We start from the raw sequence: 72,089 nt of genomic DNA on the forward strand, positions 1-72,089 counted from the left end.
ATGGATCACAGAAGGGAATAAACGAGCTGATTTACTAGCTAATCCTGTATGGACTGGGCCACCCCCTAATAAACTTCTACTGGCACGTGGAGCTCATAGTTTTTTCCACCAGCCAGCGAAAGTATTAGCCAAACAGTTTCAAATTTCTATAGCAGATGCCAAAGCCATCATTCAATCCTGTGCTGAGTGCCAGAAATTATCTGGGCACGGAGATGGCGCTGTAAATCCTAGGGGTCTGCAATCCTTGCAATTGTGGCAGACTGATGTGACTCATGTACCAGCTTTTGGAAAATTGTGTTATGTTCATGTTTCTGTTGATACATATTCCTTGATGATATGGGCCACAGCACTTGCGGGCGAAACAAGTCATCTACAAACACACTTACGACAAGCATTTGCAGTAATGGGTGTCCCGGCCCAGATAAAAACCAGATAATGGACCATGTTTTATAGCACAACGGACTCAGGAATTTTTTCAGCAATGGGGAGTTACTCATATTACCGGCATTCCTCATTCTCCCACAGGTCAAGCTATAATTGAACGTACTCATAAAGTACTAAAAGATTTTTTGGAAAAACAAAAAACGGGGGAATTAGGGGAACCTCCTTCAAATAGACTCATGAAAGCAATATATGTGATGAATTTTTTGACCCTGCGTGGAGAGTCAGTTGTTCCCCCTGTAGTTTGGCATTTTCAAACAATGAATAGTGGGATTCAAAATATTGATAATGGGTGGAAAGTCTGGGTTAAAAATATTGAGCGTCAGCAATGGGAGGGACCTTTTAAAGTAATAACGTGGGACCGAGGTTATGCTTGTGTCATTACAGAAAATGGGCCAAAGTGGATTCCAACTAAATGGACGAAACCTTATGCTGAGATTGATATGGAACACACTGACTGTAGTAAGCAGCATGACAGTGACACCGGTGATTGATCCACATCGTTTAACACTGTGGGACAGTAAGAATGTTTGGGTGACACTGGCTAAAGCTATTAATCAAACCCCTTTTTGTGTGTCATTGGCATTACCTGAACAGTCTTTTATTCTTATGTATTTTATTAGGTATAATGTTGCTTTTGCCGTGTTTAATTAACTGTGTTCATAGGTTTTTGCAAAGGGCAATACAGCATGTTGTTAATTGTCAAAAAACAAAAAAGGGGGAATTGTGGACACATATTTAGCTAACGGTCGCAAGAGCATTGCAGACGCCTTTAGAAGACCTTGAACAGAATAAACAAGAAGACAAAAAAGAAAGATGATAATAAAGCCAATTAGAAGAACACAGGTGCGCATTCCACGATAAAGGGAACTTGGCACAAAGAACCTCAATTCGGCAGTTTATCTTGACCAATTAGACTGAGACAAGTTTCGCATGTTTTAGTTGGTAGAACCAATTATGTCCTATGTTTATGCGCGTGTACAGAGTTAGTATAACGAATTAAATCTTATGTTTATGCGCGTGTACAGTGTTGATATAACCAATCATATTTTATGCTTGTGCGCGTGTACAGTGACTTTGCAGAATATGTGACTATAAGTATGTGTGTGTTTTAGCAATAAAGGGTCGTCTGTCGTCTGCTTTCAACTTTACAGGTGTCCGTCTACTTCAATCTCCTCAACGGACCTAGTCTCTGATAAGCCTTAAGCTCCTCTTTCAGAATGTTAAGGGCTTCCATATGTTGCAAAGTCCAATCCCATTTTCTGTTCTTTTGGAGCAAGTCATAAGAGGGCGGCCAATCACCGAAAACCCTGGTATATGTTTTCTCCAGTAGCCCAAAGTACCTAACAGCTGTTTGTAATTCCATTTTATTGCTTGGAGTCTGTCCCTTTTCAATAGCTGATAGAGTGTCGTCAGCTACCGCAACTGCTCCAGCTATCCACCATGCCCCTAGGAATTTGACTTCTTGTCCAGGACCTTGGCATTTAGAAGGTGGAATGTCTAGCCCATTCTTGACTAACAGATTCCAGATGGCCTCAGCCACTTGCCCTACCTGTTCCTTGTTGTCCCCACCAACTAGGATATCATCTATATATTGATATATGTGGACACCTGGTGGTACCTCCACAGCATCGAGGAGCTTGGCTAAAGCATTGTGAGCAATAGTAGGGGAGTGCTTGTATCCCTGAGGAAGTCGATTAAAAGTGTATTGGGTCCCTTCCCAAGTGAAGGCAAACTGGGGTTTGTCCTCTTCCCTTAGGGGAACTGTTGCCGAAATCCGGAATAAAACTCCTTAACAGCAATGAGAAGTTAAGAAGCAGGCACTCCTTTATTGCAGCGCTGGGCACACGGGGGATCGCTCCACCTATCGTGTGCACCTGTCTGGTTTAACTATGTAGGTTAAATACACACCTGTTATACATATTCACTAGATTTCCAAAAAAATGTTATACATATGTAAATGTCCTTTACGCAAGCGTGTTGGAGGTCTCTGGTGGTCCTCAGAAGCCCTCTGGTGGTCTTCCATAGTCTTCCTCACTTGTCCGCTTCTTGACCTCTTCTTAGGTGATTCTGCGCAGTACGATTCTTGCCATTATATTAGATTACACAAAAGTACATTCTATGTTAATTCTTTTTCTATGATTGGCCTTCTAATCATACTACCTTATTAATATTCTTATGTTAAAACAATCATTGGTCTATCTCACATAATCCATTAACCAGAACTTTGATCAAAGTAGGGTTTCTAAGCAACAGAACTAAGGTCCATAACGATTTCTTAAAGCAAACCACTATAATTAACCAATCTGTGTTAGAATTCTATGGTTAACTGACTGTCAACAATACTTGTATTCTTATGGTTATGTTTAGCACAGTTTGTAATGTTCCTAAGTCTCTATAACTACGTTGCAAACTTCACACTCCTATCTCACGATTTTGTTTTAATCAAATCTTTATCAAAGTATTTGCAACATTTCCCCCCTTTGAAAGTTTTGAAAATTATTTCAATACTTTCACTATAATTTTACTAATTATTCACTATAAGCTTTATGCAATTATTTTCCCAAGTACACTGCATGAAACTTATCTATAGACTTTTAATTTTAAAGGACCAGTTTTCTCAGATTTCTAACTCCTTGTTGGTGTCTTCTTCACCCGAGTATAGTGGATCCATGCATCTGATTCAGCAATCTTGACAGCAGTAAAAGTAGTCAACAATATTTGAAAGGGTCCTTTCTAACGTTCCTGAAGAGGTTCAGAAGTCCATGTCTTCACATAGAGATAATCACCTGGTTGAAAATCATGTACTGGATTTTCTAAAGACAGAGGCCTATTTCAAACGACCGCACTCTGAAGCATAGTTAAAGTTTTTCTTAAAGAAAGCAGATAATTATATACATCTTGTTTTCTTTTTAAATGTATGCTCAGATTTGGTTCGGGAGATTTATAAGGTTTTCCATATAATAATTCATAAGGACTAATTAATGTCCCGCTCTTTGGTTGGACCCGAATTCGTAGAAGGGCCAATGGGAGCGCCTGAGGCCATTTCAAATTGGCTTCTTGACATATTTTACTAATTTGTCTTTTCAATGTCTGATTCATTCTTTCCACCTTTCCACTAGATTGTGGTCTTCAAGGTGTATGTAAGTCCCATGTAATTCCCAAAATTCTACTAACACTCTGGACCACTTCTGCAACAAAATGGGAACCTCTATCAGAAGAGATTCCAATAGGTACTTCAAATCTCGGGATAATTTTTGTAATAACCATTTAATGACCTTCTTTGCTTGATTAGTTTGACAGGGAAAGGCTTCCGGCCATCCTGTAAAAGTATCAACTCCCACCAGAATGTATCGATATCCATTTTGTCGAGGTAACTCTGAAAAATCTATTTGCCAATAATCTCCTGGTTCCATTCCTGATTTCAATATTCTCATTTGAACCTTTTTCTTTACAACTGGATTGGTTTTTTTAAACATAATTCACATTTAGCAGTTGTCATTTTAGCTATTTCTAGCATTTTTACTGATACCACTTGCCTTCTCAAAAGAGTTACTAATGCTTCTGCTCCCCAATGACATTCCTTATGTTTTGTCTGTACTATTTCCCTTATTACAAATGGTGGGACTACTACTTGTCCTTTTGATGTCACCCACCACCCTTCCAGATTTTTCCTCGCATTTAATAATCTTCCCAATTTCTCGTCCTCCTCTGAATATTTAGGTTTTTCCTTTGGTAATGCAATAGTTTTTGTAGGAATTAATGCCATTTGTAAGACATTCCTTTTGGCTGCTTCCCTAGCTGATTTATCTGCTAATCTGTTCCCTATAATCTCTTTTGTATTCCCTGATTGATGTGCTTTACAGTGCATGATTGCTACTGCAGTTGGTTTCTGAACTGCTTGTAATAAATGCAAAACTTCTTCTTTATATTTAATGTTGGACTCCTGAGAGGATAATAATCCTCTTTTTTTCCATAAAATCCCATGGACATGGACCACACCAAATGCATATTTCGAATCAGTCCAGATGTTTACTTTCTTTTCTTCACTCAATTCTAGAGCCTTTGTTAAAGCCACTAATTCCGCCTTCTGAGCTGAAGTTGTGCTCGGCAAAGCATTGCCTTCTATAACTGATTTTTCAGTTGTTACCGCATATCCTGCATAGCGGATCCCGTTTTCGATGAAACTGCTACCATCTGTGTACAATTCCCAGTCCGGATTGTCCATAGGTACATCCTTCAGGTCCTCTCGACTGGAATATACATATTCAATGGTAGTCAGGCAATCATGTTCCAGTTGTCCTTCTTCCTGTACAGAACTCAGAAAAACTGCAGGATTAGTTAAGTTAGTGGTTTTCAAAATCACATCATCTTGCTCCATTAAAATTACCTGATATTTCATCATTCTGCTCGGGGATAGCCAATGGCCCCCCTTTTGCTCTAACACTGATATCACCATGTGTGGCACATATACTACCATCATTCTTCCCAAAGTCAATTTTCGAGCCTCCTGTATTATCATCACAGTGGCTGCTACTGCTCTCAGACAAGCAGGCCAGTCCTTACTTACAAAGTCCAATTGTTTGGAAAAAATATCCAACCGGTCGCTTCCAGCTTCCGATCTTCTGAGTCAGCACTCCCAGTGCGATGTGTTGTTTCTCATGTACAAATAACTGGAAGTCTTTAGTCAAATCCGGAAGTCCCAAGGCTGGTGTTGTCATCAGGGCCTGTTTTAAATTCTTGAAAGCTCTTTGCTGATCTGGACCCCATTTAAATGGTGGACCTTTAAGAGCTTCATATAATGGTTTAGCCAACAGAACATAGTTCATTATCCATAGCCGACACCACCCAGTCATTCCCAAAAAGGTTCTCAATTCATGGGTATTTCTCGGCTCCGGGATACTGCAAATTGCTTCTTTGCGGTCTGTTCCCAACTGTCTTTGTCCTTGTGGGATTTCAAAACCCAGATATATCACAGTCTGTTTTGCTATCTGGGCCTTAGTTCTAGAGACTTTGTATCCGCTTAGCCCCAGAAAATTTAAAAGATCAATTGTTACCTTTATACATGCTGGTCTCTCTTCCGTTGCTATCAGTATGTCGTCTACATACTGTAGGAGCAAATGTCCAGGTTTGGGACCATCTTGTTTCCACACCTCAAGCTCTTTTGCTAATTGGCTTCCAAAAATTGTTGGACTGTTCTTGAATCCTTGTGGCAATCTCGTCCATGTCAATTGCGTTTTTCGTCCTGTCTGTGGATTTTCCCACTCGAAAGCAAATAATTTTCTACTTCCTTCTTCCAGGGGTATACAAAAGAAAGCATCTTTCAAATCAAGCACTGTAAACCACTGATGATTTTCCCCTAGAGCTGTTAAAAGTGTATATGGATTGGTCACTACAGGATGTATATCTTTCACTATCTGATTTATTGCCCTCAGGTCCTGCACTAACCTGTATTCTCCCGATGGCTTTTTCACTGGTAAAATTGGAGTATTATATTCAGATTCACGTTCCTCCAAAATTCCATATTCCAAAAATTTATCAATTAATTTATCAATTTCCAATCTCGCCTCCGGTTTAATTGGATATTGTTTTAGTCTCACTGGTTTCACATTTTCCTTCAGTTCCACTTTTACAGGTTGTGCTGCCTTAGATTTTCCAGGTATCTCTGTGTTCCAAACTATAGGTATCACAGCATCATTAACTTCCTGTGGTAATTCCTGTATCTGAACTTTCTCCTGTATCACCAATATTTCTCCTGTTTTTGATTCTGGTATCCTTAAAAGAATTTCTCCTCCCTCAAAAACTATCTGTGCATTTAATTTGGATAATAGATCTCGACCCAACAAGGGTATCGGACATTCTGGTACATACAAAAATTCATGTGTAATTGCCTTATTTCCAAATTTTAAATCAAGGGGTTGAAAGAATGGTCTATTTTCTTGTTTCCCAGTCGCTCCAATTATAGTTGCTGTCTTATCTCCCAATTTCCCTTTATAAGTATTTAAAACAGAATATACTGCTCCTGTATCAACTAAAAATTCAACTTTATCATCTCCCAGCTTAATTGTAACCAGAGGTTCAGCTGGGTTCCCCTCCAGTCCCCTTCATTCATTTAAAGTCATCATTTTTGCAGCTCCTTGCTGATTTGTCTGCAGTTTAGGGCAATCCTTTTTCCAATGTTCATCCTCCCTACAATATGCACACTGATTCATTCCTAAAGGTGCATTAGGTTCCCGGTTACCAAAGTTTCTAAAACCTCCTCTTTTGGTACCGTATATCTAATGCACCTCCTTCTAATATCACAAGCCGAACAACAACTCTTAGATTTCTTATTTTCTGAAGTTAATGTCATTACTAAATTATCTCGACTAATTAACTTGCATTCTTTTTGCCAATCCGTTCTCTGCCTCAAATAAAAGAACAAATCCACATATGGCACTTCACTCCATTTACCTTCTCTCCTACAAAATAACATTAACTGTAATATAGCATTATAGCTTAAAGTTCCATTTGTTGGCTACTTTTCCTGATCTTCCAAAACATACAAGGGCCACCAATGATTACAATATTCAATCATTTGATTTTTACGTAAGTCCTCATGCAATTCACCCCAATGTGCCAACAAACATCCCAGCGGAGATGTTTTCGGTATCTTTCCATCAGTTGATAAATTTCCCATACTCTTACTCTTAAATAATTTGGCTAATGTAATTATGTTTATATATATCAAATACCAAATATCTATTAAATATATACCAAATATCAAGTATCGAATATCAATACTCAAATATCAAACGCCAAATCCCGAACCAAGTATCAAATGCCAAGTATCAAATACCAAGTTTCAAATACCAAATGCATGTATCAAATACCAGATATCAAACGAATGCAAATAACAATTGTTGCCAGGTAATGGAGTCCACCTACTTGTCTAGGGCACGGACAAAGCCGACTTCCCTAGACAAGAGTCATAACCAATATCCCCTGGCAAGATTATTAATCAGCAGAATATACTCACACTTAAAACTTCCAACCTTAGTTGGAGGCACTACCTTTGAGAACTCTATAGCATATAGGTTCCCTTGTTTCCACTATTGTCCAACCCTGCAATAGCTTTCGCTTATGACTTACGGGCAGACGCCTAGGCTTCTACACAAACGGGTACCCTCTCCCTGCGAAGCTTTCGCCGCGCCTTACGGGCAGGCTATCCAAACAAGTTTCAAAGAAGAAATGCCTTACACTTTCTCCAGGGAACATTGCGAGGAACTTTATGAGTCGAGAGCGATGGTTCTCCCCGAGAATCCCTCGGTGCCGGCCGGAGCTCAATCAACACTCGATCTCGTCCAGTCTCACTCGCAAGGTCCCATCTGGGTCGCCAAAACTGTTGCCGAAATCCGGAATAAAACTCCTTAACAGCAATGAGAAGTTAAGAAGCAGGCACTCCTTTATTGCAGCGCTGGGCACACGATAGGTGGAGCGATCCCCCGTGTGCCCAGCGCTGCAATAAAGGAGTGCCTGCTTCTTAACTTCTCATTGCTGTTAAGGAGTTTTATTCCGGATTTCGGCAACAGAACCATAAAAAACATATCCTTGACATCTAAAGCAGCCATCCATGGGTAGGCCACAGCCTGTATTGCTGTTATCACTGAGGTAATACTTGGAACAGCAGCAGTTAATGGTGGGGTATTACTGTTCAATCTTCTATAATCAATTGTTAATCGCCACCTTCCATCTGATTTACGGACTGGCCAAACAGGGGAATTGTAAGGAGAATGTGTGCGACTGATGATCTCTCTTTTCTCCAGATCATTAATTACTTCCGAAATGCCCCATTTGGCCGCGGCTGGAAGTGGGTATTGAAAGACACGGGTTACCTTAGATTGCGGTAGCACAGGAGCAACCTGCAATGTTCTCGCATGAATAGCCTCTGCCTCCCTGCCCCCGAAGCTCCACACCCTACCATTGGGTAGGTCCCATTGCCTGCCTGCCAGCACATCAAATCCCAGTATATTTCCCTCATAGGGGCTTAAAGCCACCTCCACAGCTGTCATTCTTTTTTCCCCAGGTAGCCAAAGTTGAGTTCGAGCTATGGGGCATTTTTCTGTCGCCCCTGTTACTCCTCTAATGTTTATAGCCTTTCTTGATGGCCTGATTCCCAGCTCACTAGCTTGTCGTTCATTTAAAACACTAATTTGGGCTCCTGTATCGATTAAGAATTCCAAACTTATCCGTTTTGGGCCCACAGGAATGTGTATATAAGGATCTTTATCGGCAGACCATTGGCAAGTATTCACCATGCGGATTGGGCGGCCTGAACCCCAAACCGCAGCTCCTAGTTTTTTAGCCCTTCCAGTTCCTCTCGCAGTGCCGCGAAAGGGTCCCGTTCCTCTTCCCGAGGGGGCGGGGTTGCTGGCGCTTCCCTCTGGTCTCTAGCTTTCCCCTCCAGCAATTCCACCAACTTCCGGATGTCGTCAGCGGACTGCCCGTGCAGCATGGCTCGGGCTGCCCCCAGTGCCGGTGCCTTCCGCCAGAGACCGTCCCTTCCGGGATCGTAATCCCGGTCCGACCGCCCGCGAGTTCGAGACCGCTGGGGGCAGGGCTTACAACCGGCTGCCCGGACCTTCCTGCCGCCCTCCGTGCCACCGCTCGGCTCCGCCCATCCCATCTCGCGCCCGTGAACTACTATGCTGTGCAGTACTTCCGCCCGAGTCATCACGTGTGCGGGCGGGTTCTGGGGGTTCTGCTGGTTGCGCTCAGTGGCCCCCTGGATTCTTTCTCTGAGGGACTGGACGTGTATTTTTAAAGCATCCGGCAGACCTCTAATAAGGGGTCTGAGGTGGCGGGGGTCCACTGGTGCAGTCATCGGTATCCCTTGCTGCCCTCTATCATACATGGCCTAAACACGGACGGCTTTTTGCACTCCCTCCGTTAACTCTGACAGTCCCTTTACCCGGATAGTAATAGGTTCTCCTCTCTCCTTGGGGTCCACACCCCCAGCCCAGTAGGCTACTCGGGACGTTATTGACTGATCCCCCGGCAGTCCAGCACTCAGAAACACTCCCGGTCCCCAGTAATTTCTTGCTTCATCATCACTCAACAGTATCCGGTCCCCCCCTGTTAAAGAAACTCTCCACAAATACTCAGTTTTGGTTTCGCCCGGCTTGTGCGAAAACTTAGATAGATTGTAATTCACCGAGTTCGGGTCCCGTCCAAGGGGTCATGCGGACAGTGGTTCAGGGGTTCCCACCGTGCAGACCCATGTGCCTTTCTGTTTTAATAAGGGGTCGCACTTCCCTTTCTTGAAATTCCTCTACCTCTTCAGAGCTGTTTTCATCAGAGTCTCCCCAGATGTCCCCATCCCAATCCTCAGGGTCCGTACCCATGATTAACTTTCGGATTTGAGTGATGCTGGGGGGCTTTTTTGCTTGTGCTAGCATACTTTCAATCCTTCGTTCCAATAGGCGCATCCGCTCCTTCCCTTTTCTCAATTCCACCTTCAAACAATCTATTTCCCCTTGCTTTTTAGAATTATCCTTTGTCAATCTGTCAGAATTACTCTTTTGGTTTTGCATTTGAATGAAGCAGGCGTCTAGGACAGCACACACGCTGCCTTTACCTTTGCTGTCTCGACTACCGAGGCATTGTTCTATTCTCTCCACGACCGCTGCTGGGTCGGACCACTTCTCCTTCGCCCAGTCCAGACCTGGGGGGAAAGGGCTACAGCCGTTCCTCCATAATAATTCCTCTATTAACACCATCCTGCCGACTATGCCAATTTAAAATGTTACAGAGGCTCACACAATCAAATCCACCAGGTGTTAAAGCTCAGATTTATTCTTCAGTAAAAAGTTAGTTAGAACTCCGATAACATTTGTGAACCACAGGCCCAGTGATGTAAGGGGAATTAGTACCACACAGCCGACTTAAGAATTCTTAAGATTTCAAATGATGACTCAAAATGCGCATATCACTCACCTAAAAGATGAGGGCTCTCAACCTGCAGGAGTTACCTAGGGCGGCGTCCCGACCCAAGGGGAGAGTCCCCGACTGCAGACCCGCTGCTCCGAGGAAGACTGATTCAAAATGTCCTCTGGCGGGACCCTGTTTATACCCTTGTCAAATCTGATCTGTGGTCATTTTAATCCCCATTGGCCAAAAGGTCAACACTTCTGTGTACCTCAATTGTTCAGTTCAATTTTCAACCTGTGGCCTCTAGGGTTTGGGTTTTTTTCCTCTCCTCCCTGCCTGGAGTTTTGTTTCCTGTCGGGGGGGGGGGGGGGGGGGGGGGGTGTACCTGCCACAGGCCCTCAGAGCACCTGAATGCACACAGTACCTCCACCCCAGGAAACACAAGTCCCAGAATATTCCTAACTCAATTTACATCTTGGTATCTTAAAATTATTTAGGTGGGAAGGGACCCCTGGAAGTCTCTAGTCCAACCTCTCATACCAAGCAGGGCTAACCCCAATGCTAATGTTGATCAGGTTGCTCAGGGCCTTGTCTCGTTTTGATTTCCCCAGTAGGTCACAACCTCCTCTACCCACTCCCACCAGTATACTTTATATCAGGCTCCCAGCCTTGACAATATTTAAAAGCAAAACCTGAGTGTTTATCAACAAATGCAGTATAACTCTTTTTAAAAACATTCCTCCTAAAAAAGAAATGTGAATTTTGCCTTTAAAACCCATTATTCCTCATTAAAGGACCAAAGAGCAGAATCGGGGACAAAAAAACAGTACACTGCATCAATGCTGACCAAGGTGCTTTCTGCTGTGACACCCATGAGATGACTAATGATAAGCTCTCCACTGTTCCAGGAGAAACTTACTCTGCTGCCAAAAGAAAAGAAAAAAAAGGGAATAGTAGTCTGATTTGCCTTGCTGCTTACAAGATGGGATAATTTTCTTGGAGAATACATTAGTTTTCTTAGAACAGTCTTCTTACAGTGAACTAACATGGAGTATCTTCTCCACTGTAACCATTCTGGTCAGCATTCCTACAGAGACAAACCCTTAGACAAGTTAGTAATGTCATGATAAAACAGACCTGGGAGACTAAATTCCATCTCTGGTTGAATTCAAGGCATGAGGGGATAGATTGGCACTAGTGGAGATTGTTTGGTGTAACTTGGCTCTCATTTAGAAGATGATTCTTTCTTAACGTTGTTATAAATGTGTATAAAAATATAATTTTAAACTTACCATTTTTGCAAGTATAATTCTTAAAATTATATAAGTGAAAGATAATACATGGATATAATAACATGTACAACTGCAATGAATAGCATGCATTAGAAAGGCTACTAAACTGCATGTTTCAGGGTCCAAGCTACTTTTCAGCTGTTTGAGATCAGGGTGAGATTTAACTTGGGACCTGAGCTTGGGAGGCATAAATAATCCCACCTCAGCCTATTGTGGGGTCTTACATCTCTCAAGCCTCTGGTGTTAGCCACATCTGCAAATAGGAACTGGAAGTCTGAGTCAGGTGCAGAGCCCTTCTGGTCTGATATCCACGATCCCTAGGGGAGCATGAGATCTTTCTCTCATCTTAATCCATGTTTTCTTTGTGTAATAGTCACTTTCATTGCTGTACAGTAAGATGAACTTGAAAATCTGCATGGAGCTTTATTTTTTAACTAATTAAAATTTCTGAGATGCAGCAGCAACCATGCACAGGGGAAGTGGTGAGCATCTCCAGTAGCCCGGGGGGGGACGACACACTGCATCGCCTAGATACAGCCTAGACCCAGCAGCACATGGTGATATAAACCCGGAGGGGTGTTGCATGCAATAACTGGTACGCAGAGATGCTTACAGCTCAGTCGTCACCATAGGAAGGGCAGATTTAAGCAGCACTGTTGATACCAAGGAAGGTCCCGTGTTTTGTGGAGGACTGACCTGCTCTGGCTGTTGACATGCTCCCTTCGGCTCTGGAGACCCAGCCCACCCCAAGTCCCCTGCACCTACATTAAAAGTTGTTGCCTTGCCCAAGGACCTCTGTCATGGTTTAACCCCAGCCAGCAACTAAGCACCACGCAGCTGCTCACTCACTCCCCCCCCCACCCAGTGGGATGGGGGAGAAAATTGGGAAAAGAAGTAAAACTCATGGGTTGAGATAAGAACAGTTTAATAGAACAGAAAAGAAGAAACTAATAATGATAATGATAACACTAATAAAATGACAACAGCAATAATAAAAGGATTGGAATGTACAAATGATGCACAGTGCAATTGCTCACCACCCGCCGATCGACACCCGGTTAGTCCCCGAGCAGCGATCCCCCCGTCCCCACTTCCCCCAGTTTCTATACTAGATGTGACGTCACATGGTATGGAATACCCCTTTGGCCACTTTGGGTCAGCTGCCCTGGCTGTGTCCTGTGCCAACTTCTTGTGCCCCTCCAGCCTTCTTGCTGGCTGGGCATGAGAAGCTGAAAAATCCTTGACTTTAGACTAAACACTACTTAGCAACAACTGAAAACATCAGTTATCAACATTCTTCGCATACTCGTACCAGCTACTAGGAAGACAGTTAACTCTATCCCAGCTGAAACCAGGACAACCTCCAACGTAATAGGGTGCAGCTAATAACTGAACCAAAAAGACATATTCACAAACTTTCTTCCTGCAACCAAAGAGGAAGGGAAGAAGGTGCAGCTAATTGATAAACCTCCAGCAGCCCCCCAGGGTGTACCAGTAATGACTGGTAACGTTACTGATTGGCTGATCATGTGTGTTAGGGCACCACAGGGCAGTGGATGAGGTTCTGTGATTGGCTAGTGGTTTCGTATCCCCACAGATTTTTACGCTTTCTTTTATTCATCTGCGCTGAGTGGGTCGTGGTATGATGATGCTATTTCCGGGTGCTAGTGAGGCAGCTGCGGGGGGGGGGGGGAAGGGATTAAAACGAGCTGGAGACAGAGTTGCTTGGGTTGAAAATAATACCTATTTTTGACCCTTTTCATGCTCTGGAAATTCTTCTACCTGGATATAAAAAGAAGTGGGTTGGGGGACTGCAGGTAAGGTAGACGGGCGGCAGCTAGCGGTAGCTGTGAGAGGCAGCTGGTTGTGTTGTGCGGGGGGGGGAGATGCGCGCGCGCCTGAATTGCGGACGTGCGCCTGGGCGCGAGTTGGTAAATGTGAAGGGGATGGGGGTGTCGGCGGGTGTTTTATTATTTGGCTATTTAGTTGACGGTAGGGGGAGTGGGGTGCGTGTCTTCTGCACATGATCTGGGAGGTGAGTAACACGGAGGCGGATCAGGTAGGGAGTGGGGTTGTATTTTGCTCTCTGGTATCCTCCCCTTGCATTCCCTCGGGTTGCTGTGAAGTCCTTGTTTTCCTTGCAGTCTTCTGTAGCACTTTGTTCCTTCAATTTGGAGTGTGTGGTGGTAGTTCAGCTGGGCTTGAATGAAACTTCCGCCTGAGCAGTTGCATGGGAGGGGAGTGATGCTCTTGCAGACTTTCATAAGCATGTGTGTGCCTCTGGGGAAAAGGTGAAAGGACAGGTCACTGGGGAAAAAGCTCCTAGCTCTGAGGTTTATCTTTAGCAAACTTGTAGATTCTGGCTTACAGGGGGAATGCAAGTTATGAACACACCTTTCATAGGCAGCTTTTTAGACATCAGCAACACCTAAGTGATAGTCAGAGGGTCAGACAAGCTTTGGCAGTCTCTCCACAACATTCCGGATCTGGGCCCTTGGCAAGCAGCAAACTTCTCTAGCTAACAGGTCAGGTTGGCAGATGGGTGTCTCTGCCCCATAGCAGGGAGTTGCCCACTACATCACTCACCGCTTTCTCTAGGTGGTCTGGAGAGACTCACCGCTTCCTCCGGGTGGTTGCCACACTAGTACAGCTTTGTGAGTGGTATAACATGCACAATAACCTAGCAGTACATATACTGAAAAATACCTGGGTGCTATACAGTGAGAAGGTCTAGTGATTTCATTTTGACAGCATTGTATGAATGAGAGGCTTGCAACGCTGAGATATCTCCATTCAGCCAATGCTGCTGAAGTCATGGTAATTAAGTAGGAATACTTTTTTAGATAATGGTGAATGTGATATGTTAAAAAGTAACTGAAGGTCAGCACATAATTCCTAGAAAACAGGAGATGCTTTATTCATATTTTTGATTGTATACTTATGTTGTTGTTCAGGCTTCCTCTTGGTAGATTCAAAGTTTGGTTTGTTTTTTGGTCTGTTTTTTTTTCTTGCTGTATACGATTATCATGTTCAAACCATCAGTTGTCTTGCAAATCCAAAACCAAGAGAGAGTGAAGTATTCAATACCATTTAACACTTAAACAAAAGAGGAAAAAAAAAAAACCACACAAAAAAATCCAAACCAAAACAAAACAAACTAGTGAACTGAAACTGATATTTTGCCTCTGCTTCGGAACTTGCTGAAAAGTCTTACTCTGAGCAAGTCATGCTTATAAAAAGAAGTGCAAAAACCCCAACCTGTAGAACTTGTTTGCTTTGCAGATGATGATAGTTGTATAAAATATAGTGCAGAATATATGATATAGTTCTATTTAGTAATTATGCAAGGATGAAATGTAGATGTAACCCTGAATTTCTAGAGCTATACATGAAATTTGAATGTCCAAGTTGATCTAAAACAACTATGACTTGATTCTTCAGTTTTTCCACCTGTTTTTGAATATGCTGAGAGGTGAACAAGTAGTCTTTCTCCTCCAAAAATTAGTTTCATTATTTGGAATTCTTAAAGTTTGGGTTGGTGGGGTTTGGTTTTTTTTGGTGACACCTTAAGAAGAACTACTTTTTTTTGTACTTGTTGTCATTATTGAATTGCTCATAATAGTTTATGTTGTGGAGGATAATGTTTAATCCAATGGAGAAATGTTATCTATACTGTCAGCATACAAGAGCTGTGCAAATTATAGCTGGCTGTTATAAATATGTATTATCTTTGTCATGTTGACATGATTAGCCATGACTATTTCATTCATGCTAACAAGGTCAAGCTGGTAATCATGCTGCTGCTGTTGTACTCTTTTGTAAACTGATAAATAACAAAGCAAAGGTAATGTGGACTGGTGTAAAAATGGAGAAAAAGTTACTACTTCTGAACTGAGGAAAAAAAGCCACTTAATTTTTCTTCCCATCCATTTAAAATTGTTCAGAAATAATTTAATTATTGGAACATACATTGACTTAAAGCTCTTGTGTGACTGGTAAACCATGATTTGAAAAATACGTCTTTGGTGGTTGTTTTTTCTATTCCTCAGTATGTGTTAAAATGTCTAGAACTGTATAATAGATTGATATAAAGATTGTATAACAAGCTTTTAATGTTTTGAGTCATTGTCAGAAGATGAGTTTTTGAAATTACTTAAATTCAAATGAGTTTGAGAAGATCAAAAGCAAATAATCATGGCAAGTCTCAAATGAAATGCAGTATTTTCTGTTTGAATCTATGTGGTCTGAACAGTAATGGAGTCTGACAACACGTTATAAAACAAAGCTTTATTGAGGCAGTAGGAAAGATGAGCAACAATGTGCCTATGCAGTGACTCACCCAATCACTGACAGCAAACACAGGCTCATAAGCGATGCCATGCCTCCATTGGATTGCCAGGGTCATTTGGTGTCCAGGTCATTGGGCAGTAAGTCAATCATGCAAATGCCTTTTGAATGCGGGTGAGAGTCACGCCGCCCTTTGGCTCCACCAATGGTAGTGTGATTTGAGAGAATCGTACCTTATATGAATAATGTGGGCTGCATCCTACCTACACTGCCAATGTTGGTCGGGGGAGGGTGTTGGCAGTCTGTCTACACTGCTGATATTGGTCAAGGGGCAGGGTGTCACTTCCACCCCTTGATTCTCTCAAATCATCACTTGATGTGGAGTTATAGGCTAGGGTGTTATTTTGGTGGGTCATTAGCTATATAATAAGCTAGGTGAGGTTGGTGTCCTGACACCTGCAGGGTATAAGTTACATAGTCAGAGGTCAAAAGCTGGTGCATCACCAGATGGGTACCATAGAATTACCTCTATCAAGTATCAGTTGCGTAGGTAACTGGGAGGTGATTACTATGTATCTTCCCAATTGCTATGAGAGAGGCTGCAAGAGATTATGATTCAGGGTTAGTATCCGCTTATATCTAGTGGCCCCCAACCTGGGTCAGGGAGTGGCTCGACCTCGACTGGGAAAATACTTTACAGCACAATCTACAACCCTATCCAGTGATATGAAACAAAACATAAACAATGACAATAAACAAGTTAATTACAAAAGGTACAGCCAAAATCTTTTGACAACTACCCTGAGATCTGGGAACCAAGAGGTAAGCCATGATCACAATTTGCCAATTCCCCAATGAGTACTTTCAGTTGTCACCTGATACAAGGGCTTTAATTGTGCCTGGATTTTCTTAAGGTCAGTCTCAATGCATTGATCTTGGTTGACATAGACACAGCAGGTAGTATTTACTAACGTGCAAATGCCACCTCGTGCAGCCAGCAAGTGGTCTAAGGCTAGATGGTTTTGAATGGTAGTCTGTGATACTTGAGTGACTTCTTGCTGCAGCACTTGGATGGCATCGATTGTTATGTTTTCTATATTTTTCCAGGGTAGCAGAGAGATTGACAGTTCCTTTCTCCAGCTCGGAGACCCCTAGCTGAGAAAAGAGGACCTGGGCAAATTGTTGAAATCCAGGTCTTTGCTCTACCAAAGGGCTGATCTATGCTGATGTCGCAGGGCATCAGGGCAATTGTGGGCATGTGTCGTGGTTTAACCCCAGCCAGCAACTAAGCACCATGCAGCTGCTCGCTCACTCCCCCCCCCCAGTGGGATGGAGGAGAGAGTTGGGGAAAAAAAAAAAGTAAAACTCATGGGTTGAGATAAGAACAGTTTAATAAGACAAAGGAAGAAAACAATAATGATAATAGCAATAATAAAATGACAATAATAATAATTGTATTGGGTCTGGCTGAGATGGAGTTAATAGTCCCCATAGCAGCCCTCATAGAACTGTGCTCTGCATTAGTAGCTAGAGAGGTGTTGATAACACACCAGTGTTTTGGCTACTGCTGAGCAGCGCTGGCACAGCATCAAGGCTGTCTCCCCAACATTTTTGCCCCCTCCCTCAATGGCAGGCTGGGGCAGGGCAAGATCTTGGGAGGGGACATAACCAGGACAGCTGACCTAAACTAACCAAACAGATATTCCATACCATATGACGTCAGCCCAGATATAAAAGCTAAGTAAAGGGAGGCGGAAGGGAAGGCATTTTTTGTCTTCCGGAGCAACCACCACGCGTACTGAAGCCCTGCTTCCCAGGAAGTGGCCAGACATCGCCTGCTGATGGGAAGTAGAGAATAATATCATTTGTTTTTCTTTGCTTTCGCGCGCGACCTTTGCTTTCACTTTATTAAACTGTCCTTATCTTGACCCACGAGCCTTTTGTTATATTTTCTCCCCCCTGTCCAGCTAAGAAGGGGGAGTGATAGAGCGGCTTTGGTGGGCACCTGGCACCCAGCCAGGGTCAACCCACCACAATAATAAAAGAATTGTAATATACAAAACAAGTGATGCACAATGCAATTGCTCACCACTTACCGACCAGTTTCCAGTTAGTTTCCAAGCAGTGATCTGCCCCCCTGGCCAACTGCCCCCCAGTTTATATACTGGGCATGACATCACATGGTATGGAATATCCCTTTGGCCAGTTTGGGTCAGCTGTCCTGTCTCTGTCCCCCTCCCAACTTCTTGTGCCCCTCCAGCTGGCTGGGCATGAGAAGCTGAAAAATCCTTGACTTAGTATAAACACTACTTAGCAACATTATTCTCATACTAAATCTAAAACATAGCACTATACCAGCTACTAGAAAGAAAATTAACTCTATCCCAGCCAAAACCAGGACAGCATGGGTTGCGTCAAGGTTTTCTTCAACATGCATCCCAGGCACTATTTGTCCAAGTGTGCAGGTCCCCTCCCACCTCTGTGTGAGGTTTTTTCCCGGCATGATTGCTGCACAGCCAGTATAGGCCGGGGGCACCTATTGTGCTAGGGTTACTGCAACAAGTGGTGTCTTTCAGGCAATCGTCAATATTGGCATGCTAGGTTTGCATGGTGTAGGATGGACCCCGCCACATGGTTTGTAGCTGATCACAGGATGGATCATAGCCTGTAAAGTTCTGGTGGATGTAGAATTCTGATCTGTTCTTCACCAAGGTGGCAGTGGGTAGTCAGTGGTTGAGAGATTAGCCTGAATAGAGTAACATCTGACAAAAGTTTTAGGTGTATGGACCCACAATTCCACCAGTACTAGCATTCCCACCACAAGAACTCCTTGGTGGCCAGATGCAGGATGTTGCGTACAAATCCCACAATAAGTTCCCTTTCTAACATTTGCCAGTGCCTGAGATGTGCGAATTAACAAGTTAAAACCCCAACCAGCAAGGCCCTGGTGGACTGTCCCTAAGAACAGCATATTTAAAATTGGTTCTTGCACAGAATAACTAACAGTAGTACAAGTAAAACGGATGCAGTGTAGCAGGAGGATTTTTCCAGGTTGTTGTGGTTTAACCCCTGTAGGCAGCTAAGCATTGCACAGCTGCTTGCTCACTCCCCCACCCAGTGGGATGGGGGAGAGAATCGGAAGGGTAAAAGTGAGAAAACTCATGGTTTGAGAGAAAGACAGCTTAATAGGTAAAGCAAAAGCTGTGTGTGTAAGCAAAATAAGGAATTCATTCACTACTTCCCATCGGCAGGCAGGTGTTTAGCCATCTCCAGGAAAAGCAGGCTTCATCATGCGTAATGGTTACTTGAGAAGACAAATGCCATAACTCTGAAGGTCAGCCCCTGTCCCGATCCAATATCGGGGAGGGTTCTTAAACGATCCCAAGAGCGAGATTAAGACACAAACGAGGTCAGATGCCATACAACCTTACAAGTTTTATTTCCTATAACAACTGATAACAGCGACAGGACAGAGGGAAGAGGAAAGGAAAAAGAGGCAGGCCTAAGCAAGAGAACGGAAGAGATGCAGCAAGACTAGTTACCACCGCCACGAAGCCAGCAATGTCCCGTTGGCTCGGTCTCGGTGCAGGTGATGGAGGTCCAAGTTCCAGGTTCCAGCAGACAGACGATGACAAAGTCCCAGTTCCAAGCGCTGATTTTCAATCCCTTGCAGTTCCTTTCAGTTCCTTTTTCGAGGGAGGAGTACGCAGTTTTTCCGAAGAGTCCAGCCATTTCCACAGAGACTGCTAGCTTCAGGCGGATATGGTGGTTTCTTCAGGGCCTTCAGCACGTACTCCCCCACAGCAACAGGATGCTGAGGCTAGCAAATGGTCAGCAATGTTGAGACAAACATAGTCCAACACAGTCTCTTACACCACCCCGTGGCTCGACATTGCTGTCCTCATGGTGGCGTGAAAGATAAGGGTATAGAAAGAGAAGGAGGGGAAAAAAGTGCATACTACAACGATATAATCAAGTTAACAACTTGCTATCAAAATGACTTAACGCGGCAAAAGAAAAACCAAAGGTTAAAATAAGATGATTTGGCTTTCCAAGGCTTATTCTATGTTAATACAATATTTCTACATTAAACAACAACATGAACAAACAACAATATCATACCAATTATCCTAATTATAACATTTCTCAGTATGTTAAACAACAACATCTAATATCTAACAACATCTACTTAACATCAACTAACCATTATAAATTTAACTAACTCTACAATATCAAAACATACTATAAATTGATTTTAAGGTTGCGAAGAATCAGTAGAAAAACACGACGGCAGTTTACATGGTGAACATTTACAAGGACAAAAAAGAAGTATTAGAATAACTATTAAGATAACTGTTATCAAAGCAAAGGCTATATAATAAATTGGAATCAACGTGAACACATACTCGTACTCCGTCATTTTTTGGCAATGTACTACAAAGTGGTCACGGCCCTAACAATCCACGCGGTCGGCTGCCCTGGTCTGCCGGTGTTGGAGTCCACATGCGCGGCGGGAAAACCACTTTCCGCGCCCCCTTATCCTAGGGTGCATGCGTCGTCTGGACCTAGAAACTTCTATCCCAGATCCAGACAAAGGTGAATGAACAACAACACTATATAACGATGATTAACAATACTTTAACCTAACATATTTAACCAAAATATATACACTTACAAGACAAACACATACATACCACAAGAGAAAATATAGCGAGAGCTAACAAAGCAATTGCCACAAAATTACTAACCTGAGTAAACACATGTGTCTAAATAATTGATACAGTTGCGCGCTTTGATTGACAAATGACACGAATCTGTTTTACACCATCAGGCGAGGCAGTAGATACAAATTGCATGTTAGATACAACACGTTGGATTAATTGAATAAAACAAGGAATAATACATGGCAAAAACATCAAAGTGACAAATGCACATAACAGATAAAACAGAAGCTGTTTTACCCATGGTGCTCCAGGTAACCAAGACCATAAATCACCGTTCCAGCCGTCCCATGTTTGAACGGGGACATGGGCTAGTTTCCTAATATCTGTGGTCAGTTGAAGAACTACTTCACCTACATTGTCTATTTCCAAACAACAATTAGAGACATTTAATTTCCCACATACTCCTCCCTCTTCAGCTAGTAAGTAATCCAAAACCATGCGGTGTTGAAGGATTGCAGTGCGCATCTGTTGAGATTGTTGAGTTAAAAGGTCTATAGCATTAGCAGTTTTATTGGTAATAATTTCTAAGACTGCTTGCAATCGAATTATGCGGTTCAAATTGTAAATCGGTTCTCGTGCCCCTGCTATTGGTTCACTGGGATTCCAAGTGGCAGGCCCGTAATGCTCAATTATTCTTTCGGGAGGCCACTCATTTTCCCCCCACTTTTGTGTTCCACCTATTTTAACGTCAACAGATCGCTTGCTACGTGCAATCCTTTTGTCCCCTAAATTATCATATAGTCTTACTCCCAATCGAGGACCACCCGCCTCTGGAAGAAGGAAAAACAGAGGTCGGATAATCCCTATGTAACAAATCCCTGACCAATTTGCTGGTAGTTGTTTGTAGGCAGTATGTCCACAAATCCAATAATGGCCTTTTTTGGCTTTGGCACCATTAGCAAATGGTCCAGCTGCAGCCTTTGGGAATTGGAAATAAGTTGTGTTCTCATTTCCCAAAGGGCTAAAAAAGGTGCTTGGCTTGTTGTTGTTTGTCTGGCCGGTTGTTTTAGGGTGGTTTCGAGGATTCCCGAGAAGGCAAACACACACACACTGACTATAAGGGGAAAAAGCAAGCATTTATTAACTACAGATGTGCGTTATGCTAAGGGTATCTTGTAAAGCAAATTAACATACCGACCCGAGGACTGTGAGGAAGATGGACCATCCGTACATTCTTGTGCCGTCTTGCGCCGCAAGCTCAGCCCAGCAATCGGTAGGTGCCAGCTTTACGTGGGCGTCCCCACGGAGGCAACGGTGGCCTCGCCGTACACCAGCCCGATGCTCTTCGGAAAAATCCCGGTATTTATACATTTGCAGAGGAATGGGTTTCGGCACACGTGTCCAGCAGGTGCCAAAACACGCCTCGATCGTAACATAGGGAGCCTACGACGCATGCGCTCGCTGGCCAGGCGCGCTGCACGCGCCATAGCCACCCTGTCTATTGGTTCATGGGCTTTGTACATGCGGCATATTGTCATCATCCAGCAGTCACGCGCCGATCATGCACACAGCTGTGCTGTGCAACAGCCTGCTGCCCGTCCTCCCCCAGTATTGCTCAGCTATCTTATCTCCGTGGTCAGCATTCCAAGCAACAGGCAACAGACCATCCATTTTCTGTGCTGACTGCGTTTTCCTCGGCTATCTACCTCTCCCCCAGTGTTCATCCACGGACCAAAATCCCATCTTTTAACCCATCCGTACACACCGGTACAATACCAGGCGCCAGTGTGGTTCTTCCACTGACAAATTTGATGATAAATATGGTGTCCAGACCATCGGAGGAAAAAGGTTTCATTTTTGTTCGACCAAAACCCTTTGAACCCTTTGTTGCGTCTGGCTTCATCAAGCCACATCCATATGTAAACACCTCTATCTTCATTAACCAATTTATGTGTGAGTGTCCATTGACACCTGCTTTCTCCGACATTGACCCCTCCCTTCTGGGTGTGATTTAAACAATATCTACCCACAGTAGGAAATTGAATTGGCCATGTTTCACTATCATCCCAGGTAGTGCTATCAGTTTCACTATAATTGCTTACGATTTGTGCTGGAGTGAGGGGTGTGGAGGTCCACGGCCAGCTTGACAAGCCTAGAGGTCCTCTACAAACCCAACAGTGACTCAGATTAAAGGTTTGGCTTACAGCTTTTGCTAACAAAACAAATTCGTTACCCTTAAAGGGATCATATGGGTTGGGGGGAGGTGGGGGAATTGGCTTCCCTTCACCCTCATAGGTAAATCCCCAACATAACATAATTAAAAATAACATCGTCTGCTCCTCTTCTTCCGTGGGTATGTCTGGGTCGCTTGCTTCTTCCTGAAAATGAAACAAAAAACAAACTCACTTCTCGGGTTAGAAAGAGGGAACAATCCATCTAGTATGAATCTTATGAATTTTTCCACAGGCATCTTTTGCCTTCCAGGTATATTTGTTAAGGGGTGTGTCCAACACCAGTGGCACTGTGCCCACTGTGGGAAGTTCGACCAAGACAGGTTGTCCTGGGAAATGAGATGGGTTGCTGGGGTGATCAGGGCCATGTGGGGCTGGCATGATTGTTGGAGCTTTTGGACAGAATGCTGTGATCTTTGGACATCCATTTACTCTTCAGCGACTATTAACACTGGTCACTGCATCCCACACTCTCAGCCCATCCTGGCTTATGCGGTTTGAGGAAGCATTTTAGTAGACCATTTGTTCTTTCCACAATTCTTTTTGCTTGTGGGTAATACGGAGTATGAAACACCCACGAAATTCCCTCCTGGGCTGCCCATTCCTGGACTACTTTGGCTGTGAAATGTGAGCCGTTATCTGATTGGATTGACTGTGGTTTGGGGAAAATTCCAAACCATTCTTTCAGAGCTTTTATTGTGTTTTCTCCTGTTGCCTTAGCACGTGCTTTAGCTTGCACTAGTCCGGATACTATCTCCACACCTACCGGTATGTAGTACTTTCCCTCTGACCCTTGAAAGGGACCGATGTAATCAATCTGCCAGGCCTCCCATAGGCCTTTTGCCTCTCTTAAATGCAGGGGGTCACCCTACAGTGGGTGTCTGTCCAAACGGACGTGGCATTTTTTGCAGGAAGACACACAAGTTTTACATTCTTCCCTAGTAACCGGCCACCCTCGGGCTTGTGCCTCACAATAGAGGTCCTTAACTCCTGAATGTTTCCATTTTACATGTAGCCATTCTAACAGACGTTCCCAATTTTCTACTATCTGGGTGCTTTGTAGGGGAGCTAGCCGGGCTAGCTCATCCACTTTGGCATTCCATCAGCTCACCGGGGTGTCATCTTGTTGATGAGATGCTACCCATGCTACTGCAAATTTCCCTTGTCTGGCAATGGTAAGAATATCTTGCCATTTTTCCTTTTGCCATACAGGTATTCTATTGACCTCCCATCTGTTTTGTTCCCAGAATGGAAGCCACTCAGTGCAACCTTTAAACACAGCATAAGAATCAGTATAGATATAGACAGAAGAAGCAGATTGGGCCTCATGTTGGAAAACGCTCCACACAGCAATTAGTTCTCCTACTTGTGCACTACCTTCCCCTTCGGTAATGATCTGTTCCTTGGTATCCACTCGAAGTGCCACAGCTCGATATTTCCAAATTTTTCCCTCTCGCTTTGACGAGGCATCCGTAAACCAGACATTTTGCAATTGTCCAGAAAACGGAGGAGCTACTTGTATTGCAGACAAAAGCTCAGGTGTTTCCCTATCTGGGTTTACCTCATCTTGTATATTTAACACTTTCACGGCTCCTTCAGATACAGAAAAAATTTCACAATAGCGTTCTATTTGTACATACCATTTCCGCACAGAGGCTCTCTGGGCCACCCCCTCAGGGGGTGGAGTTCCTGCCAAAACTGCTTTGATCACTTTAAATGGACCTCTGAGCACTATAGGTTGTTGCCGGATGGTCCGTTCGGCTTCTCTCAGAGCTAAACTAACTACAAATAGACCTTTTTCCCAAGTTGTATACCTTTTTTCAGCATCTTTAAAGCTACGAGAATAAAAACCAATGGGCCGAACAGGCCCCTCTGGACCCTTTTGTTTGGCTAATTGCCTAATCTGAGGGACACCAAAAGACCATGAGTTTCCCTGGGTGTCACGCCACTGTCTACCTTTCAAAACATCTATACCTAGGAGATTAATCTGGAAAGATCCTACGGCCACCATGGTATTGACAGGGTTTTCCTCCCCTGGCAACCATAGTGTCACCGGAGTCATAGGCACTGATTGTGTTTTTCCCAAGGCATTTAAGACAATCAGATTTCTAGATGGAATCGAGATTCCACATTGTTCTGCTTCAGTCCGCCTTAGTGCAGTAATTTGTGCCCCAGTATCAATTAAAAAGGTCACCGGTCTTTTCCTTGGTCCTACAGCAACAGTAATCAGTAAATCCCCTTTAGTATTGCAGGTGAGTTGTCTAACAAACATCCGTCCTCTGCCTCCCCCCTCACCTTCGGGGGGTGGAGGGTCTAGTTTCCTGCCACCTTCTTCTCCCTAGTCGGCTCCTCCTCAAGGTCTATCAAGGGTGGGGCACTAGGGGTTGGTTTGGAAACGGCCCTTTGCCCTGACCAATTCTGCAAAAGTTGCTCCAATTTTTGGGTCAGGAGTCCATCCATCAAGTCCCGGGGAATGCCTTTCTGAAGCCCTAGCTGCCACAGTCCCTGTCGAGTTAGGGGCCTCTCTCTTCCAGGGGGTAATTGCCGCCCACTAAGTCATCGTACGATCTTGTTTTCAGTTCTTTGAGACAATCCCCCAACGGGGCCATATTTTCTCCCAAAATTAATCAATTCCTGAGCTATCTCTCCCCATGTCCATACTTTTCTCCCTGACTGCCGATGATCAGGGGACACTTTCCCCTCCAGAGTGGCCATAATTCTTTCTCCATTGGGGGTGTTTTGAATCCTCCCTTGCAATTGAATCCCAATGGGTTTCAGAGAGTCGGGAAGTCCCTGTATTAGAGGAGTCATCCTCTCTGGGTCCACAGGCATCATCATCGGGGAGCCCTGGTGGGGCTTGAGCTCCCGATCATACATCATCTGGAGACATGCCACCTTTTGCACACTTTCCACTAACTGATCCACTGTACCGGTTATGGCAAGGGGATCTCCCCTCTCCAAGGGGTTCAGCCCTCCGGCCCAATACGCAGCTCTCTGAGTCAATGACCATGGGGTTCGGCGATCGCCAGTAGTTAGAAACACACCCGGACCCCAATATCCTTCTGCTTCTTTCTCTGACAACAAAATTCCATCCCCTCCTGACAAAGACACTCTCCACACATACTCTGTCTCCGATTCCTTTGCAGCCCTTGCAAAATCTTTTTTCAGCTTTGCTAATTCAGTTGCTGTAAATGGGACTTCTTTGGTGATAACCTGAGGACGGTCATCGCTATCATCCTCATACACATACTCTGTTTGAATTAGTGGATACATATGTGGGAGGCTTTCTACGGTTTCTTTTGCCCTCTGCAAATCTCCTTGGGGGTAGATTTGCCGTATCCCTTTCTCCGCAAGCGTCATTTCTACCTCCGCCTGTGTATCCGCCTCTCTCAAAAGTTGATTCCTCAATTCCTCTTTTAATATCACATTTTGGTTCCTTTCCTCCTCCAACAATTGTTTACTTTCTTTCAATTGTTCCTGCAAATTTTTGATTACCATCTGCAGGGAGTCTATTACATTATCAGTTTGACAAGACTTCTGCTTTTTCTCTTCCACTGCAGCTGCCAGACTCGCTCCCAACACTGCACAAATTATAGCTTTTCCTTTCCCCTTCTTAACCTTAGCTTCCTTCTGCAAGATTCTTATCCTATCCACCACACTCTGTGGTTGAAACCAGTGGTTTTTCGCCCAATCTTGTCCCTGGAGTGAGGGGCGAGATCGGTGCGCCTCTAAAAGACCATATAGTTTATCTATTCCTTCAACCCGTGAGGGCACAAAATCACAAACATCAACAGTTTTCTGAGCATCCATTTTCTCTAACACAAAGCGGGGGAGGTCTGCGTCCTGAGAGGGTCACAACTTAACAACAAATTCCCCCTATTTGCTCTCAGAAGGGCACACTTTAAAGTTACAGACCAACACAAAGGAGGGGGTTACTTCCTGAGAGGGTCCCACAGTAGTACCAAATTCCCCCTTTTCACTCTCAGAAGGACACACTTCAAAGTTACACACTAACTCAAAGGAGGGGGTTACGTCCTGAGAGGGCCACACATGAGTATCCAAATTCCCCCTATTCACTCCCAGGAGCCAGACTGCACATTAACACAAAAGTTCCACAACAAAGTAGTACAGCACTCTCATCTCTGGGGATCCTGTCCGTGACGCCAATTTAAAAAATGTCCTGATCCAATATCGGGGAGGGTTCTTAAACGATCCCAAGAGCGAGATTAAGACACAAACGAGGTCAGATGCCATACAACCTTACAAGTTTTATTTCCTATAACAACTGATAACAGCGACAGGACAGAGGGAAGAGGAAAGGAAAAAGAGGCAGGCCTAAGCAAGAGAACGGAAGAGATGCAGCAAGACTAGTTACCACCGCCACGAAGCCAGCAATGTCCCGTTGGCTCGGTCTCGGTGCAGGTGATGGAGGTCCAAGTTCCAGGTTCCAGCAGACAGACGATGACAAAGTCCCAGTTCCAAGCGCTGATTTTCAATCCCTTGCAGTTCCTTTCAGTTCCTTTTTCGAGGGAGGAGTACGCAGTTTTTCCGAAGAGTCCAGCCATTTCCACAGAGACTGCTAGCTTCAGGCGGATATGGTGGTTTCTTCAGGGCCTTCAGCACGTACTCCCCCACAGCAACAGGATGCTGAGGCTAGCAAATGGTCAGCAATGTTGAGACAAACATAGTCCAACACAGTCTGTTACAGCCCCCCATCCCCAGCCTACTTGCTGGTGGGGCAGTGTGAGAAGCAGGGTGAGATGCTTTGATGCTGTGCAAGTACTGTTCAGGAATAGCTAAAACATCAGTGTGTTATCAACACTGTTTTCATTACAAATCCAAAACATAGCACCATACAAGCTACTAAGAAGAAAATTAACTCTATCCTAGCCAAAACCAGTACACAGATGGGTCCAGTAGCCAGGCTGAGTTGGTGGCTCTGGGCTCGTCATGGACATTATCACTTCCTGAAATACAAAATCACTTCTAGGACAGCCTGAAGGGATGGTCTGTGGATCTAACATCGAGATTTGGGCCCCAGTGTCCACAACAATGGTGACTGCGAGCCAGTCATTCATGACAACTTGTAATTGGGGCTAAGACATGGAGTAAACAAAAAGGGTGTGCCAGAAAACAGGGCTAGGAGGCAGATCTCAATCTGGCAGTGGACACCTGCCTACCAGTTATATGGCAGCGCCTTGGAGGGGTGCTAAGGGGTTAACACTGGCATGCCAGGAGGCACTGCAAGGGGTGGGTGGGCCACCTGATGATGGCCATTCAAAAGCTGTAACAAAATATTATTCAGCAATTTATTAATTTGTTGGGAGGGGTAAACCCAGTTTCCAGCAGGAGCTGCCTGAGGCGATCCCTCTCTGTCTGGCTGGTGGAGGTGCCCTGTCCTCTGCCCAGGTGAGGATTCCTCTGTATCTGACCACTGAGCACAGAAGCCATTGCCACGGCACCCACCCCTGCAGCCAGGGTGTGCAGAGCTCCCATGCCCATGGTCCCCTTCACTGAGATAAATTAGAGCTGCCCCAGTGTGCCAGAGACTCCCGAGCCACTCCACCCAGCCTTTCCCTGTAGGGTTGGGAAGGGGGTCAGGGTCTGGTCTGAGGCCAAAAATGTCCCTGTCCCAATTATCATCCTTATCGTCCTGGTAGATAGTGGCCCTAACTTGGGCCATTGTACTGGGATGATCTCTCCAGGCCTCAAGAGCCTGCTGAGCCAAGGAGGCTAACTTATGCTCATCCCTCTTGGCCCCTTGCTTAGCTTCTCCTGCCTGTTTGAGGGCGCCGTGCAGCCTGGTAACTTCAGTCTGGGCAACGTTAAGGGCACAACTCAGGAGGCCGATTAAGGCTCCCTTGCCCTTTCCTTGTTTGCAATGACTGGCCTTACACCACAGTTCAAATTCATCCCTCATAGCCTGGGGATCTGTTCAATTATCTTGGACCCAATCCTCCTCCCTTTGGGGGGAGCTCCAAACTTGCTCCTTTCCTAAAGCTTCCAGTAGTTGTCAGAGACTCTTATCCTGTTTGTGATGCCAGTAATGTGGTCCAAACACTAATGGAGTCTGACAAAGTGTTCTAAAACAAAGCTTTATTGAGGCAGTAGGAAAGATGAGCAACAACACGCCCATACGGTGACTCACCAATAGCAAACACGGGATCATAAGCGATGCCATGGCTCCGGTGGACTGACAGGGATACTTGGTGTCCAGGTCATTTGGCAGCAGCAGCCAACTGTGCAAATGCCTTTTGAATGCGTGTGAGAGTCGTGCCGCCCCTTGGCTCCACCAATGGCAGAGTGATTTGAGAGAATCATACCTTACATGGATAATGTGGGCAGCAACCTGCCTATGCTGCTGCCAATGTCGGTCGGGGGCAGGGTGTTGGGAGTCTGTCTACCCTGCCGATATTTGTAATGGGGCAGGGAGTCAATCCATTATGTAGATCTAGTTTGGATCTTAAAACCCATGTTGAAAACTGATGTAGTCTCTGTGCAGGTGGCACAACTGACATTTGTTATCATAATCTAAATTTTTCTGGGAAAAGACACCCCCCCATATGGAGTTAAACTAAGTGTCTCTAGTTTCATCCAAGTGGTGTTTTAAAAGTGTAGGGAAAGGCATCTTCAGAATCAAGGAGGGCTGAGAGAGGAGTTGTTAAGATTCTTGAGCTTTCAGTAAATAATTAAGTTGAACTGTTACATTTAGAAATTAATGCTGTATTGAGGCAGGCATCGTGCTGAGATGTCTGTGGTTGCTCTTTCCCTTTGGATGCTTACATACAGACCTTTAGCTTCACACATCATTTGTGATTTCATTCATAAGCAGAGGATTGTTCTAAGACAGGAAAAGCTGGCGATTGAGTTGTCTTTTTTAAAGGTGGATCCCCTCTTGTGGGGAAGATGGCTAATAGCAAAGACTACCAGAATACCATGAACCCCAAAGGACAGTTTCCTGGGCTGATAATGTGGAAACTGTAAATTCAGATTAACGCTCATTGGTAGCAGCTTATGCTTTTATGCCCTTCTTTGGCTTTATTGCCAGTTCCGTGTGGCAATCAATAGACAATATCCTGCTTTTTCTCCTTCTACAATCAGTGTTACTACCCAACTGGATTTCTTCTTTTATATCCCTCTGTCTTATCAAACAAGATATCCTGCTCTTGTGAATAGCTAGTTCCTTGTATCCAGGTATGTTTTGCTATCTTCCTAAATTCAAGAATGGAATCTAATGACTTCATTTCCAATTTTCTGTTGATGCCTAACAAACATTGTGCTTTCATATAACAGGCTAGAAAAGCTTGTGTCAGGTCTTTCTAGAGACTGACTCATATAAAGGTTATAGTACTGACTTTGAAGCTCAAGTGATAAAGGCATTGGCAAAGAATTAGCAAGCACCAGTGTTCAGCATCACAGTCCGTGAGACTATTTCACATTCTAGTTATAATTATAACAGGAAACACCTTAACTGGCAAGGCACATCAAAATGCAGGAGTTTAAAGCAAGACATATGGTAAGAGACTGAAATATTCAAGTATGATACTATGACTAAGGTGCATAATAGGGTTGGAGATGAGTGATCTAGAAGACAAAGACATAAGTAGATGGGCATGCACCCTGCCATCACAGATGGCTTTGGTTGCTTCAGACAGCCAAGTGTGTCCTTTTTTTAAAAAAAAGCTTTTTATGAATACCCTCTCAACATGCTTCCTGTGGCTAGCAGACTGTACTGTTATTTTTTTACTAGCAAGTTGGTCTCACAGCAGGTTGGAGTATCTATTTGCAGTACTTTTCAGATGGTGATAAAACATTGGACACTTTCTGAGCCACATGGAAAACTCTTGTCTTTTATTGGAGGGTTGCTACAACCAGGAACAGCTTCAGCAGTGCAGTTTATCTCCTCTGACTCTTAGGCAAGTAGTAACTCATCCTTTCCAACACAGGAGAAAACTTGTACATGTTGAACTATGCATAAAACCACACTAAGCAAATACTGCAAGTGTACTGTGCAAACTTGAATGTCAGGCACTAAAGCCACTAGCTGTTGCTTTGCTATATTTCTTGGACGTGAACTAAAAGTCCTGTAATGCCTGTCACTTAGTATTGTAGGCAAAATGAAGGTGGCACATTCATGCATTGAGGTTTTGGTTGGATGGAGCAAATCAGTTAAATATCAGTTAAATGGTGGTTAAAATTATTTCTAGAAGTTCTGGTTCATGTTCAGTCTGAGTACACCCTTAGAGCTGTTGATATATCTAGATCCTTGTTTTGAAGTGATGTAACGTAACTTACTGAAAATGCCAAAAAAAACCCAACAGACCCAAACCACAAACCTTAAGGTTCACTCTCCTCTCCCACCTGCTTGCTTATTAAAAAAAAAAAAAAAATTAAAAAAAATCCCCAAAACAATTGGAAGGATATTTTTAAATAGTGCTTTTATCACTGACTATTATCTGGATTTAACCATCCACTTCAGACTTGACAGGAACTTTTTTTTGAGCTGTGTTATTTCTAGCACAATCATTAAGTGCAGTAGAAGAGTGTTCTAATATTTTTGTAAAATGTAACTTAAGCTAATAGGCCAAAAGTTAATATTGACATGTATCCAAGTATTGGCTATTTGCCAGGGATGTCTGTGGTGGGTTGACCTTGGCTGGCTGCAAGGTGCCCACCAAGCTGATCTATCACTCTCCATCAACAGGACAGGGAGAAAATATGATGAAAAGCTCATGGGTCGAGATAAGGGCAGGGAGATTACTTACCAATTACTGTCACAGACAAAACAGACTTGACTTGGGGAAATTAATTTACTGTCAATTAGTTGTAACAGAGCAGGATAATGAGAAATAAGAACAAATCTAAAAACACCTTCCCCCCACCCCTCCCTTCTTCCCAGGCTCAGCTTCACTCCCGGCTTTTCTACCTCCTCCTCTCCCTGAGCAGCCCAGAGTGATGGGGAATGGGGGTTGCAGACAGTTTATAACATTTCATCTCTGAGGCTCCTTCCTCCTCACACTCTCACATCGAGATTGGTTTCCTTTCAGAGGGGGAAGTTTCCATTGCCAGACATAATTATTCCAAACATACCAACAATGTATTTGCTCTGGGAACTATTCATCCAATTTGAGCTGCAAAAAATGCAGCCTATCATAATCAAAACTGCCCACCTCAGGCCACCGTTGGCTTGCAGTTCCAAGGGTGGTCAATGCGGGCCATGTATCCTGACACAGTTCCAGTGCCCTTTTCTTAGATAACCCCCGGGTTCCATCTATTTTCGACCAATTTGTTAGCAATTCACCTAAAGGTGTCCCTTTCACCATACCGTGTCCTGTCCCCATTATTATAAACTCTCACCTCCTCACCGCAAAAAAGAGAACTGTTCAACCGCTACCCCCTACACTCAAGTTCCCCAGGTGAACTCACCTTTTGCCACCAGCGGGCCGTTGACTCTCAGGGGATCATAGCAGCTGGTGGATTCAAGTGAGTCAGCGAATTCCCTTCTGGGGTGCCAAAACTGTCATGGGATTCTTTATTGCTGACCAAGGAAGGAGATGCAGACACCCTTAAGTATAGAATTACAAAGGGAAATTCTTTACCGCTTGTTGTGGTTTAACCCCAGCTGGCAACTAAGCACCATGCAGACGCTCACTCACCTCCCTCACAGTGGGATGGGGGAGAGAATCAGAAGAGTAAAAGTGAGAAAATTCGTGGGCTGAAAGAAAGACGGTTTAATAGGTAAAGCAAAAGCCACACATGCAAGCGAAGCAAAACAAGGAATTCATTCACTACTTCCCATCGTCAGGCAGGTGTTCAGCCATCTCTAGGAAAGCAGGGCTCCATCACGCATAACGGTTACTTGGGAAGACAAATGCCATAACGTCCCCCCTTCCTTCTTCTTCCCCCAGCTTTATATGCTGAGCATGATGTCATATGGTCTGGAATATCCCTTTGGTCAGTTGGGGTCAGCTGTCCCAGCTGTGTTCCCTCCCAACTTCTTGTGCACCCCCAGCCTACTCGCTGGTGGGATGGTGTGAGAAGCAGAAAAGGCCTTGACTTTGTGTAAGCACTGCTCAGCAGTAACAAAAACATCCCTGTATTATCAACACTTTTCAGCACAAATCCAAAACATAGCCCCATACTAGCTACTATGAAGAAAATTCACTCTATCCCAGCCAAAACCAGCACACTGCAATGTGCATGCAGCGCCCCAGCCTAGTTCTGAGGGACCCTAATCATAAGTAACACACAGGTTATATAGAATATACAGGTGGACTATCTCCCAATTACAGTCCTAAGCTTATCTATAGTCGGCCAATTCTTCGCATGGCTGTGTGATCAGAGATAGTGGTCTAGGCTGTTTTTCATCCTTTGTCTGCTACATGCTCAGAACCAGTTTCCACAGGTTTGTTATCAGGCAAGGTTGTCGTAACTAGCTGAGCTTTCATGCTTGTGTCTTCCCTCCTTGAGTTCTTGGAAAGCTCACTGAAACTAGGGTAAGGTTCATCCTATTAAGTGACCTAAGTTTGTACTTTTCTTCACAGTGGGCCCATTGCTCAGCGGGGCAGGGGACCTAGTGATCAAGTACATCATAAAAGTCAAGTTACTCAATGCTTTTTTTGCTTCAGTTTTTACTGGTAAGGTCTGCTCACAGGTCCCTGAACCAGCTAGCACAGTTTGGGGGAGTGAAACAGTAGCACAGTACAGGAAGAAAGAGTTAGGGAGCACTTAAGCCAATTGGACATATACGAGTCCATGGGACCAGATGGGATGCATCCAAGCGTGCTGAAGGAGCTGGTCAATGTCACTGGGAGGCCACTGTCTATCATCTTTGAAAGGTTATGGCAATTGGGGGAGGTTCCTGATGGCTGGAACAGGGCAAACATCACTCCCATTTTCAAGAAGGAGGATCCAGGGAACTACAGGCTGGTCAGCCTTACCTTCTTTTCCCAGGAAGAGTATGGAGCAAATCCTCTTAGAAGCCATTTCTAAAGAGATGAAAGACAAGAAGGTGATTGGGAGCAGAAAACATGGCTTTAGCAAGGGCAAATCATGCTTGACCAACCTCATTGCTATCTGTAATGAGGTGACTGGTGCTGTGGAAGAGCAGAAGGCAGTGGATGTTTTATACCTTGACTTTAGCAAGGCCTTTGACACAGTCTCCTATAGTCTTTTTATCTCCAAATTGTTGGGATATGGGCTTGATAAGTGGATGATAAGGTGGATGGAAAATTAGCTGGACTGCTGAGCTCAAGGAGTTGTGATCAGTGGTACAAAGCCCAGCTGGGGGCCAGTAACTAGTGGGGTCCCTCAGGGATCAGTACTGGGACCAATACTGGTATTTAATGTCTTCATTAATGATCTGGACGATGGGATGGAGTGCACTTTCAGCAAGTTTGTGGATGACACCAAATTGGGGGGAGTGGTCAGTATGCTGGAGGTCAGGGCTGCCATTCAGAGGGACCTGGACAGGCTGGAGAAGTGGGATGACCGGAACCTCATGAAGCTCAACACAAGCAGATCTGAAGCCCTGCATCTGGAATGAAATGACCCTATGCAACAATACAAGCCAGAGGCCGACTGTCTGGGAAGCAGCTCCACAGAAAAGGATCTGGGGGTCCTGGTGGACAAGTTGACGATGAGTCAGCAGTGTGCCCTTGCAGCAAAGACGACCAACTGCATCTTGAGCTGTATTAGCAAAACTGCAGCCAGCAAGTCCAGGGAAGTGATCCTTCCCCTTTATTCGGCACTTGTGAGACTGCATCTGCAGTATTGTGTCCAGTTTTGGGCTCCCCAGTACAAGAAAGATAGTGACACACTGGAACAAGTCTAGCAGAGGGCCACCAAGCTGGTTGGGGGCTGGAGAACATGACATCCAAGGGAGAGGCTGAGAACTGGGCCTGTTCGGCCTGGAGAAGAGAGACAGATAAGGACAAGGAGATTACTTGCCAATTACCATCACGGGCAAAACAGACTTGGGGAAATTAATTTCATTTACTGTCCATTAATTGTAACAGAGCAGGATAATGAGAAATAAGAACAAATCTAAAAACACCTTCCCCCCATCCCTCCCTTCTTCCCAGGCTCAGCTTCACTCCCGGCTCTTCTACTCCCTCCCCCCACCCCACCCCCCCCCCCCCCACCCCCAAGCGTCACAGGGTGATGGGGAATGGGGGTTGCAGTCAGTTCATAACGTTTCGTCTCTGCGGCTCCTTCCTCCTCGCACTCTTCCCCTGCTCCAGCGTGGGGTCCCTCCCACGGGATACAGTGCTTCACAAGCTTCTCCAATGTGGGTCCTTCCCACGGGCTGCAGTTCTTCACAAACTGCTCCAGCATGGGTCCTTTCTACGGGGTGCAGTCCTTCAGGAGCAGGCTGCTCCAGCGTGGATCCCCCACGGGGCCACAGGTCCTGCCAGAAAACCTGCTCCTGCGTGGGCTCTCCACGGGGTCACAGCCTCCTTCAGGGCACATCCATCTGCTCCAGCGTGGGGTCCTCCATGGGCTGCAGGGTGGATATCTGCTCCGCTGTGGACCTCCACGGGCTGCAGGGGAACAGCCTGTGTCACCATGGTCTTCACCATGGGCTGCAAGGGCTCCAGCACCTGGAGCACCTCCTCCCCCTCCTTCTTCCCTGACCTTGGTGTCTGCAGAGTTGTTTCTCTCACATATTCTCACTCCTCTCTCTCCCAGCTGCTGTTGCGCAGCATATTTTACCCTGATATGTATCCTTCCACAAGCACAGCTCACCAAGCTTGAGGAGTATCGTGACACCCACAAAGCCCTTCTGGAGCGAGGCCGTACCCAGGCAGCTCTGTGATTAGCTGAGGAAAGGGGAAACGGGGTGGGGCTTACTCCTCTCAGCTGCTCTTTCTCTTGGTCACGTGATGTGAGTTGGGTTTCTGTGCTGCACTTCCTACGTCATCGAGAATGTGAGGTGGTGGATGCAGTGTCCAGTTTGGTCGGTGGCAGTGGCAACTTTTATCTCCAAATTGTGTTTTCAGGTGGCATGGAAGACGCAACAGGTGAGTCACTGGGGAGAGGGTGTGCTGCTGCTCGCATCTCTCTCCACTGCGGCGGGGCCACCCTGTGCGGCCTCTCTCTCTCGTCCCTCATTCCTGTCTCATAAGGATTCCCGCCGGTGGTGAAGGTCGCGCCGATCTGGCTGGATCGCTGCTGTCTCTGGAGCATGAGCGTCCTAGACTGTCACGGCAGCGCGGAGGGGGGCGGGGAGCACCCGGAAGCGGCGGGGGGGGGTGGTGTACGGTAGCCGGGCTGCATCAATTCGTCCCCGCGCTCCAGACTGGGAGTGGCGTCTTAGGACACGCTCCTCAGTGGGAACCGCAGGAGAGACGTTCCGCCATGCCACGGAGTAGGCAACGACTGGACAGGAGTAGGGAGAATAACAACAGCACGCGGCAGTTTTCTGCAAGCCGCCTGGAATCCTAGCTGCTGATCCCTTGGTCACTTTCTCTCATCCACGCAGGCAGCGAGTTCTGCAGTACCTGCTGCCGAGGAGCTGGTGGCAGTCTACACAGCAGAACTTGAAAGCCTGATCCTGCTCAGGACGCAAACACACTCAGGTTGCTTCTCTAAATCCCCGTGTTGTTCCTGATGCAGGCACCGGGAAAAAGCTAAACAAGAGAATGCAATGGCTGCCTTCCAAACTCAACACTGTGTTTAGGTGTCTTTTCTTTTGGCAGTTCCACTTCTTTACAGAGAATGTCTTCTCAGGCTAGAAGAAAAAAATAAATAAGAGAACCATTCAGGTTGAAAGGGACTTCTGGAGGTCTCTAGTCCAACCTCCTGCTTAAAGCAGGGTCAACACTGAATTCAGACCAGCTTGTTCAGGGTTTTCTCTAGTCAGGGCTTGAAAACCTCCAAGGCTGGAAACTGCACAACTTCTCAGGGCCCCTGTTCCACTGCTTGACTGTCCTCATGGTGAAAAACAGTTTCCTTATAGCCAGCGTGAACCTTGCTTGTTTCAATTTGTGCCCATTGTGTCATCTTCCCACTATGCAACACTGAAGAGCCTGGCTCTGTCTTCTTGATAGCTTCCTCATAGGTACTGGGGGGCTGCTATTAGGTGCCCCTGCAGCCTTCCTTCCTCCAGGCTGAACAAGCACAGTTCCCTCAGCCTCTCCTCATAGTGCAAGTACTCCAGCCCCCTGACATCTTGGTGGCCCTCTGCTGAATTTGATCCACTTTATCAATTACTTTCTTGTATTGGGGTGCCCAAAATTTGACACAGCATTCTAGATGTGATCTAATGAGCACCAAGTAAAGGAGGATAATCACTTCCCTCAATCTACTAGCTATGCTCCTGGTAATATAGCCCAGGATACTGCTAACCACCTTTGCTGCCAGGGCACAGTTCTGGCTCATATGCAGCTTGCTGTTTTCCAAGATCCTCGGGTCCTTTTCAGCAGAGCTGCTCCCCAGCCAGTCCCCAGATGGTATTGATGCCAGGGGTTCTTCTTCCCTAGGTGCAGGACTTGGCATTTGTCCTTGTTGAATTAAATTAAGTTCCTGTCAGCCCATTCCTCCAACCTGTCTAGGTCTCTCTGAATGGCAGCCCTGCCCTTGAGTGTATTTATTTCACCCTCCCAACTCCTGCAAACTTGACAAGAGGAAGATGCATCACCTCCTCCAGGTGTTTGATAAAGATTTTAAACAGGACAGGTCCCAGGATAGACCCCTGCAGTACCCCACTTGTCACAGGCATCCCGGTAGAGTACAACCCATTAACCACCACTCTCTGAGCTCAGTTACCCAACTAGTTTTTAAACCCATCTAGTTGTCCACCCATCCAGACTATAATATCCCAACTTGGATACAAGAATATTGTGGGATACAGTATTGAAAGCCCTGCTAAAGTCGAGGTAAATGACATCCAGTGCTCTCCCTTCATCCACAGATCCTGCCATTTTATCACAGAAGGCAATTAGGTTGGTCAGGCATGATAGCCCCTTGGTAAATGCATGCTGACTGTTCTCAATCATCTTCTCCTTCATGTGCCCAAACCCAAAACATGTTCCAAGAGGACTTTCTCTATGATTTTCCCAGGAACTGAAGTTCCCTGGGTTGAACTTTTGGGTTTTTTTTTTTTTTTTTTTTTAAGATGAATGCAACATTTGCCCTTCTCTAGTCATCAGGGAATTCCCCTGATCTTCATGACTTTTCAAAGCTGATAAGAGAATGGCCTCACTATGAAACCAGACAGTTCTCTCAGCACCCTTGGATGCAGCCCATCTGGTCCCATGGATTTGTACAGATTAAGTTCTCTGAAATAATCCCTGATTCAATCCTCATCCACTGTTGGTAGTTTTCCTTGAACCCTGTCTCTAAGCACAGAGGCCTGGGAGACTTTGTCAGTGAAGATTGAGGCCAAGAAGGCACTGAGTACCTCAGCCTCATCTATGTCCACTGTCATTAGATCACCCATCCCATTCAGCAATAGGCCCACCTTCTCCTTGTTCAGTCTTTTACTATTAAAGTGGTAGTAGAAGCTCTTGCTGCCCTTGATCTCTGATCTGTAGAGTTCCTCAAGTTGCTTAAAGAAGGCTTTGTCTGCTTCCTCACCCTGTCTGTAGCAAACTCCTGCCACAATATCACACTTATTGGCCTCTGCTTTGATCTTGTTCAGTTCCTGTTAGTTGTAAGGGTAATCTTTGGAAATCGAGGCCAATGTAAGCAAAGATATAGCTGTATCTGGGATGGAATCACTTCTTGGAAAATAAAAACAAACTGGGTAACCAAATTAATTTCCTTTATGATATTTAACTTCTGATTAAACCATATAATGAAGGCGGCAGTCAAATATCATAAACCTGTCAGCTCATGGTAACCATTAGTTGTATAGGGAGCTATCTGTGGAGAAACAGGTTAAAGAATATTACATAATATTGGTATTTATTTTCTCCCAGATGGATAGGCAGAGTTACTGGAGGGGGGAGTTCACTTCAAATTTTAGTGTCTTTTGTTAAGCAGTTCAAATAGCTTTTCTTTTTTCTTTTTTTTTTTTTTTTTTAATTTTTATTTCAGTTGTACCATATTTTAGTTCAAAGTAAACAGTAACTAAGCAACCATTTTGGCACTAGCAAGCCACTCATCCACTTCTGCTTTTACTTGGCCCAACTTTTTGTTTTAACACCAAAATAATTATAATGATTCTTCAGTGTGTTGAATACTTGTGCAAAATACTATAGTGCGACTAATAGGTCTTACTTGACAGGCCTTCACCAGTGTCTGTAAGAAGTATTAAGGGTTCCTCTATTATAATGAGCTACCAAGATTGAAGAATTTCTTACTTACGTGCATAGCTACATCTTGAAAAGTGTCAGACTTAAAGGTTAATGCAGATAGTTAGGAACCATCTGTAGTCAAGTTTTGAAAAATATTGTATTGTTCCTGTTTTAAGTTGGTTGATATTGATTAAGAATTACCAACTCAAGAGCCAGCAGGCAGTAATTAGACATTATCCTAGTGATAAGTTATCAAACCTGAAAAATAAACAAAACCCATAAAACCCTCTACTTTAACTGTCATGCTTGTGCTTGGCATTAGGATGGGGATAAAAACTAAATAGATAGGACCAGTGTTTCCCATATTTGGTGGTACAGGAGTACCAGTTTGCAGTACTATTCTGGTTAACTAATTGAATAACCTGTGACCTGAAAGCCATTGGGCCTTTTAAAGTAAGTGGTACACACTCTACAGTGCTCAGTAGTTCAATCAAGGTGGGAAACATCCTGATCTCTTGTTAGGGAATTGCTGAATCTGGCAGCACCATAGAGGCAAGTCTGCCACAGCTCCATATCCCCAGATCCAACCAGTAGCAAGGCTGAGAATGTATTCCCAGTAGGTATACAAATACATATATGCACATGGCCAGCAACACAGAACAACACAGACAGAAACACTCAGCACTCAGACAAACAGCAACAATGGCCTCGTCCTGTTCCCCTCTCTGGCTGAGCAGGATGAAGGTCCATTAGTGGGAAATATATACCTACATACAATGTGGATCCATCCAGTAACTGGATTTAGACACTCAGTCTATCCAGTAGTTGGCCCCTGGATCCCCTGGTCTCCCCAGTTGCTGGCACCTGGGCATACGAGCCCCAAGGCCCATAGCTCCACTCCAGTTGCCAGTACAGACCTCCTCTCACATACGCAGGCTGTGATCTCCCAGTAGCTGGGCTTAGACGCTCGATCTACCCAGTAGCTGGTCCCTGAATGCCCCCAGTCTCCCCAGTTGCCTCCCACAGAAACACACACCCCACCCCCCCCATGTAAATGAGTCTCTTATTCCACCCCCAGACCCCATGGTCTTTTCAGCAGTTGGCTTGGACCCTCTGGTCCCTCCGGTAGCCAATTCCTCCAGGTGCCTCACCCTTAGAGACACATGCATACCTGGCTCCCCAGCCACAACCTTCTCCAGCATGGGTCCTTTCCACGGGGTGCAGTCCTTCAGGAGCAGGCTGCTCCAGCGTGGATCCCCCACAGCGTCACAGGTCCTGCCAGAAAATCTGCTCCTGCGTGGGCTCCTCTCCATGGGGCCACAGTTCCTGCTAGGAGCCTGCTCCTTCATGGGCTATCCATGGGCTGCAGCTTCCTTCAGGGCACATCCACCTGCTCCACCGTGGGGTCCTCCACGGGCTGCAGGGTGCATATTTGCTCCACCGTGGACCTCCTTGGGCTGCAGGGGGACAGCCTGCCTCACCATGGTCTTCGCCACGGGCTGCAGGGAAATCTCTACTCCGGCGCCTGGAGCACCTCCTCCCCCTCCTTCTTCCCTGACCTTGGTGTCTGCAGAGTTGTTTCTCTCACATATTCTCACTCCTCTCCCTCGGCTGCTGTTGCACAGCGTTTTTTACCCTTTCTTAAATATGTTATCACAGAGACGCTACCACTGTTGTCAATTGGCTCATCCTTGGCCATCAGCGGGTCCATCTTGGAGCCAGCTGAAACTGGCTCCGTCTGACATGGGAGCAGCTTCTGGCATCTTCTCACAGAAGCCACCCCTGTAGCCCCCCGCTACCAAAACCTTCCACATAAACCCAATACAAGGTTATATGTCTATCTGGAGTTCTGTATGCAAATTATGTTTGTAGTTCATGGCTGCACACACATGAAAATAATCACTCTGTTTTAAAAGTTCCTATGCAGAAGGCAGATATTTGACAGAAGTTTTTTGTGGTATAACAGATAGCAATTGGCTCCTTGTATACTCCTGAAGATGAAGCTAGACCAATTCAGACTAGAGTTAAAGCTCAAAGTTTTTAATATGAGGAACAATTTATCAAAGACCGTGTTGGCTTCTTCACAAGTAGAAATTTTTACATCAGGATTGGATGGTTTACTGAAGAGATGTTTTAGTTTGAACAGGAATTAACAGGAACCACATTGCATTATTCAGCTCACAGCAGAGCATCCTGTGACATGTTCAATGTGTTGTTAGCTATTAGCTAACAGAAACCACCCCTGCATCCCCCCTCTGCTACCAAAACCTTGCCATGTAAACCCAATACAATGTCACATACACCTAAATATAAATTGTTACTGTTGGGGAGGGGATGTTAAAGTGCAAATAGTAAATTGTGTTAAATTTATCTGGTAAAGAGAAAAACAAATCTGATTATTTTTAGGCTAAATATATTAGTATGCTATTTTTTCTTTTATTCTACTTAATGGAATATTTGAAGCATACTAGATTGTTTTTACATTATAAAAACAATGAAAGAGATAAGTTACAGTGAACTTTAAGCAAGCTTTTGGGAGAGGGAAGAATTTGGAGGCTTATTTTGGTGGTTTTTTTTGAAATTACACTGTCATGTAAACTATTTTTAACGCTTTATTACTAGGCACAGTAATAAAGTGTTGAATCACAATTCAGAACTACTATATTTCACATAACTTGATAGTGATGATTTTGTTTAACAAGTAACAAAAGGTTTTGATCCTGCTGTGTTTTCACTGCGAGTACACTTGCATGTGTGCTTTTTTAAGTGGGACAATGTCTTGTTGGGCAGGTGGAAACATGCAGAGTGGCTAGTTCTTAGCTACATGTATGCAAACTGACTATTTCCCCCCCCCCGCCTTTTGTAAGAGGATAAGGGTTTGAGTTAAGACTCCACGAAGGTAGTTATAAAATTGGCTCCTTCTGTACCCAGCTACCAACTTCAACAAACCTTCTAGGAATTCAGTATCTACTTAACCCTCTGTTAAATTTGGTTGGAATTGGCCAAGAGACTTGGAAGTTAATAACTGAAGGGAGATGGATGAACAGGTGATGAAATTCCATCTTGTTCTCCTAGGAAATCAAAACACTTCAATTTACTCTTTGCAGCTTTTATTTATAATCTATATAAATAAAAATTATTAGTTTCAGAAAATCATACTTTATTTCTTCCTATATAGTAGGGTTGCTTGCTCACCAGTAGTAAATGGTGATGTAAGTTAATAATTCGGACATTTACTAAGCACACCCTCTATTAATGGTTCTTTCAAGTTTATAATCAAAATATTAAGAGAAAAAATGCTGATCCTCTTATTCTTGAGAATAAATCATTCTGACATTTGAAAAAAAAAGTGTCCTAAAAGTCTTTCAGGAGATATCAAAGCGAATTGTAAAACTAAAAACCATAACAACAAATATGTGGAACGAATCCTCCAGTAATTTCAGTGTTAGTGACTTCCCAAGGCAGAGGTAGTGTCTGAGTAGTTAACAGTCCTCAGGGAAATTAAGGTAAGTTTTTGGTCATCTGTCTCTTAGCCATCAACTTTTTTTTTTTTTAAACTGTTCTCACTGTAATCTAAGTCAAACTTCATCCATTTTTAGCATTATTGATTCTTCTGCTTTATTTTATAGAATCATGGATTTTCCAGGACACTTCGAGCAAGTCTTTCAGCAGCTAAACTACCAGAGGCTTCATGACCAACTTTGTGACTGTGTCATTGTGGTGGGAAACAGACATTTCAAAGCCCATCGCTCTGTTCTGGCAGCATGTAGCACACACTTCCGTGCTCTCTTTACTGTAGCAGAGGGTGATCAAACTATGAACATGATTCAGCTGGACAGTGAAGTGGTGACAGCAGAAGCTTTTGCTGCCCTGATTGATATGATGTACACTTCTACACTAATGCTTGGGGAGAGCAATGTAATGGATGTCTTGCTGGCTGCTTCTCACCTACATTTGAACTCTGTTGTTAAAGCGTGTAAACACTACCTTACTACCAGGACACTACCAATGTCTCCACCTAGTGGTAGAGTTCAGGAGCAAAATGCACGCATCCAAAGATCTTTCATGCTTCAGCAGCTTGGGCTGAGCATTGTGAGCTCTGCGTTAAATTCCACTCAGAGCACAGAGGAACAACTAAATACCATGAGCTCATCGATCAGAAGTAACATAGAACAACGTACTACCTTTCCTATCCGGCGTCTCCACAAGCGTAAGCAGTCTTCTGATGATCGGGCCAGACAGCGAATCAGACCTACCGTAGATGAGTCCATTTCAGATGTTACTCCAGAGAGTGGGCAGTCAGTAGTTCATTCACAAGAAGACTTTTATTCACCAGATTCACTGAAGAATGTGGACAATTCTAAGGCTGATGCTGTTACTGATAAACAAGTGGATAATACTATTATGTTTGATCAGTCTTTTGGTGCTCAAGAAGATGCTCAAGTGCCCAGCCAGTCAGACAACAGTGGAGGAAACATTTCACAAATATCCATCTCATCTCAGGTTATACAAGTGGAAACCAGTTTTGATCAGGAAGCTACTTCTGAAAAAAACAACTTCCCGTGCAAAAATCCGGAGGCCAGTCTAAATGAAAAAGAACACACGGGGGTGGTGGTTAAATCTGAGCCTTTGAGTTCCCCAGAGCCTCAAGATGAAGTGAGCGATGTCACTTCTCAAGCAGAAGGCAGTGAGTCTGTTGAAGTGGAAGGAGGAGTGGTGAGCGCAGAGAAGATAGAACTGAGTCCTGAAAGCAGTGATCGTAGCTTTTCTGACCCACAGTCTAGTACTGATAGGGTGGGAGACATCCATATTATGGAAGTGTCAAATAACCTGGAACACAAGTCCACTTTCAGTATCTCAAATTTTCTGAATAAAAGCAGAGGTGGTAACTTTGGTGCAAGTCAAAATAGCAATGATAACATTCTGAATACAACAAGGGACTGCAGAATGGATGGTGATGCCTCTTACCTACTGAGTCCAGAGTCTGGGCCTGCTAGTAGTCATTCCTCTGTTACAGTTTGTCATGTAGAGAATCCATTCAGTGAGTCTGCAGACTCTCATTTTGTTAGACCAATGCAGGATGCAATGGCTCTTCCATGTGTACAGACTTCTGGGTACAGGGCTGCAGAACAATTTGGTATGGATTTTCCAAGGTCAGGCTTGGGCCTGCACTCTTCATCAAGGACAGTGATGGGATCTGTAAGAGGTGGAGCTAGTAGCTTTCCTGGCTATCGTCGCATAGCCCCCAAAATGCCTGTTGTGACCTCTGTCAGGAGCTCCCAGCTACAAGATAATGCTTCCAGTTCCCAGCTGTTAATCAATGGGACCACTTCTTTTGAAAATGGACATCCTTCACAACCTGGTCCACCACAGTTGACAAGGGCATCTGCAGATGTTCTTTCAAAATGTAAGAAGGCCTTATCTGAACATAATGTCTTGGTTGTTGAAGGTGCTCGTAAATATGCCTGTAAGATCTGCTGCAAGACTTTTTTGACCCTAACAGACTGTAAGAAGCACATTCGTGTGCATACAGGAGAAAAGCCTTATGCTTGTTTAAAGTGTGGCAAACGGTTCAGCCAGTCCAGCCATCTATATAAACACTCTAAAACAACTTGTCTGAGGTGGCAGAGTGGCAATCTACCTAGCACTTTGCTTTAATCTCCCCCACTCCCTAGCCCCATGGGAATGCTAATACAAACTTTTAAGACTGGAGTATTTCAGGAACACTAATGTTCTTTCGTTCAAGGCTGAAGGTTAAGAAGCTGCCCTTGTAGATAACTGAATGCTTGCATGTGATTGTGCTGCATTCACAAAAGTCTTGGTTCTGTAAATTGGTGATAATGCCATATTTACCTTACAAGGGTGTTGTGAGACTTAAAAAACTGTTAGTGAACTGCTTTGAGATCTTCAGAAGGAGGCACTTTAGACAGGTTAAGCGTTATTGTTAAATACATGCAGGTCTTGGGCTCACAGGGATGTAATCCCTAAAACCGAGTAGTTCCACCATAGGGCAGACAGGTGGGGGTTTATTGAGAATGTAGTTAACTCCTAATTATGTTGGAGTAGCATGTTTCAAGAATGAAAAACTGAAGGGCAGATAATTTTTTTTTGAGGAGAGGGATTTTGTAAAATTCTGAAAACATTTAAATAAATGACCCATAACATAAGTTGGCAAGTTGTGTATGAACAGTAATGCAAAGAGATCTTTATAGTAACTAATACAGTTTGCATATTCTTAAAAGAAAACCAACCTTGGATGCACCTGTCTGCCATAAAATGCTTTAAAATGTTGATTATGAAAATAGTTTTAGGGTTCTGAATGCAGTTTTGGCTGTTTTGCAGTAAGGGACAGTGTGTTATGAAGGTACTTAAAATAAGTCCACAACAAGTAACTTCTGGACTGTTAGATGTGTATATAAATACTTTGAATACAGCAAGATCTGGTTGTTTCACCATTTTTTTCTGTAAAAACTTGTATTGAGTAATAAGTGAAATACTGTTTCTTGTTTGTGCTATTCTTAGCAATATTTTAACCAACTTGTATTTCATATGTTTAAATTTCATAGACATGGAAGCCTGAAATGAGCTTGTCTATATCTACTTTGCTTTTTTAAAATGAGAGATGATTTGTGGTGGCTCTTTTTACCGGGTAAGGTAGTTTCTTACTTCAGATGTAGATAGTCAATCTGATTCACATTATTGTGTAAGCATACTATCGTTTCCTCATTTTATCTTCAGGCTTTAATTTCTTCCTCCATATACTTACTGTCCTTCCTAACTATAGATTGTTCCTCAGATCAATGTCAGGAATGAGCCTCACTTGCCATATTTATGGATGTCTCTGTATAAAATGTAGCTATCAACACCAATCCTTCAGTTTAGAGTAGTATCATAAATGTACTTTTTCAAATAAGTAAAAATCTAGCATTAATTTTATTAAAAATATAGCATTATACACTTTGTAAAGCAGAAGTTCATCGATCTTTATTCTTCATATGAATCATATAGACTGTGTTTTAATTTCCTCTTCTTAGAAACCACTGTAACTAATAATGTTTGCAGGGGTTTTTTTGTTTTGTTTTTGTTACAGATGCCCATGAACTAACTACTGCCTTTCAATATATTAGGTTTCTAAATAAATTTTGGAGTACTTATACTGATAAATGTTACTCTGCTATGTGGGAGCTGGGTCAGTGCTTCAGCATGTCAGTTCTACCTAGAACAGACAGATATTTAACATTTTCTATATCTAAGTCACATAGCAGTTGCTGATTTTAATATAAAAATGTACTTGCGAACTTCCCCTCTTTGTTCTATATAGCAAATATATCCTGTGTGATGTTATTGACCAATTTTGAGGAACTTTTGCTATATGATAGACAGGTTAGCCTTCTGAATGATCTTGGATTTATATTTAGGTAAACTGAAAAGAAAATCCTAATTCACAGTGCTGTAACTAATTTTAACTGGATCAACAATCCAAAGTATTGAAGCACCAAACCAAAATGTGCATTGTCGAACCAAAGGAAATATGGAACTCTCCCTACATGTGTCTTTATATGAAACAGTAGTTCGCTAATAAAGAAATACAGCTTCATCTCCTCTAACCACACTTCTCCATCTTGGAAAAACTGCCTAATGTCTGTCAATACTTTATTTGCAGCTTGAGTATCCAAGGTAAATAAGAATGTGGAACTATGGTGAATGGCATGATTAAATCCTTTAGTATGTTAAAATATCACTATAGGTTTTATTTAGTGGTCACATTTCTGGATCTTTATTTTTAAAGCATTAAAGAAATTTGTCATACTTACAGAAGGCAGTAGGAAAGAGCACATTTTGTTTGATAATCATATTGATATCAGGGTCTAATGACATTGAGCCTCAACAATAAGATACAGTATTTTCTACTTAAGTATCTTGCTTGTGTGTTGCCTTATTAGTGACATCCTGCCTATTTTTTCCATCTTCCTTGCCTTTCTAGTGTTTCCCTTAAAATTAATTTTATCTGTATTTTCTGTCTGCTTTCATATGCTACATTGCACCTGAAACCCTACCATGTTTAACTGTACTTTTTGACTAGCCAGAGGTTGTAAGGGAGGACTTAGTTTTAAAAAAAAATAATAATAATTTTTTTTTGCAAGTAGCAATTTTTAATTTTCATCATTCATTGATTCTAGTGTTCCTGGAGGGGCATACTGAAAACCCAAGAACTTGTGTCTGACTGCTCTTGCTTTCTTGGTCTTTCACTATCATAGATTCACAGAACATTTGGGTTGGAAGGGACCTCAGGAGGTCTCTAGTCCAATATCCTGCTCAAAACAGGGTCAGCTATGAGGTCAGACCAGGTTGCTCAGGCTTTGTGCAGTCAGGGCTTGAAAAACCTCCAAGAACAGAACTCCCACAACCTCTCTTGGCCCGTTCCACTGCTTGACTGTCCTCATAGTGAAAAAGTTTTTCCTCATATCCAGTCTGAACGTCTCTTGTTTCAACTTTATGCCTGTTGTTTCTCATCCTCCCACTATGCACCACTGTGAAGAGCCTGGCTCCATCTTCTTGTTGATCTCCTTGTATGTATTGGAAGGCTGCTACTAGGTCCCCCAAAGCCTTTTTGTCTCCAAGCTGAACAAGCCCATTTCTCTCAGCCTCTCCTTATGGGGCATTTGCTCTAGCTCCCTGCACGTCTTGGTGGCTGTACTGGGTCTGGCTGGGATGGAGTTAACTTTCTTCATAGCAGCCCATATGGTGGTGTGCTTTGCATTTGTGGCTGAAACAGTATTGATAACATGCCAATGTTTTGGCTATTGCTGAACAAGTGCTTGCAGGATGTTTGGCTGCTGGCCAGGGTCAACCTGCCCCAGTGGCCTTCCACTGAATTTGCTCCATTTTGTTGATCTCTTTCCTATATTGGGGGCCCAAAACTGGATGCAATATTCTAGATGTGGTCTAATGAGTGCCAAGTAAAGGGAGATGACCACTTCCCTGGATCTGTTGGCTATGTTCCTGTTAATACAGCCCAGGATGCTGTTAGCTGCCTTGGCATACTGCTGGCTCATGTTCAGCTTGCTTTCTACCACAGTCCCCAGCCCTTTACAACAGAGCTGCTTCCCAGCCAGTCTGTCCCCAGCCTGTATAGTTGCAAGGGATTTTTTTCCTTCATGGGGCCAGAGTTTGGCATTTGTCCTTGTTGAGTTTTATAAGGTTCTTCCTTTTGGCCCATTCCTCCAGCTTGTCTTGGCCTCTCTGAATGGCAGCCCTGCCCTAGCATATCAACTGATGCCCTAATTTGGTGTCATTTATAAACTTGATGAGAGTGCACTCACCTCCTCCAGGTCACTGAAGAAGATGTTAAACAGGAAAGTTCCCAGGATACACCCTTGCAGTACCTGACTTGTAACCAGCCTCCAGGTAAAGTAAGACCCATTAACCACTACCCTCTGAGCCCAACCATCCAACCAGTTTTTTTACTCCTCTAGTTGTCTACCCATCCAGAGTGTAATTTTCCAACTTGGATACAAGAATATTGTGGGAGACAGTATCGAAAGCCTTGCTGGAGTTGAGCTAAATGACATCCAGTGCTCTCCCCTCATCCACAAATCCAGCCATTTTATCATAGAAGACAATCAGGTTGATCAGGTGTGATTTACTCTTGGTAAATCCATGCTGACTGTTCTTAATCACTGCAGTGATCCTGACCAGGAGACCATTGTACATCAAGGAATTAGTGATCCACATAACAGTTAACCTGAGGAGGCCAGGCCTGTGCTGTGCTGCACAACTTCCTTGGCTGCAGGATAAACTCAGCCAGCTCATTGTAACAGAGCACCCACTTGGTACCAGCAATTATGCCAACTGTGTGGTCTTGCCTTTATCTAACAGTGCAGCAAGAAGTTCTCATGTGAACATCCTTTGTGAATAGAGTTGTTTTCTTGTAAGGAAATTATATAATAGCTCAAATGACCAAAAAGGAGGAACCTCACTCCACAGACAGAATCTGCACAGCATGCCATGGGAAAATCTATCTGGGGTCTGTCTGATGCTGCACAAATGCAGGGTTCCCAGTATCTGAAGGGACGTAAGATTTACTCACTATCTATATTCCTCTTCTTATTCTGTCTTATTAAAATAGCTATTTTACTAAGCCATTTGTTGTTGGGCCTTTCTTGTTGAGATCCAGAAAGAACCCTGCACTGTCTTGCTCGCTCACTTTTCTCTGCACCCCGTCCCCCCCAGTGCAGAACAGTCACCTTTTTCTCCTTCATGTGCCCAGAAACATGTTCTAAGAAGAGTCAGTTCATGATTTTCCCAGGGACTAAGGTTAGATTGACTGGCCTGTAATTCCCTGGATCATCTTTTTGGCCTTTTTTGAAGATGGATGCAACATTTGTCCTTTTTCAGTCATCAAGGACCTCCCCTAATCTCCACAACCTTTCCAAGATGATAGAGAGCAGCCTCCCAGTGATATCAGCCAGCTCTCTCAGCACCCTTGGATGCATCCAGTCTGGTCCCATGGACTTGTATGGGTTGTGATTTCTCAAGAAGTTCCTGATTTGACCCTCATCCACTACTGGTAGAGTTCTTCTCTTTGAACCCTGTCTCTATGTACAGAGTCCTGGAAGACCTTGTTGATGAAGACCAAGACAAAGGCGGCAGTGAGTACCTCAGCCTTGTCTGTGTCTGCTATCACTAAATTACCTACCCCATTCATCAACAGATGCTCATTTTCCTTGCTCAGCCTTTTACTATTAATGTATCAATAGAAGCTGCTCTTGTTGTCCCTGAATCCATTGCAGGTGTCAACTCTATGAAGCATTATTTCAGAAAGATATCACCATGTAAATAACCCATACTGCAAAATAAATACTGCATCTCCAAGCCTGATAATTGTCACAAAGCTATCACTGTTGGATTTTTTTTGTTTGGAAGACTTACTTTCTGAGCATTACAGTGAGATCTCATGTGAAGATGTCAGTATGTTTAGTATCACAAAATATATCAAAAAATAAATACTATGGTTTTGTGCTCTTATGTCTGATTTGATCTACTTGTTTACATTGTCCTGGTTTTTTTGTTGATAGCTTGCAGTGGATTATTGACTAAACAAATTCTGGTTGTGTGTTCAGTAAGCAGGTTGCATGTGTTATGCAATCACTTGTCAGTGGAAATTAATCTTGTTCAACTGTGAACACACAATTGTGTTTTGGTTTTTTTTTTAATCCAAATTAAACAAAGTACACAGTACTGCTCCCAAGCCTCCTGCCTTATGCTGATTTTTTTTTTTTTTGCCAACTACAAGGACACAGAGTACTTGATCAACATACAAATGGACAGTAGTTGAGTCTTACAGGGTTGTGTTATCCCATCAACATTTTGTGAGCCAATTTGAACCAGCAGAGACTGCAGCAGTTGTATATTGGAAAAATTTGCATAAAGTTAGAACGTATTTTCTGTTCTCTGCCAATTATGTCTGCAGATGACCACTGCATGTCACTCAGACTTAATTGGTTGTATAAATTAATTTGGCTAACAGGCAATGTGGACCACTTTAAAAGTCATCTTGAAAGTGGTCACCTACTATTTATGCTAGCCTCTAAAAGAATATTGTTTTTTTTATCTAAAACTAATTGTAAAGGGCTCTTTTATAGTAACAGTGCTGTTCCTTTAGGGCATATTTTTTATATAAGCTAATTATTATGGTCATTATTGAAATAATAGTAATATCACCAGTGAGAGAGGGAGACCCATCATAGCTTTTTTGGTAAGTGTTCTTGCACCTATCTTCTTTCCTGTAAGAGAAATGGAAAGGACTATATGTTGACTTTTGCTAATGCTATATCAGTCAGTCTCATTTATCTTTACACAGCTGGAGTGCTGAAGACACTTGTGTTTTAATAAATTGTTTGGTAGACCGGTTACTCTTATGTAAACATACTACTAGCCATGGTCTTGAATAGCTGTCTTTGATGGCATTGTCTGAAAGGACTATAGCAGGAGAGATGTGTCATAATATATAATTTGATCTCTGTGCTGTAGGAATCCAAAAAGAGCGAGGTATGTGTGTGGAAGAGAAAACATAAGAAATCAACTTTGCTGTAGATGGCCAAGTTTGTCAGCTTAAAAATTTGCCTTCTGTTTTTAAACAATGCATTTAATTGAGAACTTGAGATGCAGCAGCTGTGAAATTCATAATCCATTGTCATTTGTTGCCCTCAGAATATGTTATATGTCTAAATTCCTCCCTACACACATGCAGAGAAGGATCCTGTGAGGACAGCAGCATCACAGACACTTTTGCAGCCAGTGTCTGCTTACATCTAGAGGGAGACTCTGAAGCAGTGATGTAGAAGTACAACTGTTCTGCAGTGGGAGCTTTTGCAAGCTATTACACTATTTAGTGATGACTAAAGCTCCTGATTAATAATTTTATCTAGAGGACACCCAGCATTTTTTCAGCCCAAAATCCTATTGGGAGGAAGACCATCACACCAGACCAAGCACATTACTTGTGCTAGGTTCAGCTCAGAACAGTCATGCTCAACCTTCATAAAAAGTTGTAGGCTCCTTTAAGCAAAGAGTGAGAAAGAAGGTTAATATTCTTTAGTATTTTAATAATTAAAAAAATTCTTAGGAAACAAGTCTTGCTAGTGAGAGTGTACTCAAACCCTCCTTTGCTGAGGGTGCAGGTTGATCAAAGCTGTAGAAGGTATCATCTTGAAGAAACACCAAAAACATACCCTTGTCAGGACTGGCTGCTCCCTAAGGGCTAGAGAGCCATGAGCCAAGTGTAAATAACACACCCAACAGGGTAGGGATCTCACTAGCTAGGGCCTAGCTCTGCAGTACCCAGGCAAGGTAAGCAGGGCAGACCCCAAGACAATAGCCAGGTTCAACCAAGGGTCCAGATCTTTAGGCAAGTTTGTGGTGATGAGGCAGGTCCAAAGTCTAGTCCAAAAATCAATCTACAGGTCAGAATGAAAGTAACCAGGGTCAGACAACATAATGATTACCAGGCAGGTCCATACTTATAAGACAGGCCAAAGATTAAACCAGGAAATCAATCTACAGGTCAGGGTCTACAACTAAGCAGAAATATGGCTGTAGCTGAGCTGGAGATCAGTACTGCTACAGTATAGCTTAAATAGACTGAATGCCCAGGCCTGAGCTTAAATGGGGATCCTAGGCCCATGAGCAGAGGGTGTGGGTGGAGGTCCCAGGTGGGGCTGATCAGGGCCATTAAGACCTATTAGTGCACTCAGGTCCTGACAGCCCTTAATAAGTGCTAAATAAGACAACCAAGGCAGTCTTATTTACAAGTTCATATATATTTCATAATAAATTTGGGGTATCTAAATACAAGTGCTTAGACATCAATTTATTTACATTTATGTTTCTGCACTTTTAATGTCATTAGGGAGTCACAATGACCTTACAAATATTTAATAGAAATCCTTTAGCATTACAGTAATTTTATGAATATCAAAATCCTTAGTGCCAAAACCAGCCAGTCTTACAAATGCTTCATACAACCGGACAAATTAAGTTCACCCAGTTAACAAGACAAAGGCCTTCAGTATCAAAAGCAAATCATTCTCATTTCTGTTATGCCAATCTAAAAGTTTCTGTCCTAGTTTCAGCTGGGATAGAGTTAACTGTCTTCCTAGTAGCTGGTAAGGTGCTATGTTTTGAGTTCAGTATGTGAAGAATGTTGATAACACTGATGTTTTCAGTTGTTGCTAAGTAGTGTTTAGACTAATGTCAAGGATTTTTCAGCTTCTCATGCCCAGCCAGCAAGAAGGCTGGAGGGGCACAAGAAGTTGGCACAGGACACAGCCAGGGCAGCTGACCCAAACTGGCCAACAGGGTATTCCATACCATGTGACGTCCCATAGGAACTGGGAAGTGGGGGCGGGGATTCGCCGCTGGGGGACTACCTGGGTGCAGGTTGGCGGGTGGTGAGCAATTGCACTGCGCATCATTTGTACATTCCAATCCTTTCATTATTGCTGTTGTCATTTTATTAGTGTTATCATTATCATTATTAGTTTCTTCTTTTCTGTTCTATTAAACCGTTCTTATCTCAACCCGTGGGTTTTGCTTCTTTTTCCCGATTTTCTCCCCCATCCCACTGGGTGGGGGGGGAGTGAGTGAGTGGCTGCGTGGTGCTTAGTTGCTAGCTGGGGTTAAACCACGACAGTTTCCAACCAGCTTGTATGCTTGGGAGCTTGCTTCCTTTCTATTTATACCACCACAGCTACTGAAAACCTATGCTTGGTCAGCAGAGGTCTCATTAGAAACTTTCCAAATACTGGCTGTTTCTGATAGCCATGTAATAATAAGCAATGCTAGTGTATCAGTAGTTATTGATTTACATGTCTCATGTTCTGTGAGGCATGAGGCAAAGATCTTCCTTTAACTAGATAGTCTAGGTATCAATAACAAACTAATGACCATCCTTCGATAGCTATTATTGCTATCAGAGTATGGTTCTTTTTACACCAACAGAAATAAAAGTATGGAGGTTTCTTCAGGGCTTCTTTTCAGTATGAAATATAATTTCTGTGGGATGGCAAGAGAAGAACATATTAGTTGAATGTAACCCCCACACACCCACACATTTTAAAGTTCTTTACAGTGCAGGGTCCTTTTCTCTGTACACACCCTGCTCGCTGCCACCCCTTTCATCTCACTCTTACAAGATATTTTGGATTATTACACAGCACTCTGTTCAGTATTTATGTGAGATGAAATTTTGAGATAATAGTACACTGCAGCACTTAGACATGCAGTTAAGCTCTTTTATCTTTTCAAGAAACCTTCCTATGTTGTGCAACTATGAGCAGCAAATCGAACAACTTAGGTACATTATGGTATATTGGTACCATTACTGTCCTGGGCCTTCTTCCAAACTTTGTTTCGCTGCTCAGATGCACTGAATCTGAGCTGAATACTGCCTGCTCATTCTCTGTTACTTTTGCATAGTTCAGCCTGCCTTGTGAAAGGATGGCCATTGTTTGTCCCCAAATGCTCTCTGTGTTCTAGCATTATGGCCTTCTCATGCATTTTGCCTGAACTTGTTTACTTCAGAAGGAGGCTTGCGAAGCTGAGCTTAAAGTTCTTCACAGTCCAGAAGGGTATCCTGCAGTGCTTCAACCTTCTTGCTGGAAAAAACATTTGAGAGACTGATTCCCAAGGAAGTGTCAAGAGTAGCACCTAACCCCAGCAACCAGTCATTTAGTGGAGAGGAGACATTGTGTAAACTACCAAGAGCAGAGACAGTGCAAATAAGTTCTGGAGCTGTGAGTAAAAAAACTTTCCTCCTGCATATTGAAGCCCACTCTCCCTCCCTCCCCTGTGCACTGTGATTTTAAAAAATAATAATAATTATACATCCTTTCTCTCAGCAGAGAAGGCTTTGTGTTCCTTCTGCTGTCTCCTTCAGCAGGATTTTGAAGGGCATGAGCTGTTCACTCACCAAGACCTGAAGTACAACTAAACTCCTTGGCATGTATGAGGAAGGCTTAATTTTCTTTCCTTAATGAGAAGGTTCTTACAAGAGAGCACAGTGTATTCTGGCAGTGGTGCAGCAGGAAAGTAGGAAGTGCAGCTGTGAGAGGCAAAGATGGTGAGGTGGCTAGGGAAAAAGTTTGTTACTGGTGTAACATCCGATTTGCAGCATCTTAAAGTTTCTTAAATCACTGCAAGAAACAGATGGTTGGTGGGGGGGGAAGGGCTCGTTTTGCTTTTCAGTCCTCATCCATACTACATCCCTTTGGTTTGCATACAAAGAGATATTTCTGTTTGGGAGGTTGCAGCTGGACTGGACCCATTGGGGAGACTGTAGCGTTGCTACATATCAAGGTGCCGCGATTAGATCACTGGTCAGCCCGGACCAGGGAAGAGACAGATAACACACATGGTGTGAGTGCCAACTCCGTCTTTTATTGCGCAGTTAATTCCTTTTATACTAACAACGGTAGGTGGGATTACTGATATGTCATAGGGAGGCGACGACTAGCCTTCTACCTTTCCATGACATCGCGAGATCTTCCGAACGCCGTACCCTACACCAAATTTAACATGGCTAAAACAACTGTTTGTGCCAACAAATATTTTGAGAGAATGCTAAATAGGGAAACAGTGTATTAGAAGTACTAGGATTAGATATAGTAAAAGAATTTACTGTTTTCTAGAAAAGGGGGGACTGAGACAAGGGGAGTCAAAAGAATTTCAGTAGACATAATAAAGGGGGATGAAAGGAGATGTTTAGCGCTTACATTGTTGAAATTAGCTGACATAGAGACAGTCCTTGATAAGAAGAGCTGGTCCCAAGAACCAGCCAATGAGGCAGAGACAGTTCCTGATAAGAAGCAGGAGCTGGCCCCAAGAGCCAGCTAAGACTGGTCTTGCGGCTTGGGTGAATACCAAGAAACCACTGAGCCTGCGCAAGAAAAGAGGTTACTAGCGGTGATGGAGTCATCTATCTTCATCTCTGCGACCACCAGACGACCACCATAAAGAGGCACTGTGCAAGCGCAGTTGAGAAGAGACTATGGAAATGACCTCTCGGAGCTAATTTAAATATGAAGCGGGGACAGGTCATGCATATGTATAGGCATATTGTGAATATGTAACACTTGACTGTATAAACTTGAAGCAAACTGCCGAGTCGGGCACGCACGACTTTGGTGGGACTACCCCCCGTGCTGCCCAGCGCTGAATGAACATACCTACTTTATAATCTCACTGATAGTGGAGTCTGTTTTCCACACGTCATAATGATGCGCCCCCATTATGCCAACACTTCTAGTTTTCTTGGGACACTGAATGGAACTTGCTTTCGATGTAATGAATCACACTCTACAGGGATAGCTAATACAGGATGGGGAAATCTAACAGGGAGTTGTTATCTTCCTCCTCCTCGGGAGCTGTCCAATTGTAATCTCCCTGACGGGCGTTGGTACCTTTGTGCAAATGGGAAGACAAATAAGACTTTACCTATCGATTGGTGGGGAGAATGCACAGAGGGAATAATAATCCCACAAACACTCCCTATCTTAGGAAAATTACAGGGAATATTCCGATCCCTATGGCACCACACGAGGACTAAAAGAACCTCTAACCCTCTTATAGAACAAGGCACCACATTCCACAGCGTGGTACGATGGCTTTTCCCAATGCTTGGAGTATCTGAATTGGAAAAAGCAATAGTCAATGTATCAGCGGTGGTTGAGACTTTAGCCAATACTACTGCTGACGCTCTAGGCAAAGATAACGATTAAAAATTGCCTTGCATTAGATATGTTAACCGCAAAGGAAGGGGGGGGTGTGTGTACTTATAAATCAAAGCTGTTGTGCTTATTTAAATGAAAGACAGCAAGTAGAGACAAATAGTGGAAAGATTTAGGAAATTTCTAAGAAGTTACATCTTATCGCTATGGATGACACATCATGGGGATTTTCTGAGATATGGGAAAAACTAACTTCCTGGTTGCCAAATTTAACACGGCTAAAACAACTGTTTGTGACAGCAATAGTAATTATTTTTCTGCTCATAATCCTTTGTACAACAATTCGATGCAGCTTATGGTGTTTCCAAAGCACAGGGAATTCTTACAGCGAATGGAAAAAGAATCAGTTGCAACGAAAACTCGAGTCCAACAAATATTTTGAGAGAATGCTAGCTAGGGAAACAATGCATTAGAAGTACTAGAGTTGGATATAGTAAAAGAATTTACTATTTTCTAGAAAAGGGGGGACTGAAACGGGGAGCCAAAGGAACCTTAGTAGATATATGGAAGTAGATAAGAATTGTTTAATAATTATATAGCTTATAGTGAAGTTAAAGAAATTTCAATAGAGGTAGACATGGCCCAAGGGGATGAGAAGTGATGCTTAACATTTGCATTGTTGAGGCTGGCTGGGGCAGGAGATAGTCCCTGATAAGAAGCAGCAGTCGACCCCAAGAACCAGCCAAGACTGGCCTTGTGACTTCTTGGAACTAATTTTAATATGAAGCGGGGATAGATCATGCCTATGTATAGGCGTATTGCGAAACTCCATGTATATGTAATACTTGACTGTATAAATTTGAAGTGAACTGCCGAGTCAGGGGCACACGACTTTGGTGGGACTACCCCCCGTGCTGCCCAGTGCTGAATAAACATACCTACTTTACAATCTCACTGATTGTGGAGTCTGTTTCCGCACGTCAGTTTTAATATTTTGTACCAGCCGTGGAAACTGGTTTGCTGCTAGGTGACTGTAAAAGTGAGATTTGGTAAGCAATTATTAGAAATCTTATACTAACAGTATGATTGAAACAATAGACAAAAGGACAGCCAAGCAATGAACTAGTAGAGGTAGTTACTCCTAAGTTTTGCAGTTCTTTGCTCTTATGACTAGATGTTCCTGTACACTAGATGAGAACAATGTTGAAACTGACCACATGTGATTGAAACTGCATTAAGCTTCAAGATCAAAGAACAAGGACAAGAACAAAGACTTCAAGGACAGTGTTGTGGTTTCAGCCCAGCCGGTAACAAAGGACCACGCAGCCGCTCGCTCACTCCTCCCGCCCCCCTCCGGTGGGATAGGGGGGAGACGGAGGAGAGAAAAGAAAAAAACCTGGAACCTCGAGGGTTGAGATAAGGGCAGTTTACTGGGACAACGCAAAAAAAAAGTTACAACAACAACAACGGTACTAATGAAAGAGTATACAAAAAAAAAAAAAGAGTGATGCACAGTGCAACTGCTCACCACCCGGGACCCGACGCTCCGCCACTTCCCCCACCGAAAGTCGAGAGAGAGAGAGCAGGAGAGCCCTCCCCCCCGGCCCGCTCCCCATATATATACTGGGCATGATGTCACATGGTATGGAATAGCTCCTTGGCTAGTTCAGGTCAGCTGCCCCGGCTATGCCCCCCCACCTCCCAGGTTCCTGTAAAAATTAACTCTATCCCAGCTGAACCCAGGACAGACAGCCAACAAGAACTTCAAATGGGTCGGTGGTCGCAAAAGCAGCCCTTCGACTCAAATGGATCCTTCATGGTGCATGATCGGATGTAGGCGGTACTAAGATAATCAGTTGCAATAATTTTTATGTATATGTATACTAATCTGATTAATATGCAATTTGTTATTCTATATAACCTGTTTGTGCTAAAGCTGTGGCATGCATGCTAGGTGGAATTATCCCCCGTGCATCCAGCGCTGCAATAAGGAATGCCTGCTTTTTAAAATTCCAAAACGAGTCTTAGAGAGTTTCTTCGACTGGCTTTTCGGTATCACTGGCTGTCCCCCCTCCCAAATGCTTGCCCGCCCCCAGCCTGTTTGCCTATTAATGTCAGAGTCCAATACTTTCTTACCAGGTTCTTTTACATATTTCAGAAGAGGAGGGTTTAATGTTTAATAGCAAATTTACTTATTTGTAGGTATTTGACATTACATGGCATTTTGTTTACTTATTTGTAAGTATTTGACATTACATCGCATTTTGATTTAGCGGAGTAATACTGCAATATATTGAAATAACAATACAAGCACAATATTGACGTGCGGAAACAGACTCCACAATCAGTGAGATTGTAAAGTAGGTATGTTTATTCAGCGCTGGGCAGCACGGGGGGTAGTCCCACCAAAGTCATGTGCACCTGACTCAGCAGTTCACTTCAAATTTTTACAGTCAAGTATTACATATACATGGAGTTTCACAATACGCCTATACATAGGCATGATCTATCCCCGCTTCATATTAAAATTAGTTCCAAGAAGTCACAAGGCCAGTCTTGGCTGGTTCTTGGGGTCGACTGCTGCTTCTTATCAGGGACTATCTCCTGCCCCAGCCAGCCTCAACAATGCAAACATTAAGCATCACTTCTCATCCCCTTGGGCCATGTCTACCTCTATTGAAATTTCTTTAACTTCACTATAAGCTAGATAATTATTAAACAGTTCCTATCTACATCCATATATCTACTAAGGTTCCTTTGGCTCCCTGTTTCAATATAGCAATTGCAACATACAGTTGGATCACAATACAAATGTGATTCCCATTACTGGTGTCTATATGCTCACCACCACACATCCCCAGTTGCTGGAAGAGAATAAATGGGTTGAAGCCAGCTCAAGCCCATTGCTGTCTTCAAAGTTAAGTTGGGTGGTTGTTTGATTTTTATACTCTGTGTTGGACTGAGCCACATATACCCTTCCCCCATGTTGGTCTGGCTGGCTTAGGAAGATACAGTATTCTCTGAGCTGCTTGAGCATGCCACCTTTGCCTATCTTCTCTTAGCCTTCTTCCATTGTAGGGGTTTGTTGATGGTCACACCTAGGTGTGTTTATTTTTCTCCAGTAAATTTCATCCTGTGCATATGTGTAATTTGCTAGCAAACTTCAAGCTGGACTAGCCAGCAAGTAGAAGACCCACATCTGGAAAGACTCATGGTCTGAGACAGTGGCTAGGTATGGGGGGGGGGGGGGGGGGGGGGGGGGGCAGGGGCCAGGCATGGACATTAGGTGGACTGAAAACCTGTGCTAATATTCAAGGGCTCCATGATTGTGAGGGTGTTTGTGAGACAAGTGTGTGAGTGCATGCATCTGTTTGCTAGTGAGTATCAAGCTGGGCTAACTGGTGAGTAAGAGGAGACCCTGCACACCAGGTAAGGGGCCCAGGCATGGATATTAGATGGACTTATAGCCTGTGCTAATATTCAAGGTATCCACGAATGTGTGTGTGCTTGTGAATCTAGAGAGTGAGGATGTGTGTGTTTTCACTAGTGAATTTCAATCCTGATCAGCCAGAGAGGAGTAATGGTATTTGGCGCGCTGTACTTAATATTTTATGTGAGTTCTGGTAGTGTTATATGTGAGTGCTGCTAAAGGCACTGCTCTGTCTATTATACTGTGTGGCCACCTGTGTTAGCATCACATGTTTGTGTATGTGCCTCTCTGGAATACATGTTCAGCCTCACTACTGGCCAGACCTGCAAACAGAAACAGCAGCTGCATCCATCAGACTGGGACAGAGAGACCTCCCAAGTCTTAGAGTACATCAGGCTGGCCTTCAGTGGCCAGGAAGGAGGAATGCATTGGTCTGTCTACTGTATTTGGGGCTTTTTTAACATCCTTTACAGCACTCCCAAACCCAATTTAGGGAGAACTGAAAAAGTAGGAAGACTGTATGTTGCACACTCGTTCTCTCTTGCAACCACTCAGTGATGCTTAACAGGATTCCAGCTTTGTGTCCTAGAAAAGAAAAATACCAGGATTGTTCAGGAGGCTATGAAACTATGCTGCATTTCTCATCTGAAGTTGTTTTTTTGGCAATTAAGACAGTCTGCAATAATTCCTAAGATTGCCCTTTGAATGCTTTAAAAACTATGGAGTACTTCCCCTTTTTTTTTGGAGGGATTGCAGGAACAGAAATGGGGGAGTCAGAATTAGCCTCCAATCCATGAGCAAGGCTCATGCCTTTCATGACCACTATCTATAGTCCCTGAATTAGAGCACAGGCTCTACTCATACTCTGACTTCACCTGAGTTTTTCCCTAACTTGCCTTCATAGTTGCCCACTGCCAGCACACAGGAATTGAATCTAATTAATTTTTTATTGCCTTATACTTTTCCTGCATCACCAATACTTTCTGAGGATTTATTTGTGTAATTATAAATGAAGTAAAACTCAGAGTGTTCTTGTGAAATATTCTACAGAGGAACATAACAGAAGCATATGCTTACAATGTGTGTTCGCTGGCTTGTTACCCCAAATCCCACTAATTGACTATCCAACATAATATTTTTCTTGCTCAGAGAGCACGAGATCCCAGCATTTAGCATTTTTGAGTGTGATTTGCTAGTCTAACTACTGCACTGCACCTGGTCAGATAGACAGATAGCAACTTCAAGGAAAAAAAAATCAGAACAAAAAACTCCAATGATTTAAGGGTCAAACGGGCTTTATAAAGATGCTGAGATTTTAGAAACATATTACCAAAATATAATTTACTTTTTTTCCCTTAAAAATAATAAAATATATGAAAAAGTAGAAGGCATAACAGAAGCATGAGCATGTATGGTTAGTGAGATGTAAAAAAAAAAAAAAAGACAAAAAAAGAAATACCAGGGAAAGAATTCTCTGTACATAGTTACACATCTAGAGGTATATACATTGACTATAATGTGTACTGTGCACACTTTCATCTGATTTATTTTCTTAAAGGACTAATCAAATAAACCAGATGTGATCAGAATGTAAGAGCTTCAAGACAGTTTATATTCATTCAAAATTATAAGCTTAACTTCTTCCCCATTTTTAAAAGCATAACCTGATATGAATAAGAATTCCTTTACTACTGGGCTGATTTATAGTACAGCACTGAAAAGTCAAGAAGCGGTATTTCAAAATCCAGCATAAAACAAACCACATATAACCTGAAAAGTATGATCTCACCTTGAAAAATTACCATCCTAATGTTACCGAAAAGCTCGGAATGAAGAACTTATCAACACCAATTTAGTGTAGATAAGCAGACACTTCTTTATTGACGGCCGGGTGCGCGGGCGAGTCCTCTCACGAACCACGCACACCTGTCTTCAAAACAATACACCTTATATTAAGACTTATCGATACATATTCATTAGATTTCCGAGAAAAGTTATACATATTCATTAGATTTTGGGGAAATCATTAGCATATGTGAATATCTTTTACGCAGGCGTAGTGAAGGTCTCTCCGAGGCGTGGTAAGTCTTGGAGGCGGGTAGCTTTTGACCAGGAGGTGTGTTTTGGTATTATAATGAAGCAAAGTTCGTCTAGAGTTTATGATTTCTTCATCGATGTTATGGCAACAGGTGCAATCCATCCTTTTTGACAGTAGCTATGCGGTTATCTCTAACGGCTCTAGCCAGGTACCTTCCAGGAGCCTTGTACCGCACATTCTATCCTTGGGGATCGGCCGCTGCGTTCCAAACAGGCCATTGTCAGGTAACGTACTGACAACTCTTACACCACCCCGTTGTCAGGTATTTCTTTATCTTGTTATCTAAGTTCTAAATGTTCCTACTAGATGATTTTAGCCAATTTCTCCGGCCTTGATACAGGGCTATACAGGGGATTTCACAGCAGACACTGGTTGGTGGTTAAATATATAAAATACAACATACATATGATTTTGCTAAAATATTAAAACTAAATATGATTAATTCTAACTAATAACAAATTAATGACAAATCAGTAACACTAATAGCAGTAATAAACATGACTTTTAGTCATACAATATTGAAATTACTAAACATTTCAGAAATTATCTTGTAATTTTATTTATTCACATATCCTTGGATCACAGAATCAGAATAGTTGAGGTTGGAAGGGACATTTGGAGATACTCTAGTTCAACCCACACCACCCCCCCCCCCCCCCCCCCCCCGCTAAAACCAGGCTCAACTGGAGAAGGTTGCTCAGGGTCTTTTCCAGTCAGGTTTTGAATATCTCCAAGGAGAGAGACTCCACAGCCTCTTTGAACAACCTGGTCCAGAATTTGACCATCTTCACAATGAAAAAACTTTCTTATGTTCAAGTCAAGTTTCTCTCTTACTACCGCTCGCATGCTCTCACTCCCATTCTCACTCTCTCATTCTGTCACTCGCTCTCACTCATGCTATCTCGCTCTGTCAGTCTCACTCACTCTTGAACTCATGCTCTCTCGCTCACTCTCTGGCCCACTTTGTGCACGCACTCATGTTCCCTCCCTCTACACTTGTGCTCTCTTGTGCACACACACTCTTCTGCTCACTCTCAGTCACTCTGTCTTGTGAGCTCCCTTGCTTGTGCTCTCCCTTGTGCTCTTGCTCGTTCATTCAATCTTGCTCCCATTCTCTCACTCTTGCTCGTTCTTACTCTTGCTCTCACTCATGCTCTCTCCCTCTTGCACTCCCTCAATCATGCTTTTGCTTGCACTCAGTCTTGCTCACTCGCCCCCAGGCTTGCTCGTAATCTCATTTGCTGTCTCACCCACATTCTCTCACTCATGCGCACTTCCTTGCGCTCTCTTGCTCGCTCACAGTCTCATGCTTGTTCTTACTTGCTCTCACATTCTTGCTTGCTCTCTTGCTCCCATGCTTTTCCAGTCATACTCTGGCTCACTTATAGTCTTTTGCTCACTCACACTCTCTCAGTCATGCCCTCTCCCCCCACCTCACTCTCTCTCCCTCATACTCATGCTTGCGTTAATTTGATCTTGCTCACGCTCACTCTTCCTCATGCTCTCTCAGTCATGGTCTTGCTTGTGCTGCCTTGCTCAGGCTCTCTTGCTCTTGCTTTCTCACTCTCTCTCTTGCTCATTTGCAGTCTCTTGCTCGCACTCACTCTCACTTGCTCTTGCATTCTTCCTCATTCTCTCGATCATGCTCTGGCTCACTGTCATCAGTTGGCTGCAGCTAGCACCCACACATCCACTCGCTCACCCACCCCCGACCAGCAGGAGAGAAAATAGGAAAAATGGGAGAAAGAAAACTAATGGGTTAAAATAAAGACAGGGAAATCGCTCACCAGTTACTGTCATGGGCAAAACAGACTCAGCTTGGAGAATTTAAGTTAATATATTGCCAAATAACATAAACATTTAATTACTGATTCAGGTATTGGGAAACAAAGAAGACAAGCATTTAAACACTCAGGGAAAACAACTTTCCTCACCCTTTCCCAGGCTCGACTTCACTCCAGACACTGCTCCTCCTCTCTTCCTAGTCTCCTATCCCCTTGTTATTGCCACACATTACACTCAACCCCTTCAGTGTCCCCTTGTTTTTCACTCTTTTCTTCCACTGCTCCTTCCCTCTTACTCATTTCCTCTGCTCTGGTGTGGGCCCTCCACGGGCCACAGTCCCTTCAGGGCTGTACCTGCTCTGACATGGAGCACCTCCTACTGCTCTGACCATGTGTTCTGTACCAGCGGGGAAGGGATGAGGTGTGAGAGAGAGAGAGAGAGAGACGGTGTTACCAAAAAGGCCAGTCAAAGAAACTCTCTAAGACTCAATTTTGGAGTTTTAGAAAGCAGGCATTATTTATTGCAGCGCTGGGTTGTATACGGAGGGGTTAAAATATGGAATTTTGGTCCGTGTGTCGTGGTTTAACCCCAGCCAGCAACTAAGCACCACGCAGCCGCTCACTCACTCCCCCCCCCACCCAGTGGGATGGGGGAGAAAATTGGGAAAAAGAAGCAAAACCCACGGTTTGAGATAAGAATGGTTTAATAGAACAGAAAAGAAGAAACTAATAATGATAATGATAACACTAATAAAATGACAACAGCAATAATGAAAGGATTGGAATGTACAAATGATGCACAGTGCAATTGCTCACCACCCACCGACCGGCACCCAGCTAGTCCCCCAGCGGCAATTCCCCGCCCCCACTTCCCAGTTCCTATACTAGATGGGACGTCACATGGTATGGAATACCCCTTTGGCCACTTTGGGTCAGGTGCCCTGGCTGTGTCCTGTGCCAGCTTCTTGTGCCCCTCCAGCTTTCTCGCTGGCTGGGCAGGAGAAGCTGAAAAATCCTTGACATTAGTCTAAACACTACTTAGCAACAACTGAAAACATCAGTGTTATCAACATTCTTCACATACTGAACTCAAAAAAGCACCGTACCAGCTACTAGGAAGACAATTAACTCAATCCCAGCTGAAACTAGGACAGTATCCACCCCTTATTCTATACCATTGACGTCATGCTCAGTTCCCATACCTTTAGTTACATCCTAGTAAATCATCATCACCTTTTCCATCCCTTTGAGACATATGAACAATGATATATGTATATATACATGTATACACAGAGATATCATTCCTTTAGCTTATGGGTTATGTTCATTAAATGTTCGTTGAGTTCATTTAGTTCCCGACTCTGGGCTCCATCTGTCATACCAGTCTTTCTGGGCAGGAGGGATGGTGCAAAGTCCTCTCAGTCGGCGGAGCAGGATTGGGCTTCAGTGCGGTGTGACGAGCAGGTGACATTGGACGCAGCAGGAGGATGGTGTGCACCATTGGATTGTTGCATGCTGGAGTCAGTTCTGGTTCCATCACTACTGCGCTTCGCTCAGTTTTGTCACAGTTCATTCTTGCTTGATCTAAGTGATTCTTACTATAGTACTATGGATATAGCATATAACAATTATAGTAATGATAACATACAGTAGCAGGGTTATATAGCAACTAATATCATACAGGTTAATTCTGGCTATTCTCACCTAAAATCAAATCCCCTTGAGGCACACATCGGACTTCCCCATCTTTTCGCATCACCCACCAAGTGCACCCAGGCCCTTGAGCAAAAGCAATCCCACGAATGGGTTTGCCTTTGCCTGAGGCAGGAGTAACCCAGACTGTCTTCCCTAACATATTTTTGATGTGCACTACAGGGACTTTATCCCCTTCTACAGTACGTAAAAGTTCTGACTGGGCAGGGCCACCCCGATTGGCAGATCCTCTGGTGTTGACTAACCAGGTGGCTTTTGCTAAATGTGTATCCCAATGTTTGAAGGTTCCACCCCCCATTGCTCTCAGTGTAGTCTTTAACAGTCCATTGTATCGTTCGATTTTCCCGGAGCCTGGTGCATGATAGGGGATGTGATACACCCACTCAATGCCATGCTCTTTGGCCCAGGTGTCTAGGAGGTTTCGGAAATGAGTCCTGTTGTCTGACTCACTTCTCTCTGGGGGGTCATGTCACCACAAGACCTGCTTTTCAAGGCCCAGGATAGTGTTCCAGGCCGTGGCATGGGGTACACAATATGTTTCCAGCCATCCGGTGGTTGCTTCCACCATTGTAAGCACATAACGCTTGCCTTGGCGAGTTTGTGGGAATGTGATATAGTCAATCTGCCAGGCCTCCCCATATTTATATTTCAGCTATCGTCCTCCATACCACAGGGGCTTTAACCGCTTGGCTTGCTTAATTGCAGCACATGTTTCACATTCATGGATAACCTGTGCAATAGTGTCCATGGTCAAGTCCACCCCTCGATCACGAGCCCATCTATATGTTGCATCTCTTCCCTGATGGCCTAAAGTATCATGGGCCCACAGAGCCATAAATAGCTCACCTTTATGTTGCCAGTCCAGGTCCACCTGGACACGTCAATCTTGGCAGCCTGATCCACCTGTTGGTTGTTTTGATGTTCTTCAGTGTCCTGACTCTTGGGTACGTGAGCATCTACATGATGTACTTTTACAACCAGATTCTCTAGCCGGGACGCAATATCTTGCCACAGTGCGGCAGCCCAGATGGGTTTACCTCTGTGCTGCCAGTTGCTCTGCTTCCATTGCTGTAACCACCCCCACAGGGCATTTGCCACCATCCATGAGTCAGGATAGAGATAGAGCACTGGCCACTTCTCTCTTTCAGCAATGTCTAACGCTAGCTGGATGGCTTTCACTTCTGCAAACTGACTCGATTCACCTTCTCCTTCAGCGATTTCTGTGACTTGTCATACAGGACTCCATACAGCAGCCTTCTACCTCCGATGCTTTCCCACAATGCGACAGGACCCATCAGTGAACAGAGCATATTGCCTCTCATTTTCTGGCAGTTTATTATACAGCGGGGCCTCTTCAGCCCGTGTCACCTCCTCCTCTGGCGACATATCAAAATTTTTGCCTTCTGGCCAGTCCTTGATCACTTCCACAATTCCTGGGCGATCGGGGTTTCCTATGTGAGCTCGTTGGGTGATCAGTGCAATCCACTTACTCCACGTGGCATCAGTCACGTGATGTGTAGAGGAGACCCTCCCTTTGAACATCCAGCCCAGCACTGGCAGTCGGGGTGCTAAGGGGAGCTGTGTTTCAGTACCAACCACTTCTGAGGCAGCTCGAACTCCATATGCTGCCAATATCTCTTTTTCAGTTGGAGTATAGCGAGCCTCGCATCCTCGATATCCTCGACTCCAAAACCCCAGGGGTCGACATCGGGTCTCCCCAGGTGCTTTCTGCCAGAGGCTCCAGGTAGGGCCATTCTCCCCAGCTGCAGTATAGAGCACATCTTGTCCTGCCCAGACTGGTCCAAGGGCTACTGCATGAACAATCTCCCATTTAATTTGTTCAAAGGCTTGCTGTTGCTCAGGGCCCCATTTAAAATCATTCTTCTTCTGGGTCACTTGATAGAGAGGGCTTACAATCAGACTGTAATTTGGAATATGCATTCTCCAAAAACCCACAACACCTAAGAAAGCCTGTGTTTCCTTTTTATTAGTCAATGGAGACATAGCTGCTCTTTTGTTGATCACGTCCATTGGGATCTGATGACATCCATCTTGCCATTTTATTCCTAAAAACTGGATCTCCTGTGCAGGTCCCTTGACCTTACTTTCTTTTATGGCAAAACCAGCCTTCAAAAGGATTTGGATTATTTTCTTCCCTTTCTCAAAGACTTCTTCTGCCTTGTTGCCCCATACGATGATGTCATCAATGTATTGCAGGTGTTCCGGAGCTTCACCTTTTTCCAGTGCAGTCTGGATTAGTCCATGGCAAATGGTGGGGCTGTGTTTCCACCCCTGGGGCAATCGATTCCAAGTGTACTGGACACCCCTCCAAGTAAAGGCAAACTGTGGCCGACACTCTGCTGCCGGAGGGATTGAGAAAAACACATTAGCAATGTCAATTGTGGCATAACACTTGGCTGCCTTTGACTCTAGTTCGTATTGAAGTTCTAGCATATCTGGAATGGCAGCACTCAGCGGTGGCGTAACTTCATTCAGGCCACGATAGTCAACTGTTAGTCTCCACTCCCCATTAGACTTTCGCACTGGCCATATGGGACTATTAAAGGGTGAGCGAGTTTTGCTGATCACTCCTTGGCTCTCCAGTTGGCGAATCAACTTGTGGATGGGAATCAGAGGGTCTTGGTTGGTGCGATATTGCTGCCGGTGCACCGTCGTGGTAGCAATTGGCACCTGTTGTTCTTCAACCTTCAGCAGCCCCACAATCGAAGGGTCTTGAGAGAGACCAGGCAGGGTAGACAGCTGTTCAGTGCCCTCCATCTCCAAGGCAGCTATACCAAAAGCCCATCGATACCCCTTCGGGTCCTTAAAATACCCTCTCCTGAGATAGTCTATGCCAAGGATGCACGGGGCCTCTGGGCCAGTCACAATGGGGTGTTTCTGCCATTCATTCCCAGTTAGGCTTACTTCAGCCTCCAATACAGTTAACTCTTGGGATCCCCCTGTCACACCAGAAATACAGATGGGTTCTGCCCCTTTATAACTTGATGGCATTAGAGTGCACTGTGCGCCGGTGTCTACTGGAGCCTTGTACTCCTGTGGGTCTAACATGCCAGGCCATTGAATCCACACAGTCCAATAGACCCGGTTATCCCTTTCCTCCACCTGGCTGGAGGCAGGGCCCCTCTAATTCTGGCCAGAGTATCCGGTATTCACTTCTCGTATAATTGGCTCAGAAGTCCCTTCAAGAGGATCAGAAATAAGATCAGCCTTTCTACTCTGTTTGGAAACTGGAGCGGCATTTTTCCTGGGAGAATCCCCTGTTGTGGTGGTTTTTTCCTCACAGCTCATGTACCCGTGCATTTAGGACCGAGGTAGGTTTTCCATCCCATTTCCTCATGTCCTCTCCGTGATCACATAGGTAAAACCACAGGGCACCTCGTGGTGTGTACCTTCTATATTCTCTCGCTTGGCCAGAGGAGCGCTCACTCCTAATAGCTGAGACATTGGTCCTTACAGGTGGGGAGTAGGACATATCCTCTTTGAATTGCTGGAAATCCTTGGACAGCTTCTCCACAGCCGAAATGCAGGCTTGTAGGGAGGAGGAGAGATTTTCTTCGTATAGACGGAGTTGGCGAGCCACTTCATCCACTGTTCGTGCCTCTTCGTCTTTCCAGGTCATTATTGCCAGTGAGTTGGCATAGGACGATGGTGCGCTCCGTACAAACATCCGCCACATGGGTCGTGTGCATTGGACTTCGTCTGGATCTTTGGGTAATTGTGGGTTGTCCGGGTCATCATGAATCGTCTCTAGCATGGCTAATTCCCTCAGATATTGGATACCTCTTTCCATGGTGGTCCACTTGCTTGATTGACATATAACATCTTCCTTGAAGGGGTACCTTTCCTTCACACTTGACAGGAGTCGCCTCCAGAGGCTGATGGCTTGTGTCCCTTTTCCAATTGCCTTGTCAATGCCACCTTCCCTGGCAAGCGATCCCAGCTGCTTGGCTTCCCTACCTTCTAATTCCAAGCTATTAGCCCCATTGTCCCAGCATTGGAGGAGCCAGGTGATAATATGCTCACCTATACGGCGGCCGAAAACTTTTCGCATATCCTCAGCTCACTCAGGGATAGGGACCGGGTGATTACCTCTGGTTCTGCCTCTTCCTCCTGTTCCCGTGATGACCCTGGTTCACCTTCATCCTTTGCTAAGCGAGCTGATTTTTTTGTATATTTCTTTTTCTGTATGGGGGCAACTGATACTGGTGCAGGTTGATCCGCTGGTTCAGTTGCAGTATCGCTCACCGGGTTTTGGATAACCGCAGCGTCTGTCGCCACGGTTTGGGTAGCAGCGTCTGTCGCCAAGGTTTGGGTAGCTGCTGTGCTCGTCACTGGGGCTGGAGGGGCTGCAGTGCCTGTTGCTGAGGTTTGGGTAGCCACAGTTCTTGTCGCTGGGCCTGGAGGGGTTGCGGTGCCTGTCACCAATGTCTGGGTGGCCGCAATGCTCATCGCCGGGGCTGGAGGGGCTGCAGCACCCATTGCCGGGGTTTGGTGATCGCAGTGCTCATCGTTTTGTTGCTAGGTCCAGAGACCTTCTCTTCCCCTTGAGGGTGCTGAGTTGTGTCGAACAGGGCTCGATAGGCATGGGCCAGGCCCCAGCACGTTGCAGTGATTTGTATCTCTCTGGAGCTGCTGGGGTGACAGCATACCTTTTCCAAATATTTTACTAGTTCTTCTGGATTCTGCACTTGTTCAGGGGTGAATTTCCAAAACATTGGAGGTGCCCACTTTTCTAGGTACTTGCCCATACTACCACACACCCTGCCACTCGTAATTATCCAGCCTCGGGGCAGATCTCTGGGTGATCTTCTTAAATAGTTGTTTAACCTTAAACACGAATGTCCTAGTTTCAGCTGGGATAGAGTTAACTGTCTTCCTAGTAGCTGGTAAGGTGCTATGTTTTGAGTTCAGTATGTGAAGAATGTTGATAACACTGATGTTTTCAGTTGTTGCTAAGTAGTGTTTAGACTAAAGTCAAGGATTTTTCAGCTTCTCATGCCCAGCCAGCGAGAAAGCTGGAGGGGCACAAGAAGTTGGCACAGGACACAGCCAGGGCACCTGACCCAAAGTGGCCAACAGGGTATTCCATACCATGTGACGTCCCATCTAGTATAGGAACTGGGAAGTGGGGGCGGGGATTCGCTGCTGGGGGACTAGCTGGGTGCCAGTTGGCTGGTGGTGAGCAATTGCACTGTGCATCATTTGTACATTCCAATCCTTTCATTATTGCTGTTTCTTATTAGTTTCTTCTTTTCTGTTCTATTAAACCATTCTTATCTCAACCCGTGGGTTTTGCTTCTTTTTCCCGATTTTCTCCCCCATCCCACTGGGTGGGGGGGGAGTGAGTGAGCGGCTGCGTGGTGCTTAGTTGCTGGCTGGGGTTAAACCACGACAACGAGCTGAACCACATTCAGGAACATGCTAATTCCCAGCAGTAGGGCTAGGACCGTGCTGGTCTCAACATCCCAAGAGTATTCAAATTTTTCAAAATTCTCAAACACCATTGTAATTGGACTGAAGGAGAAAGGAGAGGGGAAGAAAGGTATCCCACTCATAGACTGGTTTTCCAAAGAGGAAAGGTAAATGGTGTAATTATTAATAGTTTCCCACAGATGGCTCCTGCAGTATAAAGGTGACAATGCTGAGTGCAAATACCGGATTAATCCCACAACTAATGACTTTATCATACCATAAACCAGTGTTATACAATACATCAAAGCGAAAACCTTAATCCACCTCCCATGGATGATAAGCAGCAGCAAAGGGACTACATACAGCAAGCGAGGTGATACATAACAGAACTTTAAAAACGAGAGCAACAACTCTAAGAACACATAAATCAACATAATGACCAGCGACTATTAGACCAATATAATGAATGCTTATAACAAATTTGTTTTAACGAGCTCTGGTCAGGTTTGTCGTTATCTCAACCATCCGTGCCCCACGGTGGGCGCCAAAATGGACTGTCGTGGTTTAACCCCAGCCAGCAACTAAGCACCACGCAGCCGCTCACTCACTCCCCCCCCACCCAGTGGGATGGGGGAGAAAATCGGGAAAAAGAAGCAAAACCCACGGGTTGAGATAAGAACGGTTTAATAGAACAGAAAAGAAGAAACTAATAATGATAATGATAACACTAATAAAATGACAAGAGCAATAATGAAAGGATTGGAATGTACAAATGATGCGCAGTGCAATTGCTCACCACCCGCCGACCGGCACCCAGCTAGTCCACCAGCGGCAATTCCCTGCCCCCACTTCCCAGTTCCTATACTAGATGGGATGTCCCATGGTATGGAATACCCTGTTGGCCACTTTGGGTCAGGTGCCCTGGCTGTGTCCTGTGCCAACTTCTTGTGCCCCTCCAGCTTTCTTGCTGGCTGGGCATGAGAAGCTGAAAAATCCTTGACTTTAGTCTAAACACTACTTAGCAACAACTGAAAACATCAGTGTTATCAACATTCTTCACATACTGAACTCAAAGCATAGCACCGTACCAGCTGCTAGGAAGACAGTTAACTCTATCCCAGCTGAAACTAGGACACCGTGGATGAACACTGGGGGAGAAGTAGATAGCCAAGAAAAATGCAGTCAGCACAGAAAACAGATGGTTTGTTGCCCATTGCTTGGAATGCTGACCACGGAGATAAGAGAGCTGAGCAATACTGGGGGAGGACGGGCAGCAGGCTGTTGCACAGCACAGCTGTGTGCATGATCGGTACGTGACTGCTGGATTATGACAATATG

General features: G+C 44.1%; 1 protein-coding gene across 3 annotated transcripts; it reads left to right on the forward strand.

Annotated features, from left to right (window-relative positions):
- The first annotated feature begins 13,336 nt into the window (after positions 1-13,336).
- LOC121232775 (zinc finger and BTB domain-containing protein 5-like) lies at positions 13,337-50,105 on the forward strand. Of its 3 annotated transcripts, XM_041121213.1 has the most exons (3): positions 13,337-13,459; positions 42,695-44,472; positions 49,464-50,105. In XM_041121213.1, exons 1-3 carry the CDS (start codon positions 13,404-13,406, stop codon positions 49,481-49,483), a joined length of 1,854 nt encoding a protein of 617 aa, XP_040977147.1. In that variant the 5' UTR covers positions 13,337-13,403; the 3' UTR covers positions 49,484-50,105. The 3 variants fall into 3 exon arrangements, with proteins under 3 accessions (XP_040977147.1, XP_040977145.1, XP_040977146.1); XM_041121211.1 differs by having other exon boundaries at positions 42,695-50,105; XM_041121212.1 differs by lacking the exon at positions 13,337-13,459 and adding an exon at positions 35,657-35,846 and having other exon boundaries at positions 42,695-50,105.
- Positions 50,106-72,089: the final 21,984 nt, after the last annotated feature.

The sequence above is a fragment of the Aquila chrysaetos genome, chromosome W, assembly GCF_900496995.4.
Source record: "Aquila chrysaetos chrysaetos chromosome W, bAquChr1.4, whole genome shotgun sequence".
Taxonomy (NCBI): domain Eukaryota; kingdom Metazoa; phylum Chordata; class Aves; order Accipitriformes; family Accipitridae; genus Aquila; species Aquila chrysaetos.

Bases quoted from the DNA above. Each gene is read 5' to 3' on its own strand.
- LOC121232775 (XM_041121211.1), top strand. From the start codon at position 13,404: ATGCTCTGGAAATTCTTCTACCTGGATATAAAAAGAAGTGGGTTGGGG. The intron at 13,460-42,694 runs GTAAGGTAGACG...TTTATTTTATAG, and splicing joins AGTGGGTTGGGGGACTGCAG to AATCATGGATTTTCCAGGAC.